General features: G+C 39.6%; 1 protein-coding gene and 2 long non-coding RNA genes across 4 annotated transcripts; 1 reads left to right on the forward strand and 2 right to left on the reverse strand.

Annotated features, from left to right (window-relative positions):
- Nucleotides 1-7,838: 7,838 nt before the first annotated feature.
- On the reverse strand, nt 7,839-8,976 carry ZCCHC13 (zinc finger CCHC-type containing 13). The gene has a single exon (XM_007526066.2). It carries the CDS (start codon nt 8,866-8,868, stop codon nt 8,356-8,358), a length of 513 nt encoding a protein of 170 aa, XP_007526128.1. The 5' UTR covers nt 8,869-8,976; the 3' UTR covers nt 7,839-8,355.
- Nucleotides 8,977-16,066: 7,090 nt separating this feature from the next.
- Nucleotides 16,067-41,751, reverse strand: LOC132535945 (uncharacterized). The gene is made up of 4 exons (XR_009547669.1): nt 41,669-41,751; nt 21,038-21,094; nt 18,212-18,311; nt 16,067-16,158 (listed from the first exon to the last, which is right to left on the reverse strand). It is a non-coding gene; the product is annotated as an uncharacterized LOC132535945 (long non-coding RNA).
- LOC107522685 (uncharacterized) lies at nt 16,913-42,424 on the forward strand. Of its 2 annotated transcripts, XR_009547668.1 has the most exons (6): nt 16,913-17,064; nt 25,648-25,785; nt 26,918-27,006; nt 37,124-37,281; nt 38,750-39,897; nt 41,723-42,424. It is a non-coding gene; the product is annotated as an uncharacterized LOC107522685 (long non-coding RNA). The 2 variants fall into 2 exon arrangements; XR_001601577.2 differs by having other exon boundaries at nt 37,124-39,897.
- The last annotated feature ends 29,665 nt before the right edge of the window (nt 42,425-72,089 follow it).

Genomic DNA, 72,089 nt, shown 5'->3' on the forward strand with positions numbered 1-72,089 from the left:
GGTAGCATAGTTCAGAGACCGACCTGGATGGTGGTTAGGCACCAGAACAATAGAAAGGTTGAAAATTAACCAGACCTACAGTAGGAATAATGTTCACTTTCCGCTTCTGTAGACCTCACTGCTTTCAGTAAGGTAGGCTGTTTATTTCTGGGAAAACAAGATGTTTTTGTACCAAGATGTGGTGCAAGCCTAAAAGCCCCGCAGTCATTAGGTTTCAGGTAAACAAGCCAAGTCCCGGAAATAGTGCAAAATATTGTATATAACCAATGCAGGCACACACTGCAAAAAGGATTTTAAAAAATGCTTGTGCCTGTGATTAGACATTCAGTCCTTGGGTAGCTCCTGCGTGAGTCTTCCCTTGGCTAGACTCTCAGCAGAGTAGGCTTAAATAAAATTCATACTCAATCCCTTGACTTGGTGTGGAGTATTGTGATTTCTGTGTGGAGAATTCTATCCCATTACAACTATTAGGTAGTTGTCTGCCCTCTGTCCCCAGGTATACAACAGAGTTTATAGACGATGACAAGTTCAGTAAGAGTAGGGAATACTAGTTGGGATGTTTGTGAGACTATGAGGTATAGTGTTGTTGAGGGAGCATCTTAGCAATTTACTTACTATAAAGCTATCACAATTTTATTTAATTATTTGTTAATACTCCTTTTTTCAGCTGAATTTTATCTCTCATGTTGCACCTTTGGAGTGACTATGACAAAGTCAGAGCAGATATAGCAGACTGCATTAGATTTTATATTTTAATACTCTGATCTGACAACTTAAAAGGCAATAACTGAAAAAAATTACAGTAAATCTCATGTAGTTGCTTAAATGAGAAAGAAAGTCCTTCCATTTTATACCAATTTAAAATACCTCTTTTCTAAAATACCTCTTTCCTTTAGACTAAATAATTTCACCCAGTGGAAATGAGACAAACGTTAAGTTTTCTACCAGAATAGAAATACATAAACAGCTATCTATAAACAGCCTTGATTAAGTCTTTAAGGTTGAGACACACACTAAGTGGAAGCTATATATTTCCCTGGTGAAAATGATAAAATAAAAAAGGGAAAAAAACAGACTGTGAAAGCAGTTTGCTCAGTATACACAGGTAGCTGGATCATACACAGATTTATGTATGGAAACCTAAATCTAGGTTGAGAAATTACCACATGTGGTTGAAAGAACACTAATTAAAAGTAAACAATTAGCCTATATTTCCCCAGTCCTTGAAGCTCTAGGGTGGGGCTCACTTCCTGCATGCTTTTCTCAACTCATACCAAATGAAATTGCATCTGCTGATTCCAACCTAATCAACACAATGAGTACCACCTCAGCATTCTTCACTTCAGACTGTGTCCAGAGACCTTAGGCATAGAATGTCAACCCTTCAGCCTCATTACTCAGGTGAGACCTTTCCTTTCATAGGATTCTCTAATTCCATTCCAGGTAGTTCACTTCCCAACAAAGTCTCAAAACCTAGATATAGACCAGGTCCCATGAGATAGGGCATATGTTCACATGTATCCTCAAATCAGGGCAAAACATATAGCTGAAAGCAAAATTAGACAATAGACTGCAGTGAGACAATATATGCAGCAAACAAGTAGAAAGACCTAAAAAGACACCATAAAGTTCCTAATGAAATAGAGTCTACTTAGACTCCTCACCTACTTCCTTAAAGCTAACCTTATCAAAGTAAGGACTGCAAAAACTGAATAAGGGCAAGAGACTGGCACACTTTAATGTTGACTCTTTAGTCACTATCAGGCCACCCTATCAGCTGGAGCCCTAGTCGGGGAGTCCTGAGATTCCCAAACAGACATGATGGGTCTAGACCTTGAATAAATCCCTCTCTCCATTGTTAACAGTCATCTCTATCAGGAACAACACGATAGACCCCTTTGTGGGCCTCCATAGGACTTTGCCCACAACATTGATCAACGGTAGAGAATGTTCCATCTTCTGAAGGTAGGATGGACAACATACTCTATCTTCCACCTGAGGAAGATGGGTCCTGATATTGGGGCAGCTTGGAAGGTTCCTACTCATGACCACAGAATGTGAGCTCAGATCTACAGGGATGCAGAGGTCACATAGTCTCCTAAGTTGAATATGGGCCCCAGACCAAGTCAAATCTATGGGGCTTACAGTCAACAATATTTATGCCCCTTTCCCATATTTGGGAGCTAGTCTTTTCCCTGAACCAGCTTTCTGGTCCTTTTTTCCAGCCATGACATCATCTCCCCAGACAGTAATCTGGGTCTACCTGCATATCTGATGTCAGGCTCAGAAAAACAAACAACAACAACAATAACAACAACAAAAACTAGTATAGTCATGGACCCTTTGGAATATAACTAAAATAGGCCTACTAGCTAACTACAAATCAGAGACCCCCAAATCTTCATCTGCAATATTCCAGCCTTTAGGTTCATGATGAGTCAACAATTCGTTTGGCTTTATATGTCAACTCTTCTTTCAGCCACCAGATTCCAGATGCTAACATCATGCCAACCAGACTTCCCTGGGCAGATGACCCCACCAATGTGTCCTGGAGCCCCTCTTCCCCAGAGCCCTGCCCCACTAGGGAAAAAGAGAGGCAGGCTGGGAGTATGGATAGACCTGTCAATGCCCATGTTCAGTGGGGAAGCAATTACAGAAGCCAGACCTTCCACCTTCTGCACCCCGTAATGACTGTGGGTCCATACTCCCAGAGGAATAAAGAATAGGGGAGCTATCAGGGGAGGGGAGGAGATACAGAGTTCTGGTGGTGGGAATTGTGTGGAGTTGTACCTCTTATCCTATGGTTTTTGTCAGTGTTTCTTTCTTTCTTTTTTTTTTTAATATTTACTTATTCCCCTTTACTGCCTTTGTTGTTTTATTGTCGTAGTTATTATTGTTGTCATCATTGCTGGATAGGACAGAGAAATGGAGAAAGGAGGGGAAGACAGAGGGGGAGAGGAAGATAGATACCTGTATACCTGCTTTACCTCTTGTGAAGCGACTTCCCTGCAAGTGGGAGCCAGGGGCTGGATTTGCACCATGTGTGCATAACCAGCTGTGCTACCACTGGACTCCCAGATCCAGCATTTTAAACCCAAAGCCCCGCCCACACCTGCCAAGCCACACCTGTAACCACTCATTACTGGGTGGTACCTTCTCCCTCGATATACCCCCTTCTGGGAGTATAAATCCAAAATTCTTTTTGGCATATTGAAGGATGGAGTTTTGTGATTCTGTAACTGCTTCCTGCTGACATGTGGGCAATTGTGTGGTCAATCCATACTCGTAGACAGACCTATTTTGTCCCTAATATTTCCCTAGTAGGGTAGGGCTCTGGAGAGATGAGGTTTCTGGACATTTGACCATGTGCTCATCTGTGTAGAGAGGTCAGGGTGGGATCCTGGCAGCTAGAACTTGATGGCTAAAAGATAGCAAGGCATACAAATGTTTAATAAATAGAGGGCCAGAGTATAACAGTAGAGTCAATTAGAGCTATGAAACTCAAGATGAGAGGTAGCTATGATATCTATTTAGATATAAACATTGTTTAGGACACTAGGACTCCAATGATCTTTGGACTATTGCCATAAAGACAGGATTGAGAAATATCTGGGAGGATGGCATTAGAGTAGAGTGTGGGACTTGAGAACTGGATTAATGGAGAGAGTGGCTCCCATATTGAAATAAAAAGATATATTTTTATACATATGATTAACTGTACCACATCAGTCTTACCTGGGGCCTGTGTCTATTAATATTTAACAAGGAACCTGTATGATTTCTGGGTCCCTGTCAGTTTAAGTGAGCTTAAACTCTGTGGTCATAGCTGGGGCCATGTCACTAGGTGGTGTGACCATCTTTCCTCAAGTGACAGAGTAGAATGACCCAGCCTCCCTACAGAAAGTGGGGCAATCTTTACCAATGTTACTTATAGTGAGGACAAAGTTTTGAGAGGCCCATGATAGGGCAGAGAGAAAGACATCCCTGAAGGAAGTGACCAGTGATGACAGACAGATATACACTGTGCAGGTCTAGGCGTATTTTCTATGACTAGGACTCCAGGTGGTGAAGTAGCCTGCTACTGGCCCAAAACAGCCAAATTAGGGAAGCCCATCTCTTGTTGCCATCCACTTTCTATAGTCCACTCTCTAATAAGTTCTAACTTTCTCCCAGTTGTTGAGGCCTTGAAGGCCAGTTATTATACAGTAGCTAAATAACTATTACATAATCCGCTGAAGTGAGATAATCTCATATACATCTTTCTGTTTCTGACTTATTTCACTTAACATGATTTCACTGAACATTTATATAAGTTTTTAAGGCATCTTCAATGATGCAAATCTACTAAAACAAGAATAAACCAATGGGACTACACCAAATCAAAACTTCTGTACTGTAAAAGAAATCACACAAAGAGACCTCTTACAGAATGGAAGATCTTGACATGTCATACAAACTAGAGGTTAATAACCAAAACAGAGATAGCTTAATAAACTAAGCAAGACAGCAATAAAAAAAAAGAAAAGAAAAGAAAAGAGAAGACAGCAAATGACCCCATCCAAAATGGGGAGAGGACATGAACTGAATATTTACTGTTGGGAAATTGTGCAGATGTGGTCGAACATTGGCAGGACCCACAAACCACTATATTTTCACGCAAGTATTATTTACAGATATCCACCACAGTTATCCCCTCAGGATACTGCTAATTCAGTTGAAACCATTGCAACAGTTGCTAAGGATGCTTCCACCTTCCCAACATGCCTTTTGCCTCTCTCCACCCCCTTTCCTAGCCAATCCCGTCCCGACTTGTCACTTCTGGAATCCTCCCATAAAAGCCTCTCCTATTTCTGCTTTCACTCTCTTTTCTCTTTTCTTTTCCACAACCCAACCTGAAGAAGGGCTGATAGGCATAGTGGGAGGCAGACATTTTGCTAGCTCTGCATGGCATGAACCGCTGTGCTCACACCCAATTCTGGGGCATCCGCATGAATAAAGATTTGCGTTCCTGCTCTGCCACAAGTTCCTGGTCTCTTCTCTCTCCCCCATGATGCAACCTGACAATTTACCAGAGGAAATCAAAAGACCAAAAAACATGAAAAAAGTTCTACATCAGAGGTATCCTAGGGAAACATTGTCTTTTGCCTGGTGAACATTCATTAGAATATTTCTGACCAATTATCAAAGTATATGCTAAATTTAGCAGGTTTTAACCATGTTAAGATTGTGCCAGAGATTAAAATTGGAATAGTAAACTTAATTTATGCTATTTCTTCTTGCTTTCTTTTTCAGTATTCCCATATGTCCAACAGAATCCTGTAAGTCTTCTTCTCTCTTTCTCTCTCTCTCCCTCTCATGCCCTAGCATGTTTTGCTTTCAATGAAGTTTAGAGTACCTGAAAATCATGCTCTCCTCTCAAGTCTTTGTTGAGAAAAATGTATGAGGAACCTTTATTCCTCTGGGAGTATGGACCCACAGTCATTACGGGGTGCAGAAGGTGGAAGGTCTGGCTTCTGTAATTGCTTCCCCACTGAACATGGGCATTGACAGGTCTATCCATACTCCCAGCCTGCCTCTCTCTTTCCCTAGTGGGGCAGGGCTCTGGGGAAGAGGGGCTCCAGGACACATTGGTGGGGTCATCTGCCCAGGGAAGTCTGGTTGGCATGATGTTAGCATCTGGAATCTGGTGGCTGAAAGAAGAGTTGACATATAAAGCCAAACGAATTGTTGACTCATCATGAACCTAAAGGCTGGAATATTGCAGATGAAGATTTGGGGGTCTCTGATTTGTAGTTAGCTAGTAGGCCTATTTTAGTTATATTCCAAAGGGTCCATGACTATACTAGTTTTTGTTGTTGTTATTGTTGTTGTTGTTTGTTTTTCTGAGCCTGACATCAGATATGCAGGTAGACCCAGATTACTGTCTGGGGAGATGATGTCATGGCTGGAAAAAAGGACCAGAAAGCTGGTTCAGGGAAAAGACTAGCTCCCAAATATGGGAAAGGGGCATAAATATTGTTGACTGTAAGCCCCATAGATTTGACTTGGTCTGGGGCCCATATTCAACTTAGGAGACTATGTGACCTCTGCATCCCTGTAGATCTGAGCTCACATTCTGTGGTCATGAGTAGGAACCTTCCAAGCTGCCCCAATATCAGGACCCATCTTCCTCAGGTGGAAGATAGAGTGTGTTGTCCATCCTACCTTCAGAAGATGGAACATTCTCTACTGTTGATCTATGTTGTGGGCAAAGTCCTATGGAGGCCCACAAAGGGGTCTATCGTGTTGTTCCTGATAGAGATGACTGTTAACAATGGAGAGAGGGATTTATTCAAGGTCTAGACCCATCATGTCTGTTTGGGAATCTCAGGACTCCCCGACTAGGGCTCCAGCTGATAGGGTGGCCTGATAGTGACTAAAGAGTCAACATTAAAGTGTACAAAAAGATTTTCATGCCTAAGCTCTGAAGCTTCTCATAACACCGTAAACCAAAGCTGAGCAGTGCTGTGGTCTCTCTCTAGCTTTATCTTTCTCTGTATGTCTTTTTTTAAGCAATAAAAACAGTAAATTAAGTTTCCGTTATCATTTGTCTTTATGGATCAAAACTGTGTAACCTTTCTGCTATAAATTCTACCATATCCTGTGGACTTAGAGTTGGCACAGCGGATAAAGCACTGGATCTCAAGCATGAGGTCCTGAGTTCAGTTCCCAGCAGCACATGTACCAGAGTGATGTTTAGTTCTTTCTCTCTCTCCTCCTATCTTTCTCATGAATAAAACCTTTTAAAAAAAATTCTACCATATCCTAGTTTCAAGATGTAGTGTTATCACTGTTATTTTCTAAAATATTCTTCCTTATAATTTTTTAATGTTTTTTAATTTTTTAAATTTTCTTTATTTATTGGATAAAGGCCATTGGAAATCTAGAGTAGGGGGAGATAGAAAGGGAGAGAGAGACAGAGAGACACCTTCAGCCCTACTTTACCACTTGCAATCTTTCCCCCTGTAGGTGGGGGCTCAAACCAGGGTCCGTGTACATTGTACTATGTATGCTCAACCAAGTACACCACTACCTTGGCCCCCTTCCTTACAATTTCAGTTTTATCTTAACATAAGTGATTTCTGCCAATGCGAGGCTTTACTAGAGTCTACAAAGGTACCTTTCTTTCTAAGGTCTAATTACATTTGTTGTCTGCAAACTTCAGAATTGAATTTGGAATAATTAAGAAAAGTCTTCCCTATGTTTAGAAATCTAACCCTAAAGGTCACTGGGCATCTAGACCTATTTTATCTTTATTTCATAGGACAAAGAAAAATTGAGAGGAGAAAGGGAGGTAGAGGGGAAGACAAAAGTTATGTTTGTTTTTATCAATTTTTTTTTCTTTCAGGTCCTATTTTTAAAAATATATTTTGATTTATTTTAGTGAGACATACAGAGAGACAAGAGCTCTGTTCAGCTCTGGTTTATGATTGTTTCTAGGGGATTAAACCAGGAACTTTAGAATTTCAGATGTGAAAACGGTTTGCATAATGTTTATACTATCTCCCCAGCCCTTCAGGTCCAATAAAAAAAAAGTGTATTCCTGTATATGAATATTTTTGTATCCCATGAAACACAAATTGCTGTTAAGGCTTTTGTTTGGTTCATTTTTTTTCTTTCATTGTTTTCTCAAAGGTACTAACAGTACACATCTTTTTTTTTTTTTTTGGCTTATTTTCATGAAACCATTCTTTATAGGGACAGATATAGCTGTCGTTTTATTTAATGTTCAAAAGTTAATATGGTAAAATAATCGAAGCAATCTATATAATAAAGTTAGTTACTTTTACAAGGTCACAGACATTTCTAGAATCCGCTTTATTGTTCTATGGATCTCTGAGGCAATGTCATCTCCTCAGGGTGGCCTTAAGTCTTAAGCCCAGAATCATGTGTCCCCCCTCCAGTTGGTTTATCTTCATCTGACACTACATATGTTGCTTAGTAATAATTTCTAGGCCTATGTTTCAAAACTTTGACCTGATTTGTTCACTGCTGGACCCCTATTCCTCCAATAAGGGCTGGCACATAGTTGGTCTTACTTAAATGTTTGATCAAAATACAGAGATCTTAGAAATTGGCTAATCCTCAGATGACTTCATCAGATTCACCAGTGATGCAGAATCATTAATTACAAGACACCTACAAATGAGTAACATTTTTTGATTTTGTCCCAGCCTCCTTCAACATGGCAATTAACCATCTAAGGCCTAGAAGTAGTCCCCACCTATCAATGTTTCGTCAGTGAAGTTTCAGATGAAATAATACAGTTATCAGTGAACAAAAGGAGGTTGGGGGAGGGGGGATAAGAGGAAAAATTTAAGCAGTAGCTTCAATTGGACATTCCCTGGCTAGATGTCCAGATTCTCCACAACGATAGCAATTGACTTCGCTGGCCTTGTTGCAGTTGACGGCCACATGGCCGGTCTCACCACATCGGTAGCACTTGACTTGGGTACAGTCCTTCTGAATGTGACCATATTCGCCACAAGAGTAGCACTTCTGTTCTTCCTGATGATCACAATCACGAGCCAGGTGACCTGGTCTGCCACATGTATAACAGCATTGCTCTCTCTCGCGCTTAGGCTCAGTACAATCTTTGGCGATGTGGCCACTTCTCCCACAGTTGTAGCAGATATCCTCCAGAAGGTCGCAGTTTTTAGCATGATGACCAGACTCACCACAACGATAACAGATGTCAGTTAGGGTGGTGGAATAGCTTTGAGACCCTCTGCCACGGCCTCTAACTCCACGCCCTCGCAGTCCTCCTCGAGGGCATCCACGAGCCCAGTGTCCAAAACGTCCACACTTGAAGCACTCTTTATTGTTCATGATTCTGGCGTGATGTTCCGGTGAGTTGGTCCACCACTGCTCAGGAGATCACAACGCAACTCTCCTTAGTGCGGCTTAGAAAGAAATGGCGGATTTATCTCTAAGGGCGTCAGCTACGTCACACAAGGTTTGCGCACACCCCAGTCACTAACGTTCCAATTACCTTTCGCCTTTGACTTTCTCCCTATTCTTGAAGAAAAAAACTAAGTGGTAATTACTTTTTTTGTTGTTTTCTTTTGGGCTTAAAAAATTTAGTTAAATTTAAATTGGATAAGATTTGAAAAGCTTTTCCTGTTCTGGAAATTTGCCCTGTAGGATTTTTTATAATTAGGAGTTAGGTTTTGGTTATTTGTTTTATTTTGTTTTGTTTAAGAGTCAGGTTTTTTAAAATAAAAATTTAAAAAAGCTTTTCTTGTGGTCTAGAAGGTGACCGATTTTTTTTTATGTACTAAGGACATAGGAAAAACAAGTGTGAATATATGTAATTCGGTAGACAAAAGAAACAAATTATAATAAAGTAGCCATTTTTTCTCTAAAAATATAACACAAGTGTCCAGAGAAATACATGATACTTTGAAAAAATCTGCGGAATGCCACAGTAATATTTACTAACAGTTTAACCTGTTTAATTGCAGAAATGCTAGTTTTCAACACAATCACCATTTAAGTTACAAAGCAACATGATTGGAGTATTTAGTATAAAATAGTTACTACTACTTGGAAAATGAATTGGGAAGGCATAGTTTAAATATCAAACATATTTCCTTTTTGCTATTTTTAATAGTTTATCATATAGGTCACAGGAGGTTTTATAGGCATGTTATATATATAGATGTATATGGGCAGATGATAAATGATAGAAAGGACATATGGGAAACTAGACACTGAGATAGCAGTAATCATCTGATGATTATATGATTGAATACAACTTAAAAATATATTTACTTTATTTATTCACTTTGGATAGAGACAGAGAACTCAAAAGGGAAGGGAGAAAGAAAGGAAGGGAGGGAAGAGAGAGAGAGAGATACATGTGCAGCACTGGTAAACTTCAGTGGTAAACTCCTGAAGCTTCCCCCTCTGCAGGTGGGGACCAGAGTCTTGAAGTTGGGTCCTTGCTCACTGTAATCTGTGTGCTCAACAAGGTATGGTTCCACAAAGTCCCCTGAATATAACTTTTTAAAACTTTTTATTGTATTTATTTATTTATTGGCTAGAGACAGCCAGAAATTGAGAAGGAAGGGGAAGGTAGAGAGGGAGAGAGACAGAGAGATGCCTGCAGACCTGCTTCCTCACTCGTGAAGCTTTCCCTCTGCAGGTGGGTATCAGGACTCGAACCTGGGTCTTTGAGCACTGTAACATGTATGCTCAATCAGGTGTGCCACCACCCGGCCCTGAATATAACTTTTAAAGCAAGGTTTATTTGTTTGTTTGTTTATGACCAGGGAGGTGGCAAGTGGATAAAACATTGGATACTCGGGAGTCAGGTGGTAGTGCAGCAGGTTAAGCTCAGGTGGCACAAAGCATAAGGACGTGCATAAGGATCTCGGTTCGAACCCCCGGCTCCCCACCTGCAGGGGAGTCGCTTCACAGGAGGTGAAGCAGGTCTGCAGGTCTCTTTCTCTCCCCCTCTCTGTCTTCCCCTCCATTGTCTATTTCTCTCTGTCCTATCCAACAACAACAACAATAATAACTACAACAATAAAACAACAAAGGTAACAAGAGAATAAATAAATAAATATTTTTAAAAATGGGATACTCAAGCATTCGGTCCTAAGTTTGAACCCTAGTATCTCATGTCAGAGTGATGCTCAGGTTCTCTCTTCTTATCTCTCATTAATAAGTATTTAGTCATTTACTTATTTTACCAGAGCAGTGTTCAACTCTGGTTTATGGTGGTGCCAGGGATTGAACTTGGGACCTCAGCATCTCAGGTGTGAAATTTTTTTTTTTGCATAGTTATTATGATGTGTGCTCAGCCCTTTCCCACCTCAATTTGTCATTGTCCTATCAAATAAATGAATTAAATATTTAAAATATTTTTTTTAAATAAAAGATGACTTCTAGGAGATGTGACCATGGAGGAACATGGAACAGAAATGATCTCCCCCAAAACAACAAATATCTACAACCTTAATAAAATACACCAACTACAGCTGAGACATCTGCAGCCTCAGCCACCAATCTGCAGACTCTGTGATTCCATCCTGACTTCCCTGGGCAGATGACCTCACCAATGTGTCCTGGAACCTCACCTCTCCAGAGCTCTACCTCATTAGAGAAAGATAAAAATAGGCTGGGGGTCATAGGACTTTGCCCTCAACTTGGATCAACAAAGGTAGAGAATGTTCCATCCTCTGAAGGTAAGATGAACAACATACTCTATGCTACACCTGAGGAAGATGAGTAATGAAATTGGGACAGCTTGGAACGTTCCTACTCATGACCACAGAATGTGAGCTCAGATCTACAGGGATGCAGAGGTCACAAAGGCTCCTAAGCTGAATATGGGCCCTGGACCCAGCTTTCTGTTCCTTTTACAGCCATGACATCATCTCCCCAGACAATAACTTGGATCCACCTGCATATCAAATTGTAGGCTTAGGGAAAAAAAAAAAAACTAGTATAGCCACAGCCCTTTGGAATATAATTAAAATGTCTACTAGCTATCTACAAAATGGAGGACCCCCAACTCTTCATCTGCACTATTCCAGCCTTTAGGTCCATGATTGTTCAACATTTTGTTTGGTTTTGTATGTTAACTCTCTTTTCAGCCACCAGGTTCCAGATGCTAGCATGATGCCAACCAGACTTCCCTGGACAGACGACCCCACCAATGTGTCCTGGAGCTCTGCTTCCCCAGAGCCCCACCCTACTAAGGAAAGAGAGAAGCAGGCTGGGAGTATGGATAGACCTGTCAATGCACATGTTCAGCAAGGAATCAATTACAGAAGCCAGACCTTCCACCTTCTGCATCCCACAATGACCTTGGGTCCATACTCCCAAAGGGTTAAAGAATAGGAAACCTATCAGGGGAGGGGATGGGGTACAGAGATTTGGTGGTGGGAATTGTGTGGAGCTATACCCCTCTTACCCTATGGTTTGTTCAATGTTTCCTTTTTATAAATAAATAAAAAAGAAACAGTTTGGGGGTATGGATCGACCTGCCATGTTCAGGGAAGAAGCAATTACAGAAGTCAGAACTCCCACCTTCTGCACCCACAATAATAATTTTTATCCATACTCCCAGTGGAGGAGAAATGATGGGGGGGATGACCAGAGAGCTTTGAACTCCAACTCCATCAGGACCCAGAGAAAAAAGAAAAAAAAAAAAAAGGGATGGACATTTGGGTGTAGTAATAGGTGTCAATGTGACTTGGAAAGGAGAAGAAGATGGCACCATAGGGGGGAAGAAAGGCAAATATATACAAATATAGAAAGATAGTTATAGAAAGTATAGTTAAACCATATCTGCAACCTTAGGAGAATTGTTATAGCTCCCAATGGAGGGACTGAGGATTCAGAGCTCTGGTGGTGGGAAAGATAAGGAGTTGTACCCCTGTTATCTTGTAATTTTGCAAATCAATATTTAATCACTAATAATTAAAATAAAAAATTTTAAAAAGAAAAGGAAAAAGAAGCCACAGCACTAAAGCCTTTCTTCAGTATGATGGTGGCAAGGATCAAACATGGGTCTTGTCCATGACAAAACAAGTGCACTAAGTGAGAAATCCTGCTGACCAATATATATATGTTTATTTATTAATCAATGAGAAAGAAGGAGGAAGAGAGAACCAGAACATAAGTCTGTCACATGATATGCTAGGAACTGAACTCGGCATCTTGTGCTTCAGAATATAGAATTTTGGGTTGGGAAGACAGCATAATAGTTATCCAAAAGACAATCATGCTCAAAGCTCTGAGGTCTCAGATTCCAAACAGAACTATCATGAATCTGAGCTGATCTGTTCTCTGGTATCTATTCTATCTACCTACCTTATCCCCCTCCCCTTTTGTTTACCAAAGTACTGCTCAGCTCTGGCTTATGGTGGTGCAGGGGACTGAACCTGGGACTTCAGAGCATCAGGCATAAAAGCCTCTTCACATAACCATTATGCTATCTGTCCCTGCCCATTTCATTTTTTCTATACCTTTTTCCTCCATCTACTTTTATTTCAGAAACTGTGATTATTTTACCCTCTAATCCTGATATTCTCTCTTCTGTATGATTGAGTCTACTTGTGGCCTTGGTTCTAGATATCACCTTTGTTTATATTGTCATGGTGGGAGGGATGGTATTAAAGAGATGATCACTCAGTATGCTACTGTGACGTTGTAATAATGCTCATTAAGTTCAGAGGCCAGCAAGTGTATTCCACTATGCACCTTCATACCTATGTGGAAACCCAAGGATTCCCTGACTAGGGCCCCAGATGATGGGATGGCCTTGTAGTGACCTAAAAAGCCATCATTAATTGTGATTTCTTGTCCTTGTCCAGCTTTTGTAGTCCTTATTTTGTCTGACAGGGTTAGACTTAGAGTGATTGAGAGAAGTGAAGTAGAAAGTAGTTGAGAAGGGTAAGTAAATAAGTAAGTGAGTAAGTTAAGTCTAAGTAGAAAATATTTGATTAAGTACTTTTTGGTGTCTTTTTCTTAGGTCTTTCTACTTGCTTACTATATTTATTGAATCACCACACTATGGCACACTTTTACTTTAAGGTATATATTTTCCCCTAAGTTATGGATACATGTACACATGTGTCCTATCTCATGGGCCGTGGTTTATACCTAGATTCTGTAACTTAGTTAGGAGGTTTGCCATCCAAAATAAAACTAAGGAGTCCTATGAGCTAGGAAAGGTCTCACCAGAGTATGGAGCTGGAGGGCTGCCATCCCAGGCCTGGTGTCTCTGGACACAGACTGAAGTGAAACATGTCGAGGTTACACTGGTTGCATTGATTTGGTTGATATCAGTAGATACAGTATCAAATGCTAAGGATCAAGGAAAGCATGGAAGGGGGCCCGGTGGTGGAGCTCTGAGTTAAGTGCATATAGTCCAAAGTGCCAGGACTGGAACCCCCACCTGCAGGGAGGTTGCTTCACAAGTGGTGGAGCAGTCTGCAGGTGTCTATCTTTCTCTCCTATCTTCCTCTCTTCTCTCAATATCTCTCTATCCTATCCAACAACAACAGCCAAAAAAAAAAAAAAAGGATAAAATGGCCTCCAGGAGCAGTGGATTCGTAGTGCAGGCACTGAGCCCCAGTGATAACCCTGGAGGCAAAATTAGAAAAAAAAAAAAAGATGGGGGGGCGGAGCATGAAGAAAAAAGAGAAAAGCCCCAGAGGTTCCAGGACTGGGAGAAATACGGGTTTTACAGAGAATGAGGAAGGTAACTTGCTGTCCTAGAGTTAAGAAGGCAATAGATGACTGTTATTATTACCAAGTTATTTGAGAACCTCGTTTACTTTGAAAATCCCATGGTTAGAATTTGCTGTACATACTATACAAGACCAAAAAGTATTTGCTAATTTTCCTTGTGATCATTTCCTTTACCTACTGGTTATTTAGGTGTATAATGTTTATAATCCACTTGCATGTAAATTTTCTTCTGCTGTTGATCTGTGATTTCAGTCCATTGTGATTGGAGAACATTTATAATTTCAGTCATTTTATATTCATTGAGTGTTGTTTTATGGCTCACCATATGGTCTGTCTTGGAGAATGCTCTATGAGTGCTTAAAAAACATATATATTTTTCTACTACTACCAGTTGGAACATTCTGTAGATTTAATTAGACCATTTGGTTAATAACACTCTTTCAGGGGAGCTGGGTGCAGTGGGTTAAATGCACATGGCACAAAGCACAAAGGCCGGCATAAGGATCATGATTTGAGCCCTCAGCTCCCCGCCTGCAGGGGATCATTTCGCAAGTGGTGAAGCAGGTCTGCAGGTGTCTATCTATCTATCCTCCTGTCTTCCCCTCCTCTCTCGATTTCTCTCTGTCCTATCCAACAAAAACAACAGCTATGACAACAGTAACAACTGCAACAGCGCAACAACAAGGGCAACAGGATGGGGAAAATGGCCTCCAGGAGCAGTAGATTCCTATTGCAGGCACCGAGCCCCAGCGATAACCCTGGAGGCAAAATAATAATAATAATGATAATAATAATACTCTTTCAGTCTTCCATACAATTGACTGTATTCTATATACTTGTATAATCCATTATTAAGAGTGTAGTATTCATGTCTATTATTGTGTTAATTACTTATCTATGGGGCTCCTTAGATGCATATATGTTTATAATTGTCATAGTTTTTGTTGTTATTTGTTTGTTTTTCACCAGACCATTGCTTAAGGAAGAATGGAGGTAGGAAGGAAAGAAGATTTAAAATCAAATAAAGACAGTAAAATTAATTTCTGGCTCCCTTAATTATATGTACCTCTGAGCTGAGTACTCAGGATTGACCAATTCAACTGTCATTTACTTCTCCTTGAGAAACCAGAAAGTCTAAATGAATTTGCTATACTGCTTTAAAGCCATCTTTTCTTTCTCTCTTCCTTCCTTCCTTTCTTTCTTCTTCTTTTTTTTTCCCAGCGGCATAACCTTACACATGTGCAACTTTATTGCTTCCTGAGTATATATATATTCAAATAGAGACACAGATTGATAGGGAGAAAACACAGCATCAAAGTTTTCCAGGGTGTCATAGCACTACCATATAGTGTCAGAGGCAGCTACAATTCTAAAGATAAAAGAGATTCCAATTATAATCAACTCCTGAAGATTTGAAATGCAAATGTGACATCTTCTGGCCACATTTTGCCTATTCTTACAAATTAGTTGTGCAGATCTACCATAGAAATAAAGTATTATTTTTGTATTCACTCACGTTTCTCAAATGCTAGTAGTTAATTGTGATGTTGATAGTATTGGTGGTTTTTATTTTGACTTTCGTTTTTCTGGCTCATAGGTCTTGCATTGATCAGTGAAAGATACTAAATACTTTTAAATATACGACAACTATTTTATTTTTATTTTAGATATGGATAGGTATGTGTGGAGAGATAGAGGGAAAGAGGCTCTTTCAATTTGTGTATATGGCAAAGCAGTGCACTATCGAAGTGAGTTGGATTCCACCAGCTCTGAAAACTTTAAAAAAAAAACTATTAATTTGTCTTCTTTCAATTTTTTTTTTTTGCACTGTGTCGTTAATGATTTACCATGTAGTTGCTGGAAGATAGGTACAACCTCTCATCTGCAAGATACTCTTCACCAACCTAGGTCCTAATGAGACAGAGAGATTAGATAGATAGATAAGATAGATAGATAGATAGATAGACAGACAGACAGACAGACAGGCAGGCAGGCAAGCAGGCAGGCAGGCAAACAGTTAACCAGTTAACCATTGCTCAGCTCTGGTTTATGGTGGAGCTAGGTATTGAATTTGAGACTTCAACACCTCAAGCATGGAAGTCGTTTTGTATGACTATTATATTGCCTCTGAAGCCCCGGTGCACACCTTTTTTAACGTCCACACAATACTGCAGTTGTGAAAAGACAGTAAAAGGTGAGATAGCATAATGTTATGCAAAAAGATTTTTATGCCTGAGCTAGCAAAAGTCCCAAGTTCAGTCCCCAGAACCACCATAAACCAGAGCTGAGCAGTGCGCTGGTCTTGTTCTGTATCTTTCTGTCTGTATCTATAAAATAAATAAAATAAAGTAAAGTAAAATGCATGCAAATAGTAATAAAAACAAGTTATCTCACAGTGGTGACTATTTTTAGTTGATAGTTAAGAATGTGAAAGGGCCTGATGATATAGTGTTGGAGGTCGGTGTGGTCAAAAGGAGATTTCAAAAGCATAAGGAATTTGGTACTTGAGCACTGGGGAAGAGGTGAAGAAGGCTAGAAGGGGTGGTTTTGGTTGGTGGTGGTAGAGGTGGGGTGGGGGATGGGTTAGGGGCGGGGAGTGTTCAGCGCCTGCGCGGAAAGCAATCTGCGGCGATCTGGGAGAGGCAGTCCTTTCCTGGCATCAGCGCGGCACTGCAAGTATGGCTGGTCCTGTGCCTGCGGTCCACTGCCACCTTGGCCTACCACGCTGGCGCCAGAAACTCTGCCGCTGCATCCTCCAGGCTGTACTGGGAAAGTCGGCACAAAAACTCATGCTCCGACACAAGATTCAGCTAGGAGGTAAAAAAATAAAAAATTTTTTAAAGGAAAAAAAAAAATGTAGGGGAAGAACGTAGAGAGTGGAGGGTGGAGGGTGGAGGGTGGAGGGTGGAGGGTGGAGGGTGGAGGGTGGAGGGAGGAGGGCGGAGGAGGAAGGCCCTAAAGTCGGGGAGATGCCGAAATCTCTGTTCACCAGGAGGGGAAACAAAAAACAAACCAACAAAAAAAAAAAAGGGGGGGGGAATTTGTGACTTTCAAAAGAATGTTGAGTATTTACTCTCCATTGTGAAGGGGATACAGATTCCTTTTGTGTAACCAGGATTGAGGTACCTGAGCGTCGGTATTTTCTCTAATGCTCCACGTTTACAGTTTTTGGAGTTCCTCATTTGTAGCAGATTGTGTAAGGGTGGGGCTCTACTCTGAGGCTCACCCGATTAGGGAGCTTTCTTTGCCTTTGTTCAAGGCGCCGGGTTTTATTACAGAGTCCGACAATACTCTAGCCCCCTCCCTGGGAGTCGAGGTGGATTATATTTACATTTGCCATCTGCTGTGATTATTGGCAACGGCCTTTCTCTAACCCATTAACCTAGTTTCTGACACCTACTCGAATTAGGAAAGGATGGTAATGGATCTCCTTAAGCAAGGATCAAAACTGGCGAAAAACGTGTCCAGATATTTCTGGCATGGAAATCTAAAAGTGGAGGCATAGTGCGCATGTGTAACTGAGAAACTAGGGACGGTGTGCTACGGTGCTCTAGGTGCCCCAGTGTACAGGTAGATTTGAGATCTGATGGAGGGCGGGGGTCGGAAAGTACAGTGGGGTTGGGTGGGAGAGACCTAGGCATAAAGCTTCGTGAGCGAGGGTGGGGGTGGGTGAGCCAGATGTGTATTTGAGAAAGCAAGATTGCTAACTCGAGTCAGCGCTTGAGAGATTATTGTTGCGCATGCGTGTTTGAGACGATTTGTGACGGTTGACTTCAAGGAGGTGTGCCTCTGTGGGGGAATGCGCGCATGCGTATTACGTATGAAATAACGGGTAGGAGCGCAGCATTTTGAGTAATTACGTATGCAAAAAGGCAAGGAGAGGTGTAAATTGTATTAGTCATTTTGGACTTGAAAGAGCCAGCATAGAAACAGATCTACCATGCAATTGGGTGTAGAAATTCACCTGAGCTGGAGTTTCTCCTAGGCTGTAGCCACATCCACCAGAAATTTAATTTCATTAAAGATAAAGAGATTAATCTTGTATCTGATCCTCTCACTGACCTCTGTTTAAAAAAAAAAAGTCAGACGATGATGGCTGTAAAAAGGATTGCAGCAGTGTGTAGGAAATGCGTCAAATGAGAGTATTTCAAGACAGTTCACATTTGGACAGTACACATATAGGCATTTCTGTCATACGTGGAGATGTTGGCCCTCTGTATTTGTTTCTGGACACGTTCATTCTTTTGGGAGTTAACCACACAGCGGTTACAGTATTGTGAGAATCTATTCATGATGATGAGAAACCAATTTTCTACCATTGGATTTTTAAGAGAGGATTCCGCTATGTTGCTAAACGTTTGTTACAGTTTGCTCTAGGTCTAGAATTTAGTCAAATGGACAGTTGTAGTTTGATGGTTCTGAGCTCTGTTACTAAGGATCTATGGTTAATCTCTAAAACCACGAACTTAGCACTTATATATGTAGTAGAAAGAAAGGGTGCAGGGTTCAAAATTGAGACGATTTTTTTCCTTTCCAGTAAGTTCTAGTTGTGATCTCACAATGTTTTTCCTTTCGTGGCCTCATTCAGAATCTTTATAGTAATTACGGTTAAATGTCTCTAGCACTTATTAAACTGTGCTCGACACTTGTCTGTATGTGTTTCATATATGCTGATCTCTTCGTTATTCTTGACAGATATGAGATTTACAGATAAGAGATTTGAGGGGCACAGATGAAGTAATTTATTCTAGGTTTTGCATACAGTTGATGACAGGGTCTGGATTTTTAGCTACTGGTTATATAGTCCTGTGCTCTTTAAACAGTGTTTTGCCCCTTAAAGTAAGAGGTCAAGTTTAAAATACCCTTCTTTTAGGACTTTAGATTTTTGTTTTTAAACTACCTGTGCTATTTAAGAGAAGTGACTGGCTTGCTGCAGTGTATTCACTGCATAGTACAGCTACATATGGAGAAGACACACTAAAGAATTGTTGATTTGGAATCTAGTCAGTGGCTATCCTTGTCTATCCTTGTCTTGTGTGTTTTTTGTTCAGCAAATGGTTTAAAATGGCCGACTGCAGCAGACTGGACACACCCTTCTTGTTTTGCTTGAGACAGCCAGTCATGCTGAGGTAAAGATTTTTTCTTACCCACTTGATAGAAATACTAATGTCTAACAGTAAAAGAAAGGTCATACTTTTTTGGGAAAAGACCAAACTTGTTTCTTTTATTTGGTTAGGATAGATTCATTCTAGTGTTATTATTACTTTTTTGACAATTTGTGTCACCACATCTTTTTCCTGAAAAGGTTTCATCAGTTTTTATTCTCATAAGTATTGAGTAGGATCTGTTTTTAAAAATATATTTTATGGGTAAAATCAGTGATTTTATTTTGTATTTCTTTTGTTAGTGAGTTTGGATTCTTAATCTTAATTTTGAATATGAGTGATCTGAGGCAAGATTCAGACATAGTGTGAAGTTCACATTTGTAGATAGAAGTAAGCTCTTTAAGATTGCAAACTTCAATTAAGAAACAAACTACAGCTCTGGAGAAGGCCTTCATTTTAAGTATGGGCTAATAGTTGTCAGGAGGGAGCAGTGTCATTAGGTTAATGTACTGAGACCAGAGTGGAAATACTATGTTCAGCTCAGTGGCCTCAGAAACAAATAGCCATTGAAACCTTGACATTGTTAAGAATAATGTAAACATAGAAATATTCCCTTCTTGTGGTCCCAGAGGTGATGCAACGAATAAAGCATTACATTCTCAAACATGAGGGTCCTGAGTTCAGTCCCTGGTAGCACATGTACCAGAGTGATAATCTGGTTCTTTCTCTCTCTTCTGTGTTTCTCATTCAATCCCTTGCACCGCCATAAGCCAGAACTGAACAGTGTTCTGGTAAAAAAAAAATTCCCACCTTTGGTTTGTATAAAATTATCTGAACCAAGTGATTTGTTCATTAGTAGTCATAATCTCTCTTCAAGGAGTCTCTTACTATCACTTACCTATCTAGTTTTCCAAAAGGGTGAACAAAGTGTGTTACCTCTGTCTTCTGTCTTGCTTTTCTTATAATCTGTAGGTGATTTAGATGAGTTATTATCAAAGATCATGGTAGGAGGGGTGCTTTATTCTGTTTCCTGAAATTGTAGCTGTTGTTTGTGATTCAGAGGATATATTTATTTATATTTACTAAGTAAATTTTTTTTCTAAATTATTACTCCTACTTCATGAATTATAGAATCTTTTGTGTTTAGCATTCTCATTTTTTCCATTGGGAGGTAAGGATTACTAGGTTTAGAGATACCAAGTGAATAGTCAATTCTTCTTTTTTTTTTTTTTTTGTCTTATTTATTTTTACTTTAGTGAGAAAGGCACAGATACCAGAGCACTGCTCAGCTCTGGTTTATGGTAGTGCTGGAGATTGAACATGGAACATTGGAGCCTCAGGCATGAAAGTCTTTTGTATAACCATTATGCTATCTCCCCAGCCCTATTTACTGCTTTTTGCAGTAAGTAGATGTTAGTTGTATGCATCCCTTTTGTTCCAGCATTTTTCTAGATGTAGGTATCAAACCAGATTTCTATATACAATGGGGAGGTTGACTTACATAAGCAAGGCAAAATAAAATAATGTGACATGCTTGTTTTATAGAGGAGGTGATTGAAAAGGTTCTTTATTGAAAGTCTATGCTTATTTTAAGTATGGGGATTCCATTTTGCCTCATGAGAGTCTAGTTCCCAAATATCTGATCTGGAGTTACGAAGGGCCTAGCTTTAACTTTAATTTCTTACAGTTTGTTTCTTCCTTGTCTCGATATTACAGCCAGCAACAATCTGAAGGAGCTTCCCCTGGAAAGAAATCTTACATTAGCCACTACAATACAGCCTGCTAAGTGTTCCAGCACTTAACCAGGTTACATTGTAATTATTTGTATATATACTGTTCTTCCTGTATTTCCTTTTTAGATTGTAAGTTCCTTCGGGGTAGTAACAGTGTCTTCATTTTCAGAGCCTAGCCTGACACACTAGTAGACCTCAATAAATGCTTATTGGATGAATAAATGAATGAATCATCAACAGACGATTATTGTATGCCTGCTAAAATGAGCTCCACAGGCTTTGCGCTGCCAGTTGTTTGCTAAATGCATGTGATCAGAAACTTTCTGCTACTTCGCTATGTATGTGCATATATTATATACAAAAAGTGTCTATATTCTTATTTTTTCTTGATAGAATGCTGCTTATTCAAAATGCATTACATCAGAAACTTCCTGCTACTTTATAGGTATATAAAAAATATGTGTATATGCATATTTGCCCCTGATAGAATGCTCTTTTTGTGTTTGGATTTCAGTCCTGGGTACTTACAGATGTTTCTGCACTCAAGTACTCCACTAGTGAGCTTGCCCCCCCTACAGATTTTTCTACTGCTGACATTATCTTGTTTGGTGGGACCAGAGAAATAAGCTCCCAGATTGGAAGCCTCATCCTTAATGTCTGGTGTTTAAAATGTTAAATGAGTCCAGTAAGTAGACTTACTTCTTTTTCACTTCTCAGGTTATCCTTTAAATAGTAATCCTAAGTAAGGTTCCACATTCTAGATCATCAGTGGACAAATAAGCCCAAGGGCTGTCAGTTTTTATATTGCAGTGATGGACATGTGTGGATGTTGTGAATGGGGCCTCTTGGCAGAATTGAACAAGTTCATCATATACATTATGGCCCACAAAATGTGACCCTTAACAGAATAAGGTCTGCCTTTTCCCCTTCGAATCATTACTCAACAGTCAATCCACATTCCAGCAGAGAGATTCTCAGAACATGTTTTTTTTTTTTTTCATTCATTATTGCTCTGGTAATGACTACTTTATCTAGTAAAAAGATGGCTCAAAACCTATCGGAGTTCCTGCTTTTGTAATCCCCTACTCCTAACATATTTGACACCATGAATAGTTTCCATCATTTTGGAAGAACGTTCTACCTTGGTTGCACAATCATCAGTAGATAGCAAACATACTTTTGGTCTGGGGAGACAGCATAACAGTTATGCATAGACTTTCATGCCTGAGTCACTGAGGTCCCAGGTTCAATCCCCAGCACCACCATAAGCCAGAGCTGTACAGTGCTTTGGGGTGCATGCCTCTCTCTCCCTCTTCTTCTCAAATAAATAAATACATAAATATAATATTAACAACAACAACAAAACCCCCAGAAACGGATACTTTGTTTCTAGGTGGGCTTCACAGTTAAAAAAGGATTTCTGAGTAGCTGGGAGTGTGTGACTGTGAGAGTACAGGAATTGTAGGTATGAGTACTGGAATTCAGACCTTAACACAGCATATGTTGAAGCAGTGTTTTGGTCTTTCTTTCCTATAAAATAAATAACCATAAAAATGTTGACAGGGAGTAGTGGTAAAGAGATAACTAGATAGTGTTTGTCTCTCTCAGTCTCTCTCTCTCTTTCTCTCTCTCTCTCTCTCTCTCTAATTATCTGAATGAAAAAGCCACTCAGGAACAGCTCTGCCAAAAGGAAAAAAAATTACTTAACATTTGTTTACAAAGATTTAGATTTATTTATTATTATTTTACCAGACCATTGCTCAGATCTGGCTTGTGGTGGTACAGGGGTTGAACCTGGGACTTTCCTTTAGGCATGAGTCTCTATGGTTTTTTTTTTTATTATTATTACTATTATCTTTATTTATTGGATAGAGACAGCCAGAAATCGAGAGGGTGGGGGAGACAGAGAGGGAGAGAGACAGAGAGACAACTGCAGCTCTGCTTTACCATTTGTGAAGCTGGGGACCAGGGGCTGGAACCTGGGGCTGTGTGTGCTATAACCTGCACTCAACCAGGTATGCCACCATCCAGCCCCGTCATGAGTCTCTTTGTATAACTATCACGCTATCTTTCCTACCCTTACAATATTAGATTTTAGGGGTATAGTTTCACACACACACACACACACACACACACACACACACACACACACACACACATATATTCCATTGCCATTATAACAATCTTCTATAGCTATCAACCTCCCCCTCCCCACCACCACCACCCAGACACACTTCTCATTTGTTTATTGCCATCAGCGTTATTGATGGGGCTTGGTGCCAGCACTAAGAATCCATCTTTTCCAACAGCCATTCCCCCATTCCTTTCCTTTCTTTTTACTAGATACAAGAGAGAGAAATTGAGAGAGTAGGGGCAGATAGAGAGGGAGAGAGAAAGACATCTTCAGACCTGCTTCACAGCTTGTGAAACTTCCCCCCTGCAGATGGGGAGCTGGGCCTCAAACTGGGGTCCTTGTTCATGGTAATGTGTGTGATCAACCAGGTATGCCACCACCTGGCCTCCTCTCTCCTCCCTCTTCATAACTACTCTAGTTTTCACAGTATCTAAGACAGTAAAATTGTCATATATATGTACTTTTTTAAAATGAGCCCTGGGAAACCACTCCTTGTGTCTTCCTAGGATTTGAAGATTGCCTCATCTCACAGTACAGTTGTCCTGTTAACTGCCACCATCTGCTAGTAGATTGCCTGGGCTTTAGGCTATTGCTGACTCAATAACCAAATTTCTCAGTTTCTTTTCATGCTAGGCAACCAGGGAATGAGAAACTAGAGACTGTTTACTTAGATAGGACTTTTGGCAGTGGTGGTGAGTGTGGTCTTTTGACTTGTCCTGGATCTGTCTCAGGTCTCAGAGCCCCATTCCTGCTAGTGGTTGAGTTTTGAAGGTTAGGGGACTAGCTGTCACCCTACCTAGCTCTTTGCAATTCTTACACCAATTTAAACAGCTGATGAAGGAAAGAGACAGTTAAGTATTATGGGCTAAGATTATAAATGGCAGGCCTTGGTATAGTTAATTTTCATTTGTTTGTTTGTTTGTTTTGGATAGAGACCTAAATTGAGAAGGGGCACACACACACACACACTGCTTCATCAGCTCCTGCAGATAGGGATTGGCAGCTTGAACCCAGCCAAGTTCATTTACACTGTAATGTGAGCCCTCAACCAGGTGCACCACCACCCAGTCCCTGGTTCTGTTACCTTTCTTCATCAGTGATCTAAATGCTATCTGACTAAGTGGAGGTTTTGTTTGGATATTTGTGTATCTGTTTTCTAGTAGATCCCTGCTCAGCTCGGGCTGGGTAGTGAACCTGGGGTCTTTGCCTCAGGTGTGAAAGTGTCTTTGCATAATCATTATGCTCTCTCCCCAGAGGCCTGGTTTCTTTCACATTTAGGGACCACTTTTACTCAGGAATATGGAGTGAAAGGATCATTAACTGCCAGATAAAAGAGACAAGAGGGAGTCGGGCTGTAGCGCAGCGGGTTAAGCGCAGGTGGCGCTAAGCTCAAGGACCGGCGTCAGGATCCCGGTTCGAGCCCCCGGCTCCCCACCTGCAGGCAGGTCCCTTCACAGGCGGTGAAGCAGGTCTGCAGGTGTCTGTCTTTCTCTCCCCCTCTCTGTCTTCCCCTCCTCTCTCCATTTCTCTCTGTCCTATCCAACAACAACGACATCAATAATAACTACAACAATAAAAAACAAAAGGGAATAAATAAATAAAATAAAATATATATATATTAAAAAAAAAGAGACAAGAGAGGAAGTTCTTCACTCAAAAACAAAACAAAACAAAAAACCCAAACAGATAATTCGGATCAGCAGAGTAGCTCTCTTGGATAATGTGCCTGCTTTGCAATGCACTAGACCCAGGTTCAAACCCCATACCTCCCCACCACACGCACGCACACACACACCACTGGAGGAAGCCTCAGTGCAGTGATGCCTTTGCCCCTCTATCAGAAATGGTTGGCCTATAATGAGGAAGCCCTGGTGATGACAGTCAACTAGTCAATAAATAAGGATACTGAAGTCTGGTTGTGTTGCCATGTGTGCGACCCAGGTTTGGGCTCAGCATCCACTAGACTGGGTGCCGTAGTGTCTATCTACCACCCCCATCCCCTTACCCCCTCACCCCCTATTTGTCTCTATCAGAAAACATTGGTCTGGAGGGTTAAAGTCCTGGTGACAAGAAAAAAAGAAGGAAAAAAGAGAGATTGAGGTCTAGAGAGAAGGACTTGTAGACAACTGAGAAGATATAGCAACATCAGCATTCACATTTGAGTTGTGACACATAGATATAGTTACTTGATATTAATAACATTGGTTATAAAATGTTGACACATAACATGGTGACAGAAATCCTTACTAAATAGTAATTGTTACGACAGCCTTTGCCAGCCAGAGGACATAATTGTAATACTTAGCTTGAGTGAAATCTGATGTCCATGGTGAGAGCTAGATGGCTTGAATAAGGTGATTAAAGTTAAAGTTGCAACTCAAAACTTAACTGCTCTGTCTTGTATTTGTTTCTTTTCCCTACCCTACAGGTAAAACTAAATGTGATCAGAAACCTTAGTGCTGATAAAGAGATATATTGAACCCTGCCTGGCCCAGTGAGATTACTAGAAAATTGGTGGAGGCATAGATCAGCATCCTGAATGTGGCTGTCAGATTGTGAAGTCTTGGTAAGTGGTCAGTGACTTTGTTGGCTTTGCTGAGCTAAGGGGAAGGGGCAGGGAAGGTAGTCTTAATAGTTGACATTTTCTCATTATAATATGAATAAAGATCCTAAAATATCCAGGCTATACTAGAGAATAATTAATCTCTTTTTCTCATTTTCCTTCCCCCCACCCCAGCAGATATCTTACCCCAAATTATATATATTAAATATGTATTATTATATATTATATATATTAAATATATATATTAGATATCTTACCCCAAATTATAGCTGGTTGGTATAAAAAAAAGTAAATGGAATATGGACTAGTATTGTGTCTTCTACTTGGTGCTTCTTCTACAGTCCATATAAATCCAGGGACACCGTGAGAGGCATGTTTATTCTACATAGAAAAGGATTTTTTTAATTTAAAATATTTATTTATTTATTCTCTTTTGTTGTCCTTGTTGTTTTATTGTTGTTGTTACTGATTTCATTGTTTGTTGGATAGGACAGAGAGAAATGGAGAGAGGAGGGGAAGACAGAGAGGGGGAGAAAAAGATAGACACCTGCAGACCTGCTTCACCGCTTGTGAAACGACTCCCCTGCAGGTGGGGAGCTGGGGACTTGAACCGGGATCCTTACTCCAGTCCTTGCACTTTGTGCCATGTGCACTTAACCCGCTGCACTACCACCCGACTTCCAGAAAAGGATTTTTTTTTTTAAAGTCTCTGAGATGAACCTTTCTTTTAACAGACAGTTATTAAGTTCTTACTAAATGCCAGAGACTGGTTTAATTAACAAAATTCTGCCATTTGGAACTTTTATTCTTGTGAAGAGCAGGCAAAGGAGTAAGTAACATGTCAGAAGTTTTTCATTATGGTATGAAAATTTATTCATTGTGTGCATTAAAAATGACTGAACTAGCTTAAACAGTCCAGCTTAGATGTTTCTCTCCCCTTCCCAAATTATTATTGTTTCTAGAGTACTGCTCTACTCTGTTTTATGGTGGTACTGGGTATTGAATCTGGGACCTTTCGTGCTTTAGGCATGAGACTCTTTTTGCATAACTATTATGCTATCTCTACAGTTCTCAGTCTGTTGATGTTTGTTACAAAGTCTCCATGCAACCTTTTTCTTTTGTAATCCCTCACTAGATTGAATTGTGAATGATATCTGTGAAAAGCATTTTAGTTGAGTGCAGAAGACCTTCCACTTGAGTGAGCATGCAGAAGAGTGACTTAAGGTAATGATGATTAAGGTACACTTAAAAATGCCGTTCAGTGGCCCAGTACTTCTGAAACATGTACTTTATTCTGAAATTCTTGCTTTCATAGTAATTAGTATAGATAATACTACTTTTTATGTAATCTATTACTACTATATTCAGTATATGATAATCTCTCTGGAGTTTAGTTCACAAGTAAGGTATATAACATCAGCTGTATGTCACAAATCATGTCAACATGACATTAATTATACTCTCCTTAAGGAAAGAGTTTATTCTTTCAAATCAGACTTGTAGAAAGTTTTTCTTTTCCAGGCTCTGATTATGTAAACCTTGGCAAGTTTGCCATATGTGAATATATATATATACTTTTTTTTTTATTAGAACACTGTCAAAGCTGAACAGTGCGCTGGTATAAAGAAGTAAATAGATATAAATATTTTGTGCATGTTATGCATGTACAAACTATTGTATTTACTGTTGAATGTAAAACATTAATCCCCCAATAAAGAAAATAAATAAAGAAATAAATAAAGTTAAAACTGGCCAAAAATAAACAAATAAATAAATAAATATAAATAGACTGTTAATTGGAAAGGTAGAGAATTCTTCCTTGGAATTTTAATTTCTTTGATTCATAATGAAATAGAACTGTTAAAAAAAGTCTTAGACTTACTGGTTTTTAGCAGTTCCACTGCTTCTTTGACAATGGGAGTGTCACAAATAACTGTGCCACCCTATTTTCTTTGTATCTCTTTTTGACTGCCTAATCCTGTGTTTTATGATGTGATGCTTTCTGCTTACTCTTAGCTTTGATTCCTGTGTTACTGGCTAGCTGATCTTATTAAGTCTCTATAAACATCCCACTTTCTGGGCGTAAAATTTAAATTTCCTTATGTTACAAGTTACCTTGCATTACATCTTTAAAACAAAGGGAAATTCTCCAACAAGTTTAACTTTTTTTTTTTTTTTTTTTTGCTTGGGTGCTTCTGATTGCTAGAAATAAACTCTATAATGAGCTGATGATAGGTTATTGGCTAGCCACTTATCTAGCCAGAGAGATAATAATGACTGGAACTACATGAAAGTCCAAATCCTGCTTCTGAGTTTCCCGAGTTCTGTGCCATTTATGTAGCCAAGTTACCATCTCTACTTAATTTTTGTGTCTTTTTCACTTGTCCATCCACTTTGTTTCACCTTTTAGTTCCATCTCTCTCTCTTTGGTTATTCATAGAATTTACATACTTAGGGCTTTACCTTCATCATAAGTTTTGTTTGTGGGCCTCTTAGCCACACCTGCACTATGGTAGCTTGCTGTATATATCCTTTTTGCTTCTGTTACCTTTGATTACTCTTGATAGTTTATTTGTAATTTTTGAGAACACATCTACTAGTCCTATCTTATCTCAGATTAGCTGGATGTTTATATAACAACAAATTCGGTTGATGAGTCTTTACTTGTTTTGTGTTCTACAATTGAGGTGATTATATTCAGTCTCAAAGGGGCTGCATTCGTAAATGCCTGCAGAGTCCAGAATAAGGAAAATGGCTCATTCTCTCTCTCTTTTTTTTTTCCTCCAGGGTTATCCACTGCTCCTAGAGACCATTTTTCCCATTTTTGTTGCCTTTGTTGTTGCACTTGTTTTTATTGTTTAGTTGTTGTTGTTGTTGGGTAGGACAGAGAGAAATGGAGAGAGGGGGAGAGATAGACACCTGCAGACCTACTTGATGCTTGTGAAGAGACACCCCCCCCCCCCGCAGGTGGGGAGCCAGGGGCTCAAACCAGGATCCTTACGCCGATCCTTTCACTTTGCACCATGTGTGCTTAACTCTGCACTTTTGCCCGCCCCCCTCTTATTTCCTTAAAACATAGTTTGTACTTTATTGGCTTTTCTTCTGATTATTGTCTTTTGAGACATTAGAAAAGAAAGTTCTCTGTTCTTAAATCCAGCAGTGCAAATGTGATGGTGACACAGCTGAGGATGCAGTGGAGAAATGTTTGGAATTTTGGTTAACAAGTACATGCACTTTACTATTATTTATTGAGTAGAGACTGGTGGGGTAGATAGCATAATGATTCTGCAAAGACACTTGCGGGTTGCACCGGGTCCCCCGTCTCCCTGGCCAGTGGTGGCAGGGGATCAGAGCGGCCTCTGGGGGGGTCACAGGATGGCTCTGGTGTTGAGGGTGACGTGCACAGAGAGGAAGTCACACCAGACTCAGCCAGCTTCGGGAGAAGCCTCTGAGGTTCAACTCGTTTATTGAGGGATATAAGCAAGCAGATATACCCATACTCCAGAGAGAAGGTTGAGGTAATCATTAAGCCAAACACAATACATACTTACATCTTGATTTACAAAGTATTTGATCACAACTGGAAAGTTGGTCATGAGCTCACAATGCATTTTTCTCTGAGGGTAAATTACAGGCATTTCAGGGTAGCGGGGAGGGAGCATCTGAGTAAAATCAGGATATTTGCGGTGGATTTCAAGACAGCCATACACAGTAAGTCATGGCCTCTGTTTTAAGGGATGGAGTAGCATGTACAGAAAGGTGCCCCATCCGGGGAAGCCCATCTTTCATAAGTTCATAATGTCAGGAGGGACCTGCCTAACTTCTCCCCCAGGAAAGGGGGTGAATTTGGAGTCAACCCCCTCAGACCCTCATGGAAACAACGGTCTGGGCTTCCAGGACAGTGGGCCCATTCCCCACAGACACTCTCATACCTAAGTCTCCAAAGTCCCAGGTTCAAATCCCCCACACCACCATAAGCTACAGCTGAGTCATACTCTGGTTTAAAAAAAAAAATGATATAGAGAGAAGAAATCAAGAGGGAATAAAGGAAGTTGGGCAGTAGCACAGCCGGTTAAACACTCGTGGTACAAAGTGCTGGCTTAAGGATCCCGGTTCGAGCCCCCAGCTCCCCACCTGCAGGGGAGTTGCTTCACGGGCAGTCTATCTTTCCCCTTCTATCTTCCCCTCTTCTCTCCATTTCTCTCTGTCCTAACAATGATGTCATCAATAACAACAACAATAACTACAACAATAAAAATCAATAAGGGCAACAAAAGGGAAAATAAATAAAAAATTAATTTAAAGAAAATGAGGGGTAAAGGGAATGAGGTAGGGGAAGTAGGGAAGGAAAGAGAGAGAGAACTGTATCACTGCTTCACTATTTGTAAAGCTTTCCCCTCTGCAGGAGTCCGTTTGCACTGTAACATGTACAGTCAACCAGGTGTGCCACCACCTGGCCCCCACTTTTTTTTTTAAATGTGGTACCTGGAAATGAACCCAAGGTCTTTGTGTGTGTATGATACCCTGAGGAAACTCCCCAGCCCAATATTTATTCTCTATGTTGAGAGCAAGAGATAATGGAGATTTACCACAGCCCTGCTCCATCATCCAGTGTAGTCATTTCAGTGATGTCCATGGTGCATCCACATGATACCAGGGGTCAAACCCAGGGTCTCACATGGCAAAATAATGTGTTTTACCTTTCAAGCCATCTCTCAGACCCCCAGGAACATGCACTTTTCATCCAAAAGCAGTTATTCCTACTTGGTACCTGCTAGTTGTTCCTTAGTGGAAATGTAGACCAGAACTGACAGAACCTGGTTTTGAACTGTTAAGTGCTACAGGTCTGTGTTTAACCTTAGGACTTCTGTATCTTCATAATTTTAATTTCTTTGTATTGTCACTTTTCCCTCTGTGGTACAAAACATGGCTGTGTAGTACTGAGCACTAGCATAGCAGATTTCTTTGGATGGTGTTTAAAACCAGGTCATTTTTTTAAAATAGAATTGTATAGGTTAGACTACAACATATTAAGAAATATGTTCAAATTATGTTAAATATTTTATGCCTGAGGCTCTGCAGGATTCAAGCCCTGGTATCACCATAAAATAGATCTGAGCAGTGCTCTGGTCTCTTGGTCTCTCTCTTCCTCTCTTTCTTAAAAAGGGAAATAGGTTGAGTTAGAATATAGATTAGAGGGAGTCGGGCTGTAGCGCAGCGGGTTAAGCGCAGGTGGCGCAAAGCACAAGGACCGGCATAAGGATCCCGGTTCGAACCCCGGCTCCCCACCTGCAGGGGAGTCGCTTCACAGGCGGTGAAGCAGGTCTGCAGGTGTCTGTCTTTCTCTCCTCTTCTCTGTCTTCCCCTCCTCTCTCCATTTCTCTCTGTCCTATCCAACAACGACGACAACAACAACAATAACTACAACAATAAGACAACAAGGGCAACAAAAGGGAATAAATAAATAAAATAAATATTTAAAAAAAGAATATAGATTAGAAATAAGAAATTACTAGCCTTTACCTGACAATATATAGATATTTTGTAGAATTAAAATATATATGTTAATGAGAGGGGAGAGAGAGCCAGAGCTTTACAAAACAGGACTAATAAGCCTGTTTTGTAAAGTTGGACAGTCCATTTTTCAGTTGAGGATATGCGAAAAGGACTAACCTAGAGTTTCTTCTTCACTCTAGATGTTTCTTAAAGATAAGTATTTAAAGGTTGAACTATTTTTTCTTTCTTAGTACTAATAGATGCAAATTAAAATCTCTTTCATAGCAATAATAGACAACAATAGATGTAAACCAAACTTTCTGTCTTAACAATAGTGAATCTATATGAATATATATATATATATATATATATATATCTATATTCATATAGATATATATATATATACCAGAACACTAACTACTCAGCTCTTGTTTATGGTAGTGTAGAGGATTGAACCTGGGACTTTAAAGCTTCAGGCATGAAGGTCTTTGTATAATCATTATACTATCCCATCCCCCATCCCTAGCTGGAGTTTCTTACCAGTAATTTTTCAGCTCTTCTTGCTTGGTTACAAAATCAGTAAATAATAGAGCAAGAATTGTCTCTTTCATACATTAGGTAGTTATCTTTCCTTTTCTTCTTCCCTCCCCACCCTCACTCCAGCACTGCTAAACTCTGGCTTCTGGTGATACTGGGGATTTAAACCTAATCTTTGGTAACTCAGCCATGAAAGTCTTTTCGCATAGCCACTATGTAATCTTAATGTTTCTTTATATCATGGGTCAGTAAACTGACTAATGGGTTAAATGTGGCCCACTGTGTTTTTGTTTGTTTACAACCTGTGAGCCAAGAATGGTGTTTACGTTTTTTCAGTAGTTGAAAAAAAAAATCATGAGAATAATATTTCATGGCATGTAAAAAAATACACAGAAATCAGATTTCAGTGTCTGTAAATAAAGTTTTATGGGAACAGCCACACTCCTTCAAGTATTCATATTGCTGCTATGGTTGCTTTTATGTTGCAGAGTTGTGAGAAACATGTTTACATGTTCTCCAAAGTCTTTACTTATTATTTAGTCTTTAGCAGAAAGACTTTAAAACTGTTCTTATTACAGCAGTTGCCATATCTCTTTCAGCATCATCTTTGTCATTACGTGCCTGATTATCAACCTTATTATGGACTGCTAGTGTTTGTGTGTGTGTGTGTTTAATTATTTAAACAATGCAGGAATTCTCCTTTCCTTACTCCCTGCTGTGACACCCTAACAAATTCTAGCAAACATACTTTCTTCTTGCTTTGGATGTGGCTAAAATCCTGTAAGCAATCTCTGGTATCTTCAAGAAAACATACTTCCCTTCTTCTAGAAAACATACTTCCCTTTGACCTGCCAGGCAATTCAGATCACCCAAAGTTATGCCCTTACAGTAGATAAGCTTCCACATCTTTTGAGACCAAAGCAAGAAAATTCTGTATTAGAATAAAAACAAATAATTTTTTAGAAGTTGTTTCCTCTCTGATACTGAAACTGTTTTCAAAACGATCTGGGTATGTTGGTAACAAGGGTTTGTGTCATTCATCTTTTAACTTTCATCCTTAAACATTTTTTTTTAAACCAGAGAACTACTCACCTCTGGTTTATGGTGGTATGGGGTTGAACTTGGGACTGAGCCTCAGGCATTAGAGTCTCTTTGCATAACCATTATGCTAAACATTTTTAACAAAAATTTTATGTATGTTCACCCTTCAGCACCTTTTCAAAAACAGAAATTGTATGTTCTCAAGGTTAACAGTGGTAACTTGAGATAGTTAAACATTAGTCAAGTATCAAATTAATTCATCTTCTTACCTAGTTACATTTCGTGTGTGTGTGTGTGTTGAGCACACCTGAAATCTGTCACATTTTTTTCTTTATTTAGTGCATATCATTAATGTTTCCATGTTATACATAACTTGGCTTACTTAATTTCTTTTTTCCCTCCCTCTCTGCCTCCTTCCTTCCTTTTTTTTTTTCTTCTACCTCCTCTTATTTTTTTGTTTACATTCCTTGTCTATTCCAGCTTTAGTTTAACACCTAACTTTGTTGTGGTCTGTTTCCTCATAATTTTTCAGTTACTCATCAATGATCTTTGCTGATTGTTCCAATATCCTTGACTGTTCATATGCTTCTCAGTGTTGTCATTTAAGTTTCAATTTCCTCTGCAATTGGGACTTGGCTTTTTTTTTATATCTCACAAACTTACTACTTGTAAAAAAAAAAAATCTCACTCCTGCTTGGATAGTTTATTCTTTTTTTTTTTCTTTTATGAGAGAAATACAAAGGGGGGGTAAGGTGAGAGAGAGAGAGAGAGAAAGAAAGAAACCAGAGTTTCCCTCAGTATGGTGGGGACTGGGCTCAACTGGGTTTCATGCTTGGCAGACCAAGCACCTTCCCAAGTTTAGCTATCTTGCTGGCACCACACATCTTAATTGTTAAAACTTTAGTGCTGTTTTAGACAAAGACGAATTATCATTAATATCTATAGTAGTTCATCATTATTAATTAGATGAATCTGAAGTAAATTCCTAATGCAGTAGAACAGCTTTGGAATTTCAGTAGTAAAGGCATTTAATGCCATAGAATTTTTACTGTAAATTTAGAGATCTATATGCAATTATGATTCATTAATGTATGTGATGTGTTAACATAGTTGGCAAGTCACCCCTGCTCCCCTAGTGGTGAAAAGTATTTATCCTTGCTTTCTTTAAATTGACACAGAACCATTCTGCCACTATATGGGTGTTTCCTTGTATCAGACTTAGGGGTCTGCAAGGCTAAACCACCTTTGTGGCCTCAATACTCTTTCATGGCCATTGTTTCATTATCAGTTTCACTCCTAAACAAATTACAGTAATAGTGTGGTGGCTTCCTAGGTTTTATGTGTTTGGGTCCTTTTTAATGTGTTATCTGGTCTAATTGAAGCTAATGAGAGTTTATGTGGTAACCAGTTTGGTACGTGCATCATCATCACACTTACATAACTGAATGTAGGGAATGTGTGCTGGCAATATGACAACCTCTACTACATAATAAAGTATATTGAAATCGGGTAGAGACTTGGTGCCCTCTTGTGGATACAAGATAACCATTATGGCTTGTAAGTAGTATTTCTTTTTTCACAAGATGGCACAATTTGGAAAAATAACCACATCAGAAAACGCTCTTCAATTTCTTCACAGCATTACCACCGGAGTCCTCTAGTTTGTGAAATATTGTAGTATCTTCCCTCACCACCACCCCTCCCCTCCCTTATCCTAAGTAGAACTACAAGCTGAAAATAAATGGGTACCCAGTATATTGAGATATCTGCCCTTGAAGTATTTCATTTTTTTTTTAATTTTTATTATTTTATTTATTTATTTATTCCCTTTTGTTGCCCTTGTTGTTTTATTGTTGTAGTTATTATTATTGTTGTCGTTGTTGGATAGGACAGAGAGAAATGGAGAGAGGAGGGGAAGACAGAGAGGAGGAGAGATAGACACCTGCAGACCTGCCTCACCGCCTGTGAAGCAACTCCCCTGCAGGTGGGGAGCCGGGGTTCGAACCGGGATCTTTATGCCGGTCCTTGTGCTTTGCGCCACCTGTGCTTAACCCACTGCGCTACAGCCCAACTCCCTTCAGTTTTTTTTTAAGGGCCTTGAAAACTTTGCACTTGCTTTTTCACATCTTGCTATCAACCATTTGTTAAAAATGATCAGGAGATGGAAGATTTTTACTTATTCTAAAATTCTAAAAGCGATACACTGTCAGAGATGAGTATAAATCTGGCTTCTGAATCCTTATAGACTCTAGCACATAAAGTGGAATTTCTACAGGGGTGGGGGGGGGAATGTACTTGGGGAGTAACAAACCAGAAATGTTTTCCACAAAACTCAGGGGAGAGGAGCAGGTTGATAAATACTTTTTGTTATGTTTTATGAAATTGGGCTCCCATAGTCTATTCATAGCTCAGCAGGGGTTCCCCCTGCTGGGCTCTTTGAATGATTTGAAAGAACCCCTTTGGTAGGAGGCTCAAACCTGGGTTCACTAAATGGCAAACCATATAACCATATACCCTGCCTGGTGAGCTTCTCTTATCTATCAACTTTTTTTTTTCTTTACCAGAGCATTGTTTAGCTCTAGTTTAAGGTAGTGCTGGGGGTTGAACCTGGACCTTTAGTGCCTCAGACATCTTTGCATTACACTATCTCCCCAACCCTCTACATCAGCATTTACTTATTTATTTATTTATTTATTTACATTTTACTGAGACAACATGATCTTTGTGTATATCTTCTCATTATAAAGTCTCATTGTTGTTTCTTGTCTCTATTGATACGTTCTTATTTGTTTTTCTTTTAGCCTACCCTACCCTAGCCATTCTTCCTGGTTTAGCAAGCCTTTGTCTCTGAACTCTTTGAATTTAGAGTGTGTTCATTTTGTCTTAAAGGCCTAATATTCTCTTTTCTGCATGGTTGAATGAGCACTCAGTGTCTTTCACAGCTTGTGACTCTGATTAAATATTTGAAAAGTTTTCTATCTCTGCAGTGAGGTATTAAGCTGGTAAAGAGTTTTGAAGCTCTTTCTCTGTGTTGAGAGTTTTAAAATACTTATATAGTCCTCATAACAAATTTTCTAAATTCTCTCTTTGATAAACCCTCCATATATATATATGTATATTTCTGGAGTTCTTCTATGGACTTCCTATAGGTTCTGACTACCATGATTTTTAAATGGGATGTTCAGCCAGCAGGTAGCACTGTGACTATAGTGCTGGATTTCCCCTTATATATATATATATATATATATATATATATATATATATATATATATATATATATATATATGGAAGGAGACTCTGAATGTGGCACCTGGAAATGCTGTATTGATGATACCTCTAATGTGTTGGGTGTAGTAGGAATGTTTCAGCCTGTACCTAGACTTCTGAGGACCAGACATGCAAGAGCTGTTTTCCTCTGTTTAAGAGAGTAATTAGCACTTTATCAACCTGTGTAGATGAATCCGTTCCAATTTATGCACCTAGCCTTTGGAGGCAACCCCTCAGTTTACTGTTCCTAAACACCTCAACTGCCAGCCCTCTGCCAGTTTACTTCTCTGCCACACTGGTGAGTCCTTGTGAGTAGTTCAGCATCCTGATTCCCTTGAGATGATCTCTGGGGAAGGGAGTAAGAGCCCTGAGTCTGTCTGCTTTCCCATGCTCCAGTGCCATGTCTACCTTGCAGCGACCAAGATAGTACTGGCAGCTGATAAGCACCATGATTTTGGCTCTAGGATATTCTCCCTCTCTCCCTTTTCGCTCTATAACCACATGCATATGTATCCACCTTTAGCCAACGATTTTTCCTCCAAAAGTTTGAACTGCAATCTGAGGAGCTTTGGTGAGTTCTTTTGTTATATTTTAATGTGATTCTCTTTCAAGTCCTTTCATACCTAGCAAATCTTGTTAGCATCTGAGTAGCTGCGTGCAATTATAGGGAAACTTTCGTGAACTAGCTTTCCTCTTGAGACTTCTTTGCAATTTTGAGCTGAAATGCATTTTTAAAAAATATTTATTTTACTTTAATGAGGGAGAGAGAGAGAGAGAGACCGAGACCAGAGCACTGCACACACAGCTCTGGCTTATGGTGGTATTGGGGATTGAACCTGGGACGTCAGAACTTCAGGCATGATAGTTTTGCCTAACCATTATCTTATCTCCCCAGCTCCTGAAATACATTTCAACATCTTTCAATCATTACACATGTGTTATTTATGTTGTATCCCAATGGAAGAATATTCTTTCGTTGTTCTCTCTCTTGCATTTTCAGCTTTTCTCTGCTGCCTATTAAAGTGGAAGTTACTGTGCTGGCTGATAAGGATATAGAGACATGGAGACACTGTCTGTGTCCTGAAGGATTTCTCAATCTAGTGAGAGATATGCATGTACACAGATAATTCTAACAATATGGTATGTTCCACGATGGAGGTATGTACAGTTCCCTGTGGGATGCAGAATGAAAAACCATTTGATTTCTGGTGATGTTGAAGATCAGAGTAACAGATACTTGCATTGACCAGTCTACACATAGAAAATAAAGCCATGGCTGTTGTAAATACAGTCATGAGTAGGAGGACATTCTAAGTAGTTTGTGTAAAGTTACAAATGTAAAGTGGGAGTGGTATTATGAAACTGAGATTTTATTCTGAGTGCTTTAAGAAAGGAATGCTTTAGATGATCGTTGTAGCAGTTATATGGAATATGTCTTAAATTGTTTTCATGTTTGGATTAGGAGATCACCTAGAAAAATAGTGTACTAGTTACAATGATAAATGAGGCTGGCAAATAAATATATGCCCCCTCCTCCCACCATGGCTCTCATGTTAATTGTTTGGCTGCTGCTGTTCCTTCTGGAACAGCAATGGTCTGAAAAGATTTTGCACAATTTTTCTCAGGTGGGTGGCAGCTGTATATGAAATGTGGATTTTCAGGAAGACATCTGAAAAGCGTTACTAATTCCCTGGTCGTTTTCATTAATGGTAGGCCTACTCTTACCATCATGTGTGCCTCCCAAAGGGTTTTCTTTGACAAAAAGAGGAGGTGTTTATATATAAACCCCATTTAAAGAAGAAATGGCCTTAGTTATCATCTCAGCTGCTTTATTTTGTTTATTTTCTTTATGGTTGTACTTCCACTTAAGAGATATGTTCTATAGTTTAAAGTCTATAATTATATCTGGAACTTTTCCTCAAAGCAATATAACCATTATTCTTAGGAAGATTCTCCATTTAAGGCTTAAATTGTGGCCTTGGAGATTTTGACAATAATTTTCTGCAAGTAGAATGATGATATATTTAAGTAGAACAGGGTGTTCCACTGAACTGTATGTATAAGTAGCCATCCTGGAAGGGACAGTGGTAGGGGTGGGGATGGAGAGGGGTGGCTTCCTAAAGGAAACCCTGAGCAAGAAAACAAGACAGTACAGTGAGAGTTTGTACTTACGGAATAGATCACCTGAACTGAAATCTGCTCTTACACAACCAGTGTGATCATGAACACGATTTTCATCTCTGAATTTGTTTCTTTTTGTGTTAAATAAGGATAATTATAATACTTGTTTGCAATAACTTAAGTAAGGATTTAATGAGATTACTTATATAAATTGCTTAGAACATGTCTGGAATATGCTAAGTGCTGTACCAAGTATAGTTGCTTCTTTTGTTAACCATGACAAGAATTTAGAAGACAGTTAAGTAGAGTTGCTCATGTTTCATCTGGTCAGTGATGATGTTGAGGTTCAAGAAAGAAGAAACATTAACCTCAGGAGTTTTCAGTGGTGTAAGGTTACTTAATCACTTTTTTATTCCCCTATACCAAATAGATTGGGGAATAATATAAATCATTTTGTGCATGTCCTGTTCACTAATGTATTGCCTTTGCTCTTATTTTTAAATAGGACAGCTGTTGAAAAGTTGTGTTATACCTGAATAAAGATTATCCTAAAATGTAGGAAAATGCTTTGGAGTTGTTTAAAGCTGAATTTGAAACCTCATTCAACTAACTAGCTGTGTGATCTAAGGCATGTTGTATAACCTCATTGAACCTCAGTTTCCTCATCTAATTATAATCATTTGCTGGGTTTCCATGAATATGTTTGTAATGTAAAGTATATGTGATAAGTACTCTGTAAGTTACAGCAGTCATTGTTAGTTTGTGGGATACTCACCAAGTGACAAACAACAGGCCTGGTGGCTTGGAGGACATCATCGATCCAACAGCAACCTGCAGTGGTACTCCTCTGAAGAAATCCTACTCGGATGGATATAATACAACCTGCTAAGTGTCCTAGCACTTATCAGGTTGTATTATCATTGTCCGTGTTTATGGCTCTCGTCTACCAGACTAAATTCCTTAAAGGCAAGGACAGTGCCTTATTCATCTTTGTATTCACGGTGCCTAATCCAGTGCACATTGTAGGCCTCATTAAATGTTTGTTGAATGAAAAACTGAATCATCAACAGACATTAATTGGGCGCCTGCTTTGTGATCTCCATGGGATCAGCATGTCCCTGCCAGTTGTCTACATCGTCCAGTCCAAGCTGTCTTCAATATGCTTTCCTACTGAAGCTTACTCCTATCTTCTAATTCATTTGCTGATGAATTTTCTGTATAGTGCAAAGATTTAAATGTGATTCATCTCAAGTACCATCTCCAATTGACTGTTAGTGCTTGCTTTTCTTATATTTTTTATAAAATGGATTGTGAAACCAGGTCTCAACTCTGTATGAAGTAATTATAAACAATTATTGAGGTTTGCTGAGGGTGTCAGAAGTGAGAGTAGCAGCACCTGTATACCATATGTCACTTTATATTGTATTTTACATGAAATACTCTTTCTATGAAAACATTTTTTAGTCTTGACTACTTGCAGATGTTGAATGGCTGTTGCTGCTACTACAATTGCTGCCAGTTGTTCCCTGGGTAGGACCAGAATGATCATTGATCAGAAATTGCATCCTCATATTCTGGGCGTTACTTCTGTGGCTGGCATCCGTAGTTTTCCCCTTGTAACTATCTCAGCTGTCCTCTTACCTTCATCAACAGGTAATCCTCTACTTTCCTTTTCAGCATTCACCAGTCATACTATTATTTTTTTAATTTAGTATGATTTTATTGTTACTACTGCATGAGAAGCCATTCTTTCTACAGATACGACAACTTTCAGGGCCCTATACGTTCTGGTAATAGATAACTCTGTTATCTTTCAGGGCCCTATACGTTCTGGTAATAGATAACTCTGGGCCAGGAAGAATGCTCATCCTGTTAAAGCACTGGATTTGCATGACTAAGACCCCAGAGTTACAAGGTTCAATCCTCAACACCAACATATGTCAGAGATGAGCAGTGCTGTACTCTCATTCTCTCTCTCTCTCTCTCTCTCTCTCTCTCTCTCTCTGTGTGTGTGTGTGTGTGTGTGTGTGTGTGTGTGTGTGTGTGTGTGTGTGTGTGTGTGTCATAAAAATAAATAAGTCTGGATCCATGTGGTAGTGCACCCAGGCTCAAGCCTCACATCTCCACCTGCAGGGGCAAAGCTGCACAAGTGGTGAATCAGTGCTGCAGGCATCTCTTTTCCTTTTCTTTCCTTTTTTTTTCTTCCAGGATTATTGCTGGGGCTCAGTGCTTGCACCACAAATCCACTGCTCCTGGAGGCTTCCCCCCTTTTGTTGACCTTGTTTTTATCATTGTTGTGATTATTATTGTTGCTATTGATGTCGTTGTTGTTGGATAGGAGAGAGATGGGGAAGACAAGAGGAGAGAAAGATAGACACCTGCAGGACTGCTTCACTGCTTGTGAAGCGACTCCCCTGCAGGTGAGGAGTCGGGGGCTCAAACTGGCATCCTTACGCCGGTCCTTGAACTTTACACCATGTGCCCGCCCGGCCCTGGCATCTTTTTCTCTTCCTCTCTAACTCCGCTTTCTCTCTGTCTATCCAATAAAAAAAATAAATAAACATTACAAATAAATCTTAAAACAATTATTTTTACAGACTATGAGGCAAGAGCAATTAATATAGGGAGTCATTGTGAATGTGGGAAAGTGAAATGATGATAAATGTAATAAGAGCCTGAAAGATGATGCAGTTTAATTAATTTATTTTTTATATTTATTTATTTATTTTCCCTTTTGTGGCCCTTGTTTTTTATTGTTGTTGTAGTTATTGTTGTTATTCATGTCATCGTTGCTAGATAGGACAGAGAAAAATGGAGAGAGAAGGGGAAGACAGAGGGGGAGAGAAAGATAGACACCTATAGACCTGCTTCACCGCCTATGAAGCAATTCCCCTGCAGGTGGAGATCTGAGGCCTAGAGCAGGGATCCTTAAGCCAGTCCTTGTGCTTCGTGCTAGGAGCACTTAACCTGCTGTGCTACCACCCAACTATCAGTTTAATTTTATATAAAAGGAATTTCCTTTCACTGGTGCATAAAGTATTATTTGACCACTGTCACAAGTAATATGTGATAGCCTGAAATAGACTTTGATTTAATAGTGAACAGCTACCAGGATTTGAGTATTTAGACTGAATTTCGAAGAAAGTGGAAAAGTAAGCTAAGAGTTTGAACCAAAACTGACTTTGATATGGTCAAGAAATGTACTGAGTAGTTAAATGGTTATAGTATTAGGACCTGGATAAGATTTCATTAAATAGTGTGATCAAGACACTTGTGCAACTAGGGTGACCCACACCACCTATCTGCCCTCCCCTCTTTTAAACTGATCTATGTAGTATTACTTCTATAATCTCCTCAGTTTATGGAAGATTCATAATTTTAGACTGATGTCATTATCAGCCTGTGGCTGACGAAGACAGCTTACTGTAGAGATTTCAGCTTCTTGGAGAATTGTTACCACTTTCTTTCACTTTGGCAGGTGTTTGTCTGAAGTAATTCCAGTACCTGAAGGGGTAAAAGGAAAAATCCAGGTGATGAAGAGTGAGGCCTTCTGAATGAAGATAATTGAAAAGATCATGGATTTGGCTGGATTAGACAGGACTTGATTTTTCAAAACATACTAAAAGTGAATGATATTTTTCTTTGATGAAGAATAACATGATCATTTTTTAAAAGTGAATGTATAGATTTAAAAGTTTAGAATACTGATATTCTTACTTATCTGTCTTAGCTCTCTTTTAAAAGGATTGTGTCCTCTAACTTTTTTGTTGGAAAATAAGCATATTTCCATAAAATTAAAACTCTTGAAAATACAGTATTGTTAGGATATTTCATATGGATCTAACAAATTAGAACAGTTTGTATATTATTAATTTTGCCTGTAATATTTTAATATAATGGATATCATTGTATAGTAATCTTCACATCTCTTTGTTAATTTGTTTATAATATATTCTTAGAATTGGAATTACTAAGTTAGTCTGATGAGAGCTTCATTAAGACTCAACTGTGCAAATTAAATACCTGTTAACTGTGGTCTGGGAGGTGGTGCAGTGGTTAAGACACTAGACTCTCAAGCATGAGGTCCTGAGTTTGATCCCCGGCAGCACATGTACCAGAGTGATGGCTGGTTCTTTCTCTCCTATCTTTTTCATGAATAAATAAATAATTTAAAAATATGTATATATATATATATATATTACCTGTTAACAGTGTACTGGTAGTGTCTCTAATGGAATTTTAATTTGCAATTCTTTCACTGGGAAATATTTAGTCACATGTTAATGAAAATATTAAGATATAAACCAAAGTGGCAGAAAAAAATCATATATGAAAGCATAACGCAGAAGATGGATCAATGGATAAAGCATTGTCTTCTCAAGAATGAGGTCCTATGGTGTATTGCATCAAAGCAAAGGACACTGGGAAGGGAGAAAGGGTAGTAAAAAAATGTGGGGGCCTACTACATAATGAAATTATATGCATATGTCAATGATTACACTGTAAAGTATTAACCTCAATTTAAAAAAAGTCCAACGTTCAACTTGGACACCACATATGCTATGGTGATGGAAGATTTTTCTTTCTTCCTCTATCCCTTATTAATGAAATCTTTTTCAAAGGAAAATTCAATGTACAGACTTGGTCAAAAATACCCTATACAAGAATATTAAAAATTCTAAATAGGAAAAATAGAACAAGATCAATACTCAGCCATGCCATATTAGATATGTTGAAAACCAAGGCAAAGAGAAAACACTGAAATAAAGAGTATATAAGTCATCACCTATAATGTTATTCAGGTAAGATGAAAAACTCCAGTAATACTAAAGATATTCGAGATTAAAGTCCTGTGAGGTTGTTTGGCTATTTTTTTTTTTTGTTTGCTGTGTTAATTTTTTGTTATTTCCTTTATTGTTTCATGAGTAAAACCATCTAGTGGTTTTCATGTATTTCAAAAATACAGAAAAAAAAAGAAATTTACATATGTAAAATTCAAAAAATTGGAGTGACTTCAAGATGGTAGACTAGGAGACTCCACAGTCTCCAGTAAAAAGAAAGCAATTCTAAAATAGAAGACTTCATTTGAAGGACGTGAGAGGATAAGGAGCAGAAGAAAATTATCCACACCTGGTCAATGCTTATATAGACATACAGGGAACTGAAAAAAGAAAAAAAACCCAAATTTCTGAATCTGAAATTCTCTCCACAAGATAAAATACTGTAAAACTAAAAAACTCAAGGTCAAACACAAATTTGGAGACTGATAGTGAAAGCAAGAAACACATACAGACACACACACATATGTGTGTGTGTGTAGAGTTATCAGGCTTTTATTAGATTCCTCATCACAAATTCTAGAGATAAAGGAACAAAGGAGCAGGTGATTGAGCGCACACTTTATAGTGCACAAGGCCCCAGGTTAGAGCCCCTGGTCCCCACCTGCAGGGAGAATGCTTTGAAAGTGGTACAGTAGTGCTGCAGGTGTCTATCTCCCTCTCTGTCATTACCTTCCCTCTCAATTCATGGCTCTCTATCCAATTAATAAAGATAATAAAAAGTTTTAAAAGAGTGGAACAACATAATTGAAGTATAAATGATGGAGATTTGGCAGTGGCACACACAGTTAAGCACGTATATTACCATGCGATCCCCTCCCCCCCAGTTTCTGCCCTATCAAATAATAAGAGAAAAAATGGCTGCCAGGTGGTTTGGGAGGTGGCACAGTGGATAAAGCATTGGACTCTCAAGCTTGAGGTCCCAAATTCAATCCCTGGCAGCACATGTAGCAGAGTGATGTCTGGCTGGTTCTTTTCTCTCCTCCTGTCTATCACTAATAAAATCTTTAAAAAAATAAATGGCTGTGGGAGTCAGGTGGTAGCCCAGCAGGTTAAGCGCACGTCATGCGAAGCACAAGGACCTGTTCGAGTCCCCGGGCTTCCCACCTACAGGGGGGTCGCTTCAAAGGTGGTGAAGCAGGTCTGCAGGTGTCTATCCACCTCTCTGTCTTCCCCTCTCCATTTCTCTGTCCCATCCAACAATGACGACATCAATAATAACTACAACAATAAAACAAGGGCATAAATATTTTTTTTAAAATGGCTGCCAGAAGAGGTGGATTCATATTGCTGGCAATGAGCTCCAGTGATAACCCTGGTGGCAAAAACAAAACAAAGTATTAATTGCCAGCCATGAACACACTATCCTGGGAAATTTTTATTTAAATATGTGGGATGAGTTAAGGTGTTAAAGGCACAAAAACTAGAGGGATTTGCCACTAACGGTTCAGGCTTGCAAGAACTGAGAAATGTCACAAAAGGGAGTCGGGCAGTAGCACAGCGGGTTAACATGTGGCGCAAAGCGCAAGGACTGAATAGGATCCCAGTTCAAGCCCCCGGCTTCACAGGTAGTGAAGCAGGTCTGCAGGTGTCTCTGTCTCTCTTCCTCTCTATCTCCTCCTTCTCTTTCAATTTCTCTCTGTCTCTATCCAATAGCAACAACAACAAAAAAAGAAATGTCACAAGGAAAAAAAGACCATCATTTAACAATGCAACAAAAGTAACACAAAGTGGATCAAAGATCTGGATATTAAGAACTAAAATTTAAAATACAAGGAAAGTTCAAGAACAGTGGTCCGGGAGGTGGTGTAGTGGATAAAAACATTGGATTCTCAACCGTGAGGTCCTGAGTTCAATCCCCGGCAGCACATGTACCGGAGTGATGTCTGGTTCTTTCTCTCCAGCTGTCTTTCTCATGAATAAATAAATACTTGAAAAAAAAAGAAAAGAAAGAAAAGTTCAAGAAGACACTTAAGGACTTTAACATCAAAGATAGGTCTCAACTGCATGTGGTGATTCCACTACAGGGGTAAATAATGCAAATGGGCAAGTGAAACTGAAACAAATGGTGGTGCAGTGGATAAAGCATTGGATTCTCAAGCATGAGGTCCTGAGTTAAGTCCCCAGCAGCACACGTACCACAGTGATGTCTGGTTCTTTTTCTCCTCTTGTCTTTCTCATGAATAAATAAGTTCTTTTTAAAAAAGAAACAAAAATGGGATTATATCACAATGAATTAATCATATGCATTAAAATAAATTTTTAAATAATTTAAAAATATTTATTCCCTTTTGTTGCCCTTGTTTTATTGTTGGAGTTATTATTGTGGTTGTTATTGATGCCATTGTTACTGGATAGGACAGAGAAATGGAGAGAGGAGAGGAAGACTGAAGGGGAAAGAAAGACACCTGCAGACCTGCTTTACTGCTTGTGAAGCTTCACCCTGCAGGTGGGGAGCCAGGGGCTCAAACCGCGATCCTCAAGCCGGTCCTTGTGCTTTGCAGCATGTGCGCTCAACCTGCTGTGCTACTGCTTGACTCCCACAAGGAATTTTTTAAAAAATATTTATTTATTCCCTTTTGTTGCCTTTGTTGTTTTATTGTTGTAGCTATTATTGATGTTGTTGTTATTGGATCAGACAGAGAGAAATCTAGAGAAGAGGGGAAGACAGGGGGAGAGAAAGATAGACATCTACAGACTAGCTTCACCACTTGTGAAGCGACTCCCCTGCAGGTGGGGAGCCAGAGGCTTGAACCGGGATCCTTCCATTGGTCTTTGCACTTTGCGCCACCCGTGCTTAACCCACTGCTCTACCGCCCGAGTCCCCCAAAAGGATTTTTTTTTTTAATTTCTACAAGTATAAAAAGGTAATCCAGCAGCTGGGAGAAAGTGTATGTACATACAGGATTTCAAACATGTATAAAGAAATCATGGCTCAACCGCAACAACCAGCTAAAGTGGTGGAGTGCACACTTTTACCATTTGCAAGGGCCTAGGTTCAAGTTGCTTATCCTGTCTGCAAGGGTAAAGTTCCTCAAAACGTAAAGCAATGCTGCAAGTGTTTCTTTCCCTTTTCCCTCTCAATTTCTATAAAAAATAAATACTGCCACAGCAATATCTCCAGTGGCAGTAATAGAAAAAAAAATGTGGGCAAACAATTTGGATATAAAGTTTTCTACCAAATATAGTAAGATAAAACTCAGAAAACTGCAATGAGATACCACCTCATATCCATGAATATGACCTATTGGAGTAAGTGGAGACTGTTGGCAATGATGTGAGGGATAAGAAATTTACACTGTTAGGAATGCAAATGAATGCCCTCTCTGTGAAGAACATTTTTTGGGAAGAAAATGGAGCAACAATAAGAAACTGAATATACCAGAAAGGTAAATATAGTATCAAACTTCCACAAAGAGTAGAGAATTAGACTATTTTCTACATCTGAGAAACATGCAGGACATGCACATTTGGAAATCTGACAACACCCACAATCTTATACTCAAAACTACATAAACCAACACACTATTTAAAAAAGTTAAGACTGGGGGGAGGGCAGGTGATGACACACCTGGTTGAGCGCACATGTTACAATGCACAGTGGCTTGGGTTCAAGCCCCTGACCCCCACCTGCAGCGGGAAAGCTTCACAGATGGTGAAGCAATGTTGCAGGTGTCTATCTCCATTCCTCTCTATCTCTCCTCACAATTTCTGGCTTTCTCTGTTCAATAAATAAAGATAACTTTTTTAAAAAATGAAAAGAAAAGGCTGCAATTTAAAAACAAAACAAACAAAAGACTTGCATTTGGGTAAGAATGGTAGTTAGGTTCCTGAAAGCTGTGGTAGCATCTTGAATTTCAGGTTTTAAGAATGATAAATAATGATAAGTTACACCGAAGTAGGTGAAAGTGGGAAAGGCCTAGCAGTAGACATGCACTGACTCATAAGTCTTTAATCCATTCTTCAGCCATGATCCAGGCACCTGCATTGCAATAGACTGCATAACAAGCAAGTTTGGATTCCAAGGGAGAGAGATGCTGTTTCACAAAACACTTTTTAAATCACACTCATGTGACCACCCCCGACTCGTTCTTCTTTGTTTATTGGCTTTACCAGACATAATTCAACATGTATTCCCAATGAAACACATTATAAAATAGTAGAATAATGAAAGTATTGTACATAGCAAGAGCAAAGTGATTTATAAATGTGGCATGTTTAGGTATCCATTCTATTTAAAAATCCTAGAGACAAGGAAAGGAATTTAGAATCCAATATTTTATCCACTGTTCAACCTCCCAGACCACCAGGAAAATAATTTAAAGATAAAAATTACCAATCTCAAATACTTTAACCTACAGAAACCCTACAGACCAGGAGAGAGTAGAGTGGCATATTCAAGGTGTTAAAAGATAAAAATTGTCAGCCATAGTGACTGGTTGGACTTTTTAAAAACTAGGTTGTAGTTTCCCTCACTTGAGCTTGCCCAAAAAAGAAATGAAAACTGTAAGAATGTGAAAACTATATGTACAGATGCTACATTTATAGAAAGGTCAGGCAGAGGGTAGATAGTATAATGGTTATGCAAACAGTCTCTCATCATGCCTGAGGCTCCAAATTCCCAAATTCAAGGCCCCATACCACAATAAGCCAGAGCTGAACAGTGCTCTGGTTAAAAAAAAAGGGGGGGGATCTGAAACATACAAACAGATTCATAATGAAAGAATAGATCAAAGTGTCTGAGCCAGGAATATGGGAGAGGGGGGCTATAACCTTTATTGTCACATCAGATAAAGTAGATTTTTAACTCTGCTAACTGTAATTAGAGGGTTGGGGAGATAGCATAATGATTATGCAAAGAGACTTCCATGCCGAGGCACTGAGATGGAAAAGAATGTCATGGCAAAGAGTTAACTAACCAAACTACAGGAAGGAGAGAACTCCCAGATAACAGGACACCTTGAGAAAACCCCCTCTCCCCAAATGGTGTATTTTATGCAGATACTTCTAAGTCCTAAGGCTAAATAAACTTTCCTAGACTCAGCCCTGCAGCTCTGTATATTAGCTTATGATGTCCCTTTGTTCAGTGTGCAGAATTCTTTAACAGAAGCCGTTCTATGTCCCTGATAAAAGTTCCTCCTTGTTGACCCCATTGACTAGATAGAGATCATTCTCAAACCCACAACATTATGGTGGCCTCATCAAGATCAGACCACTAAAGCCCACCTTGGGCTGCCCCGTGGACTCTCAGGATTGGAGGCCCAAGACCTGTTGCTTGTGACTAGGAAGTGCACACTCCCGACAGTATTCTGGGATCTCCCTGGCAAGAGCAGACTTAGGGACTCCAGTCCCTGACGGCTTTGGAGGAAAGGGAGTCAAGGAAGGACAATTTCGAAATAGAAGTCTCTGGTCTGGGACTGGTGGTTTTCCGGCCCCAGAAAGAGGTAAAAGCCTAAGATAGCCGGGTTTGATCACTTGGGGACTGATGGTATTTTGGTCCCAGAAGCAATGAGTCTTCCAACTCTGGTATGACTAATGGTATTCTGTCCCTGGGCCTGATGGTTATCTGGTCCTCTGGTTAAATATGAATTTAAATTGGAAATGTTTTAACCTCTTTGGTGACTGTAGATTGTGTGTGTGCTCCCACTGTCTCCTGACCATGGGATCTGAGTGGGCACTAACATGTTTTTCTGTGGGCACCTTTTTCAGCTAAAAGAGCACTCACCCTCTAGGGTGACTGAGCATACGTTTCCTACATGTAACCCTAAGTTAAGATGCCTTTTATATCTCCACAAGGAGACCAGCCAGGCAAGCACCTGTGAGTTATCTGTGGCTGGTCCACAGAGCCTCCTCCCTTGTGCCACTGTCTTGGGGTTAGGCATATATAAAAATGGGATCCTATCAATCTAAGTCAAGGTTAAGCCCAACTGTCCCTAATTAGATGATGAAGTATTTCAAAGGGCTTTTTACAGTAATTGTCTACATATTTGTATGTTTTGTTTAATCATTTAAGTCTGGCTTGATTGTTTAAAAGTGTAATTTAAAAAAATTTTTATTGCCTTTGTTTTTTTGTTTTTTTTATTATTGTTATTGTTACTGATGTCGTCATTGTTGGATAGGACAGAGAGAAATGGAGAGAGGAGGGGAGAGAAAGACACCTGCAGACCTGCTTCACTGCCTGTGAAGCGACTCCCCTGCAGGTGGGGAGCCAGGGGCTCGAATTGGGATACTCACGTCAGTCCTTGCGCTTTGCGCCATGTGCGCTTAACCTGCTGCACTACCTCCCGACTCCCTTAAAGTATAATTTTAGGAGTTGAAGCTGTCTGCTTGCAGAAGCTAGAAGGGTTAACCTTGAAGTTGCACTCTCATCAGGCAACACTGAACAGAGAGGGGAAAAAGGTAGTATGACCAGAGCATTTCGTTTTGTTTTGTTTTGTTTTGTTTTATTTATTTTAATTTTATTTTTTGCCTCCAGGGTTATCACTGGGGCTCGGCACCTGCACTAGGAATCCACTGCTCCTAGAGGCTATTTTTCCCATTTTTGATGCCCATGCTGTTATTACTGTTTTGTTGTTATTGTTGTTGAATAGGACAGAAAGAAATTGAGAGAGGAGGGGAAGACAGAGAGGAGAGAAAGATAGACACCTGCAAAACTCCTTCACCGATTGTGAAGTGACACACACCCCCACCCGTGCAGGTGGGGAGCCGGGGGCTCAAACTGGAATCCTTACTCACCTTGTGCGCTTAATCTGGTGCAGTACCACCCAGCTTCCCGACCAGAGCATTTTAAACCTGCAACTGCTGAGCCGAAGGCCAAGCAGGCAAGCTGCATTTTGTTACAGATTGTTTTTTAGAAACTATACCCCCTCTGACATGAGATGCCACAAGAAGGAAATTCCAGATCTATTTTTAGTCTCCTGAGTACGTGATGTAGTGAAAAAGATAAATTTCCCTATAGATGAATAGTATTTGCTAGGTGTCCTATATCCTAGATTCAGTTTTGTCACAGTAAGAAGGGACAGAGTAGGGTCTTGATGGCCTGTTCTTCACCAGTCTGTGGCAAAAGCAAGAAACAAGAACAAGGAGCTACTTCCCCCATTAAGTCTTTTCTAGCCGCTTCCTGAGACATGGCATTCAACATGCAGGATATCCTATCACCACAAAAGGCACTGTAAGGGAGTTGGGCTGTAGTGCAGTGGGTTAAGCGCAAAGACTGGCATAAGGATCCTGGTTCGAGCCCCCTGCTCCCCACCAACAGAGGAGTTGCTTCACAGGCAGTGAAGCAGGTCTGCAGGTATCTTTCTCTCCTCCTCTCTGTCTTCCCCTCCTCTTTCTATTTCTCTCTGTCCTATCCAACAATGAAGACAGAGAACGACAATAAAACAAGAGCAACAAAAAGGGAATAAGTAAATATTTAAAAAAAAAAAAGGAGGAGGAGAGAGGTAAGGATTCCAAATGATTAAAAATTCATGCCAGGCAATAAGTGTGCAAGCAAGTAGGAAGACAAAAATAAATAAATAAATAAATAAATAAATAAGACACCATAAAGTACTTAACCAAATATTTTCTACTTAGACCTAGATATCCTCCTCACCTACTTCCTATTTCACCTTTCTCAATCCTATCAGAACTACAAAAGCTGGTAAGGGCAAGAGACCAGCACACTTTAATGATAGCTCTTTTGGTCACTACAAGGCCACCCCATCACTGGGGCTCTAGTCAGGGAATCGTTGGGTTCCCACATAAATATGATGGGCCTAGAGCTCTAACAGATCCCTCTCTCTACCACTAGTCATCTTCATCAGGAACAGCATCGCAGACCATCTTGTGGGCCTTTACAGGACCTTGCCCTCAATGTAGAACAGCAATGGTAGGGACTGCCCCACTTTCTGAAAGGAGGCTAGGTCTTCCTACTCTGCCACTCAAGGAAGACTGATCCTGAAATGAGTGCAGCCTAGAATGTTTCCAGCTGGGAGCCTGGAGCTTAAGCATCTGGTTAAGCACACATGGCATGAAGCTCAAGGACCAGCGTAAGGATTCTGGTTTGAGCCCTGGACTCCCCACCTGCAGGGGTGTTACTTCACAGGAAGTGAAGCAGGTCTGCAGATGTCTGTCTTTCTCTTCCCCTTTCTGTCTTCCCCCTCCTTTCTCGATTTCTTTCTATTCTATCCAACAACAGCAATGGCAGCAATAACAACAAGGGCAACAAAATGGCCTCCAGGAACAGTGTGCAGGCACTGAGCTCTAGCAATAACCCCGAAGGCAAAAAAAAAAAAAAAAAATGTTCCTAGCTATGACAATGGAATCACTGAAAGCTCAGACAGGAATGTAGAAGTTACATTGACTCCTGTGCTAAATATGAATAGACACGGCCCTAAGTCAGACAGATGGAGTTTACAGTTAACAGATACTTTTCCCATATTCAGAAGCTACGCTCTGCCCTAATCCAGCTTTCTAGTCCTATTTGAAACTCTGACACCAGCTTCCCAGATGATTCTTTCTTTCTTTCTTTCTTTCTTTCTTTCTTTCTTTCTTTCTTTCTTTCTTTCTTTCTTTCTTTACCTCCAGGGTTATTGCTGGGGCTCGGTGCCTGGACTACAAATCCACTGCTCCTGGAGGCCATTTTCCCCATTTTATTGTCCTTGTTGTTGCTATTGTTGCCATTGCTGCTGTTGTTGGATAGGGCAGAGAGAAATCGAGAGAGAATGGGAAGACAGAGGGGAAGAGAAAGATAGACACCTGCAGACCTGCTTCATTATTGTGAAGTGACCCCTCTGCAGGTGGGGAGCTGGGGTCTCAAACCCAGATCCCTGAGCAGATTCCTGTGTCTCTTGCAACATGCACTTAAGCTGCTGTGCTAATGCCCATGCCCCCACCCTCACAATACTTTTAGCCCGCCTGCATGTTAGCTATCTGGCTCAGGCAAAAAGTAGTAAAGTTGGAGGGGATAGATGGCAAAATGGTTAGGCAAACAGTCATACTGGAAACTCTGATATCCCAGGTTCAATACCCCGTACCACCATGAGGCAGAGCTGAGCAGTGCTCTGGCTGAAAAAAAAAAAAATCAAGCCAAGAGGGGCTGAGTGGTGGTGCACCTGGTTGAGCACACATGTTACAATGTGCAAGAACCAGGGTTCAAGTCTCTGTTCCTATCTGCAGGGGAAAAGCTTTGTGAGTGGTAAAGTAGTGCTGTAGGTATCTGTCTCTCTCCCTCTCCCTCTCCAACTCTCCCTTCCCTCTTGATTTCTGGCTGTCTCTAGCTAATACATAAGATAATTATTTTAAAATATCAAGCCAAGAAAAAGATATTACTGATATACATACCCAACATGGGTGCACCCAGATATACAAAACAAGTTCTATGTTACCCAAGTGGTACATTGACAGCAATATAATTGTAGTCAGTAATAACATGCCACATGCAAAGAGATGCATCATAGGGGCAAATAATCAACAAAGAAATAGTGACTTTAAAGGAAGCCACAGGTCCCAGGAGGTAGCAAAGCATTCCATATCCCAGATACCCTCTCTCATGCTGTAGTTAAATGTTACTAAGAGAGGTAAAGCACACATATAAACAATATAGGTCACTAGATTGTGACCTAAATAATTTTTTAATGAAGGAATCCATAGATGAGATGGGCAAGTTAGATAAGCAAAAGCTCCCATGAATATAATTTCTTCTCACAAAAAGCTCCCGTGAATACACATTCTTCTCTGGTATACATGGAAGGTTCTTTCTTAAAGATTAACCTTACATTGGGACATAAGAAAGTCTTAGTATACGCATGAAGACTAAAATAAGCATCTTTCAGAACATATGAAGTTTAAAATGAACTGGAAAAAGAAAATGTGCAAAATTCCTATTTCCAAATATCACATGGGTCAGTGAATAATATATATATATATGGAAAACAGAAGTGAAAGAAAAACTACCAGATGCTGTGTAATACATAAAACTATTAAGTGGGAAGTGTATGTCCAGGTGGCATGGTAGATACACTTACAAACATGAAATCCGGAGTCCAGTCCCTTTTATTGAATGTACCACAGCAATGTTATGATTCTTTATTATTTATAAATAAACACTTTAAGTGAGGGTAGATAGCATAATGGTTATGCAAAGGGACTCTCATGACTGAGGTTCCAGTGTCCCAAGTTCAATCCCTCCCAACACCATAAGTCGGAGCTGAACAGTACTCTGGTAAAATAATAATAATAATAATAATAATAATAATAATAATAATACTTTAAAACAAAAAAGGCAAGTTCATAGTAATATGAAAGGAAATTAAAAAAGAAGAGATGTTTGCCTTACAATATCTCTGTATATGTCCTTTGCTGCTGCATTTAAAACAAAATTTGTTTTGCATGGGCTATGCTGAGTCAATCATAAAGGTGGGCTGACTTACTGTTGTTATGTGCATTATCAGTTTGAGTTGCTATATCTCTACATTCCCTAAGTATTTTGTAGAGTAAAGCCTCATACTTCTTCTCAGTCTTTTCCTCTTCAGCAAAAACAGGAAAGGCATGAAGTTCATTGGATAATATTTTTGTTTGTTTTTCCTCAAAGCAGCACTCAGCTGCAATTTTGAATGAAGTCTTTGAATTAAAGGCTTTGGCACTGAGCATAGAGGAGTCTGGGTCTGGGAAGGTAGAGGAGTCAAAAGAGAAAGGTAGCAAGGGGCTGAATGAAAAAGAAGCTAGAGAGTGGAAGAAGTTCAGGCAGAGATCTGAAAACTATTTAAGAGTTGACTTGGAGAAGCAGGTATCTCTTGGGATTTGAGAAAGATGATTGCAGGAGAACAGATTTAGGACAGAAACTCAAACCACATGGGTTACTACTATCTGTCTTAGGTTCTTTCACCTGCTGTCAGTATAACTTACCTTTATTTATTGGTCCTAACATCTGAACATCAAGCCACTACTGTGGATTCCAGGAATCTACTAAAACCACCATTTTTACCCACCCAAATAGCTGTGGTGTTGTTGTGTTTTTTTTTCCCCATACCTGGCACCCATGTTGACTTGTTTGACCCACTCTTTTGCACAGTATTCAGCTAGACATTAAACATACACATCCCAAATTCTGCTAAGTAAAATAAAAAAAGTTAACTGCCCTTAGGCCTTTAAACTTCTCAAAAAATTTATTGTTAAGGGCCTAATTTGGAGATTCCTTTTGGTATTTTTTAATTATTTTATTTTATTGAGAGAGAACAAGACACAGAGAGAAAGACCAGAGCACTACTCAGCTCTGGCTTTTGGTGTTGCTGGGAATTGAACCTGGGACCTCAGAGACTCAAGGGTGAAATTCTTTTCCATAGCCCTTATGCTGTCTTCCCAGCCCTGGAGATTCCTTTTACTACTATTGATTGTTAACTTTCTTCTCTACTTTCACCTTCTTTTTTAAAACACTTGTTATAGGAACTTTATATTCAACGAAGAAATTTCACCTCAGACAACTAAAAGGAATACCAAGACTATATAATACTCAGTATTTTAGTTGCCAGCTATGTAGCTTGTTGTATATTAATATTTATTCTACTGTGTAACCAAAGAATGGATTCTTATCAGTGTGTGAGAAGACACTGGTAAAGATCTCTATAAAAAAAAAGTTACACTTAATCACTTTCATAGCTATAATTTATGTTTCTTAGCTCTAAAACAACTACAGTTTTTGTTTGTTTGTTTGTTTCCCCCATCAACAAGGCTCCTCCATCACTTTGTCTTATTAGATCTATCAATATGTCTGGTGCAGAGGTGAATGTACATACCAGAGTTCAACCTTAACTTTTCCAAACTTTTCAATCTCAGTCAGCACCTCACCAGACCTCTACAGGCTTATAGGTCTTTCACAATATGGCAAAGCAGCTAAAAGACAGAAGTGTCTATTTCACTGGCTCGGAAACATGGCCGACTCTCTGAACAGAGCTATGTGGAGCAGAGCTGCATGAAGGTAAGATTTACTCTGTTCCAGTTACACAGAATCATCACCAACTTTAACTGTCTGAGGGGCCTTGAAAGCCAGTATCTCCCTTTCTTTGGCTGATGCACAAGTACTGTCAACTCCCTAAGGAGAGGCACAGAGATGAGCTGAATACAGCTCCAAAGACATAGCCAGTTTTCTGCAATAGCATTGCTCAAGGGGGGTGGATAGATTTAACATCTCAAGTTTCTTAACTGCCTAGAACATAGCCCTAAGCACAAATACTAGCTTTTGCTAATATTTATCTTAGTCTTGCAAAATGATCAAACTCTGATAAGGAAATTATTTATGGATCTCTAAAAAATGTATCTGAAAACATAGCTCTGCAAACATCTAAATCATCTATAGCTTTAGGCCAGACAGGCAAAGACCTTTTGACCTTATAAGTATTTAAAATACAAAGAGGTTCAGATACCACTAAAAACTTTCAAATCATAGTGAAGTCAACTATACTAATATAGATACTAAACCCCCCAATTAACCTGGCTGTAATAATTAGTTGTTGATATTTTAACTCTCTCTAAAACTATAAGAAACCCTTTGCATCCCTTTAAGACCCACATTTCTCCTAGTTCTGGTACCTCTAGGATATATCCATACTTCTTGAAATTCCATCTCTATGATTCCTTACTACCATACACCAACTTTGTCAACTTCAGCCAAATCGCTACTGGTGCTGCCACCCCACATTATGCTGCTATTGAAATCCTACTGTGGACTGCAAACAGAGATACCAGCCTGAGAAATCAACCTCGCAGCTCTTCAAATATGGTGAGACCTTTCCTAACACATGGGACTACCTACATCCAATTTAGATGGCATGTCATTTAATTAAGTAACAGCAGATTAGGATAGGGTTTAGGGTACTGGATACAGGTGTACATGTATCCATAGACAAGGGGCAATCATAGAACTCAAAGTCTAAGTGCTTAATAATTGTTGAAGTGCCTAAAGAAGGCATCATAAATTCTGTAATTGATTGGATTCAGACCAAATTTGTAGGACAGCCTAGCAGAAAGGCTCAAAGAAGACAGATCTCCAAAACCTTAACTCTGGTTGGGCTTAACAAATGATACTCAACGCCTAAACAACTGAGAGAAAATCTAAGATAATCAGATAAAGAAAAGACTACAAAAATTGGATAAGGGCAAGAAACTGGTCCACTTAATAATGGTCTGTTTGGTCAGTATCATACCATCTGATCATCTGGGACCTTAATTAAGGAATCCTTGGTTTCCCATATGCATATGATGGGCCTTGACCTCTAAAGGGTCTCTTTCTCCACTACCACTGGTCACTTCCATAAGGAACAGTGTCTTGTGGGTCCTCTTAAGACCTTGGCTCTGCCATAAAGCAGTGACAGTAAGGATAACTCCAGTCTCTGAAGAGAGGCTGGGGGTACCCTACCCTGTCACTCAAAAAAAAAAAAAAACTGGTCCTGAAATGAGTGCAGCCTGCAATGTTTTATAAGTTCAGACCAATAGGGACTTAGAGGTTACACAGGCTCTGGCACTAAATATAAGTATGTATTTACATATGGGTCCTGGAGCAGGTAGATGGAGCTAAACAGTTAATGACAGTCATAAAATTCTTTTTTTATAAGAATGGGAGCTACTCCCTTCCCCAATCCGACTTTCTAGCCCCTTCCTCCACTTTGACACCATTCTCTCAGACAATATTCTCATCCAACCTCATGCTAGCTACCAAATTAAAGCAAAACTACTATTGTTGTATGCCCCCAGGAACATGCCTAAAATGGTTCTCCTAGCTTTCTTCTACCCTAAAATCTCCAAGTTCATCTGCTCTGACCCTACTTTCTGGTTCCTGTTCATTAACCATCTTGTCTCAACTTAGGTCATGCCACCAGGCTGCAGATGCTACCATGACTCCACCCCGACTTCTCTGAGCAGATAACTTTACCAATGTGTCTTGGACCCTTGCACCTCCAGTGCTCTGGTCCAGTAGGGAAAGACAGAAACAGGCTGGGGGTATGGATCAACTTGTCAACACCCATGCTCAGCAGAGAAGCAGCTACAGAAGCCAGAACTCCTACCTTTTGCTCCCCTAAAACAACCTTGATCCATACTCCCAGTAGGGGAGAAGTGATAAGATAAAGATAAGAGGGCCCTGCACTCCAGCTCCATCAGCGCCCAGAAAAAGAGAAGGAAAAGGAGAGGGACATATGGAGGTAGTTATGTTGTGAATGGCTTAGAGGGAAAGACAGGACTGAATCAGGAAAAAAAGGGGCAACTATGTATAAATGTGGACAGATAGTTGTAGAGAAGATGGTTGGCCCACGTCTAAAACTTTAGGGCAACTGTGGTGGATTGCACTGGGGAGAGTGAAGATTCAGAACTCTGGTGGTAGGAATGGTGTGGATTCAAACCCCTGTCGACATGTAATATAAAAAATAAAAATTAAATTAAAAAACAAAAGCATTGCTCAAAATAGATTCCGACAAATGAAGGTGCTTTCATTTCACTATCCTAGAGGCATGTCTGACTCCCCAACCTACCTGTGAGTGGGGTTGGGGGGGGGGGGGCAGAGTTATCAACAGAACTCCTGCGTCACAGGCCCATGGCTGCACTGGGTGAGCTGCTAGTAGGCAGACCTGCCTTTCACCTTCTAAAGTCAAGTGTGTGACTGACAACCAGCGCTACATTAGGAACACAGAGCTAGAGTCACAGGAAGACAGGTAAGTCTGAGTGGGAGTGGGTAACACCAAACCTATGGTCAAAAATCCCAGAGGTAGATGGACCAGGATGCCTCTAGAACCAAGTTGTGATCCAGCATGTACTAGTGGCTGCCACTTTTCTAGTGCGAGAATGCTGGTGAACACCAGCTAATGTAGAGAACCAACCCCTAAGTCTTTTTTTTTACTTAATTAAATTAATTAATTAATTTTGCCTCCAGGGTTATTGTGGGGCTCGGTGCCTGCACTACCAATCCACTGCTCCTGGAGGCCATTTTCCCCATTTTATTGCCCTTGTTACCCTTGTTGTTGTCCTTATTATTATTGTTACCACTGTGGTTGTTGTTGTTGGATAGGACAGAGAGAAATGGAGAAAGGAGGGGAGACAGAGGGGAAAGATAGATACCTGCAGACCTGCTTCACGGCCTATGAAGCGACCCCCCTGCAGGTGGGGTGCCGGGGGCTTGAACTGGGATCCTTAAAGCTGGTCCTTGTACTTTGTGCCATTTGTGCTTAACCCACTGTGCTACCACCCCCCCCCCCAAACCCTAAGTCTTGCAGCATCACTGCACAGTATATCTCACAGGTTTTATAGCAGAAGTTCAATCTGTAAGACCACCAAGACCACCTCTAATCTCTTGCTCCTACCTTGCTGAAGAAGGCTTGCAGGGTTTCTGTGCTCATGGCTTCAAAAAGGCCTCTCTCTTCACCTAAAGAGAGCTCCCTCACCACACGGTAAAAACCTTTAATTCCAAGGTGAAGCTTACTGCTGGTAGGCCACTGCCCAACCCTAGTCCTGGGTTTTTTTTACATGTGTCATCCACTCTACTCCCTTGCTTTGTTTCCCACATTGAAGTGAGATAATCTGCTGTTTGTGTTTATTCATCTGAAGACATAGTATCTGTATTTGTCTAATTACAACTTTCTTATTTACATATTTGTCATTGGGCACATGGGCTGTTTCCAGATAAAACGGCTGTTGTACATATTGCTGCAACAAACATATGAATGTAGATATCACTTTATTTAATTTTGGTTTTAATAAGATACAGAAAACACAGAGTTCATTTCAACTATCCCTTAGAGTGATGCTGGGGACTGAACCTAGGGCCTGTTTGCTTCAGGCATGGAAGTCAAGTTATGGCTCTAGGTGGTGGAGCACATGGTTGAGCACATATGTTATAGTGCTCAAGGACCTGGGTTCAAGCCTCTGGTGCCCAGCTGCAGGGGGAAATCTTTGCAAGTGGTAAAGCACTGCTGCAGGTGTCTCTCTTTCTCTCTCCCTCTCTATCTCCCCCTATCCTTTCAAGTTCTAGCTGTCTCTACATAAAGATAAAAAAAAAGTCAGGTTATGCAAAAAGGCTTTCATTATTATTTCTTCTTTGATAGTTAACTTCTGCCCATTAGTGAAATTATGCAGTTCATTCTTCTCCTAATTTTGCCAAACATGATTCTCACTGCAACCACTGCAACCATAATGTAGCAAAAGAAAATATAAATTCTTACAGGTTAAAGCCTAGCACTCAACGTATTGGAAGAAGTTTTGGTACTGATCCTTACGCTAGTCCTTGTACTTTGCACCACCTGCGCTTAACCCGCTGCGCTACTGCCCGACTCCCAGAAATATAATTTAATAGGTAACTCTTTGTATCTTTGTAGCTCAGATGCTAGACTTTAGTCATTGGTTGAGAAAACTTGTCTGAGTAGCAAGTCTGCATCTACATGGCCTTTTCCATGTACGTTTTACCTTTGTTTAGTGCTAAGGAAGTGAATGAAAGTAGATCTACCCAGCCAACAATCTTGACCCCACCAAGAGGTTACCTTTTTAAATACATACTCGTTAGATTATCTATAGAGAAATACAAAATCACAAAAGCAGTAATGAAACAGTAATACTATATCTTACCTGGACATCCCCAAAATTAACATTTTAATATATCATATATACATATACATGTATATTAAGCATAAAGTCAATACTGATGCAAACTACACATAATTTAATGCTATTTTACTAGCAAAAAGTTGATATAACCACAGAAATTCAAATGTAGGGTCATTTACGTGTGTGTGTGTGTGCTCGCGTGCGCACGCATGTGTGTACGATACTTTTTATACAACTACTTAGAAACTATTCCTTGATGAGTCTCCATTGTGACACTTTAAGAGATATTTGGTCCTGACAACAGAAAAAAAGTTTATCTTACATCTATTTTTTTTAATCAGGGCACTGATCAGCTCTGGTTTGTGGTAATGTAAAAGTCTGAATTGAGGACTTCAAAGTCTCAGGCATGAGAGTCTCTTTGCATAACCATTATGCTATCTATACCCATCCTTTTTTTAAGAAACATTTTTTTCTTTAACAGAGCTATCTACCCCATCTTGCATCATCTCTGTTTCACTTGTTCCCTTAGTTAATGTATACTGTTCTAGTACATCTCCTCTCTCTATATATATTTTTTAATTTCTTTAGTTTACAGACAATAGTAAAATACAGTAGTTTGTACATGTATAACATTTCTCAGTTTTTCACATAATAATTCAACCCCTAGGACATATTGGTGAGGTCATCTATCCAGGGAAAGCAGGGTGTTGGTGCCATGATAGTATTTTTCAACTTCTGTCTATGAGTGAGATCATCCCATACTCATCCTTGTCTTTCTGATTTCTCTCACATCTGTAATGCTCAGCCTGTACCCCCTATATAAGCTTGTCCTGTCCGTTTGTTCTAGGCCAGGGGTTTTTCAGAGTGATCTGAACTCTCAGTCCGTATGAATAAAACTCTCTTCTCCTTCACTCACTTCAGCTCCAGTCTTTTAGATTTCCAGCAGAGTTACCTAACAGCATAATGGTTGTGCAAAGAGACTCTTATATCTGAGGCTCCAAAGTCCCAGGTTCAATGCTCCACACCACCACCCACCATAAGCCAAAACTGAGCAGTGCACTGGTAAAAAAAAACAAAAAACTAAAGCTTCTTTTATTTAGCATAATGATATTTGAGCTCAGATATGGATTGTGCTGAAATGAAAAATCCACATTCAAAAGAATGAAGACCACTGTGAGTGGTGGACTCTCACTTCCGCATTCCAGTATCCAAAATGGGAACCCTGGCGGACTCTGACTGTAGCCAACCTGCTCTTAGCTTTTGATATAGTTAGCACATTGGTGGACTCTGTAAGCAATCAACTTGTGCCATGACCAGCTGAGGTAGAAGGTTGTTCAGGCTTGGTAGGAGAATGAGAGATAAACGTAATTTCTTGCCCTCCACGTGGCCTTGGTCTCATTCTTTGATTACATTTGAACTGTAACACTGGAGAGCTAAAACATGGAATTCCCCCCACCCTAACAGTGTGTATTGCAAAACAGGTGAACTATCCAGGAGATCAGGCAGATCTTACTGAAATGAGAAAACAATGAGTGAAGATTACATCAAACCCTGCAAATATGAATGTGCAATTTCCAAAAACTACTATTCCATATGTTGTTTTACTATATAATAAATGTTGATGGTTGTCTAGCATAGAGAAATTCCTAATATGAAACTTCAATGTTGATGTTATCTGTACTCAAGGAATTTATCAAATTTGCATTTTAAAGTTTAATGGAAATTATTCATTATATTGATTTAACATTGCTTTATGAAATCATATTTTTCATGTATTTTCATACTCAGACAATACATCATACTCCACAACAAGGTTATTTGCCCTCACTATAAACCTCCCAAACAGCTTAATTCTCATATTGTACAATAAACAGGCTGATAATCCATAAATAAGATTTTTTTCCGGGAGTCGGGCGGTAGCACAGCGCGGGTTAAGCGCATGTGGCGCAAAGTGCGATGACTGGAGTGAGGATCCTGGTTCGAACCCCTGGCTCCCCACCTACAGGGGCGGTCACTTCACAGGCAGTGAAGCAGGTCTGCAGGTGTCTTTCGCTCCTTTTCTGTCTTCCCCTCCTCTCTCCATTTCTCTCTGTCCTATATAACAACGACGACATCAGTAACAACAATAATAACTACAACAACAATAAAAACAAGGGCAACAAAAAGGAAATAAACGTTTTAAAAAAGATTTTTTTTCATTTTGTTCCCCTAGTTTTATTGTTGTTGTAGTTATTATTGTTGTTGTTGGATAGGACAGAGAGAAATGGAGAGAGGAGGGGAAGACAGAGCAGGGGAGAGAAAGATAGACACCTGCATACCTGCTTCACTGCCTGTGAAGCGATTCCCCAGCAGGTGGGTAGCCAGACCTCAAAAGAGAATCCTTATGCCAGTTCTTGCGCCATGCGCCACATGTACTTAACCCGCTGGGCTACTGCCCGACCCCCCCCATAAAAGAGATTCTTTAAAATTTTTTTTTAATTTGCCTTTTCCCCTTTTTGTTGCCCTTGTTGTTTTATTGTTCTTGTAATTATTTTTTAAACTTTAAAAAAATATTTTATTTCCCCTTTTGTTGCCTTGTTGTTTTTGTTGTTGTTGTAGTTATTATTGTTGCTATCGATGTGGTCGTTGTTGGATAGGACAGAGAGAAATGGAGAGAGGAGGGGAAGACAGAGAAGAGAAGAGAGAGATAGACACCTGCAGACCTGCTTCACCACCTGTGAGGCGACTCCCCTACAGGTGGGGAACCTGGGGCTGGAACCGGGATCCTCAAGCTGGTCCTTGCGCTTTGTGCCACGTGTGCTTAACCCGCTGCACTACCGCCCCACGCCTCATAAATAAGATTTTTAAAAATGGTCAATTTCCGGCATAAGGATCCCGGTTCGAACCCCGGCTCCCCACCTGCAGGGGAGTCGCTTCACAGGTGGTGAAGCAGGTCTGCAGGTGTCTTTCTCTCCTCCTCTCTGTCTTCCCCTCCTCTCTCCATTTCTCTCTGTCCTATCCAACAACGACAACAACAATAATAACTACAACAATAAAAAAACAACAAGGGCAACAAAAGGGAATAAAATAAATATTAAAAAAAAGAAAAAGAAAAAATATTAAAATTTTAAAAAATGGTCAATTTCATTTGCTAGCAAAAAGGGTAGATCTAACCAATATTCTACCTTTAACATCGCCGCTGTGAGAAGTAAATGATCTTTTCATTGTGAGAAAACTATGCACTTTTTAAAAAAGTATTTATTTATTCCCTTTTGTGGCCATTGTTCTTTTATTGTTGTTGTTGTTATTGATGTCGTTGTTGGATAGGACAGAGAGAAATGGAGAGAGGAGGGGAAGACAGAGAGGGGGAGAGAAAGACACTTGCAGACCTGCTTCACTGCTTGTGAAGCCACCCCCCTGCAGGTGGGGAGCCAGGGCTCGAACCAGGATTCTTAGGCTGCTCCTTGAGCTTTGTGCCACCTGTGGTTAACCAGCTGCACTTCTGCCCAACTCTCGCACTTTTTTTTTTTTGCCTCCAGGGTTATTGTTGGGGCTAATCCATGGCTCCTGGTGGTTATTTTTCCCCTTTTGTTGCCCTTATTGTTTATCGGTGTTATTACTATTGTTGTTGTTGTTATCATTGCTGTCATTGGGTAGGACAGAGAGAATTTGAGAGAGGTCATAAGACAGAGAGGAGAGAAAAACAGACACCTGCAGACCTGCTTCACTACCTATGAAGAGACCTCCCCCACAGGTGGGGAGCAGAAGGCTCAAACCGGGATCCTTTTGTCGGTCCTTGCACTTTGCACCATGTGCGCTTAACTCTCTGCACTACCGCCCCTCCCGGAAACACATTTTAACAACTACATGAGCACTAGAAACATGCCTGTATATGAAAAATAAAGACTGTAAATCAGATTTAATGCTTTGTTTGTGAATATTTTAATGCATGGTAGTAATGTAAGTTATTTGGATGACTTAATTGCAATTTATGTTATCAATGAACTATTTTTCAATTTTCCTGTGTGAATAATTTGTACAGTATTTGACATACTATACATATTTACTTTTGCATGTGGTGAAATGTAGTGGTCCAGCTTCATTCTTCTGCACATTTCAACCCAATATTCCCATCACAATTTGTTGGAGAGTCTCTCCTTTCTCCATTTAGTATTTTGGGTCCCCTTGTCAAAAATGAGATGTCCATAGGTGTGGAGTTGCCTCCATGATTTTTCCTTGGTAGTTTTCTAAGTACATATTTATTTTTTCATCTAAGTGTCCCTGACCCAGATTTTTGTTCTGTAGCTATCATACGGTTTATAGACTTTGAAACCAGAATCAACTGTCATTTCATTACAAAGATTCAGCACTCTCCCCTCCATGAATGTTTTTCTGATGTTTCATATTAGTCTATTTTACGATTCTCTTTCTGTGTTAATAATATAAGTTTGCTCAACATTTAGGTTTTGTTTCTACTCTTCGTTGTTTTTTGTATTTTTTTTTGGCATTGCAAAAAACCTTTTAAAAGAAAAATCATTATAAAAGGGAAAGGTGTCCACCATAATATTACTTTCACATCCTTTTTCCCCCCCTTTTCTCTACCATTAGAAATCTTACCTGTGCAGACACAAGTCAGGAGTTTACTATTTCACCTTGTCTCTATCCTTTGTCTCTGAAATTACACATTAGTATTTCTTTCTGCATTACTTTTAGCACTGTCTCCCTGAATTCCATCCATGTTGTAGCAAAAGGCACGTTTTCATTTTTTCTTAAAGTTGCATAGCAACACAGCATTTGCAATCTAGTATTCATTGCTTGACAAATTAAAATAAGGATACAATGAACACTGGATTGCAAATGCTGTGTTGGATTAATGTTTTTCTGTTCTTCAGAAAAACACCTAAGGAAGAGACATCTGAATCATATTGCCAATCTATTTTCATTTTTTAGAAATATTCATACTATTTTCCATAAAAGTTTTGGATTTCATCGCATTCACCATTTATTAAACCGAGGTATCTCCCTTTTTAAAATTAAAAGTTTATTTTTAAAATAAAATACAGTATTGTTCAATAAGGCTTTCTATGTATCTATACCATATGATATGACTGGTATATTTTTGTTGATGTGGTATATCATGATAATTTTTTAAAATAAGATACTTTTTTATTATTATCTTTATTTATTGGATAGAGATAGCCAGATAAGAGGGTGACAGAGATGGAGAGAGACAGAGAGACACCTGCAGCACTACTTTCACCACTCGAAAAGCTTTCCTTCTGCAGGTGGGGACCAGGGGCTTGAACCTGGATCCTTGCGCATTGTAATACTTGCGCTCAACCAGGTGCACCACCACCCTGCCCCATGATAATTTGTGTATGCTGAGCCACTGTTGTAGGTCTGAATGAACAGTCTTGATATATAATTAATGTAATCTGCCCCTGAATTCAACTAACAAAGATTTTGTTGAGGTGTTCATCAATGCTCATTACTGACATTTGTTCTTAGTTTTATTTATTATTGGATAGAGACATAGAGAAATTGAGAGGGGTGGGGGAGATAGAGAGGGGATGTAACAGAGAGATACCTACAGCCCTTCTTCATCACTCATGAAGCTTCACCCCTGCAGGTGGGGACCAGAGGCTTGAAGATGGGTTCTTGAGCACTGTAATGTGTGTGCTTAACCAGGTGCACCACTGCCTAGCCCTGTTCCTGTAGTTTTTCACTATTATTATTGAAGTATTTTTGTGGAGGGCTTACCTATCTCCTATATATTTGGGTTTTTTTTTCAGGGCTCTTGTCTTGTGGTAAAATTGTTTTATGTCTCTTCATTATTCATGTTGTTTTTCAGTGGTCTGTACAGCAGGCCCTTCCTTGATTGGGTCTCAGTGTGTGTGTGGGGGGGGGAGAAGTACTCTTTGGGATGGAATCCCTGCAATAATGACTTGTTATGGTGAAATTGTTATGTCTATTTGAGCTAGCTTTCATTCAAACAGATTAGCTAAAGTAAAGCTGCATATTAATTCTGGGGGGTGTGGGGGAGGGGGTAGACAGCATAATGGTTATACAAAGACACCCTCATGACCCAGACTCCAAAAATCCCAGGTTCAATCCCCCTTATCACCATAAACCAGAGTTGAGTAATGCTCTGGTAAAAATAATAATAATAATAATAATAATTCTGGGAGATCTGTACTGTTTGTGAGTGGCAGGTATGACTGGAAACACAATATTGTACTATATTAATTTTGCAAGTGGTTCTTATTACTGTATGTTTTTATTTTGATGATTTTTTTTCTCACCATCAAGAATCTTATTACTTTGATACAACCATATTTCTGGGTATGCTATTTTATTTCTGGAGATAGACTGACAAAGATAAAGCTAAGGCAAATGTAGAAAACCACAGTACTTATGATTTCTTCTGTTTCTTTTATTTTCTTTTTTTGGTGGGGGGGGTTAATGGTTTACAGTCAACAGTATCTTCTGTTTATTTTCATACTTATCATATTCATTCACTCTTTGCATATATAAATACAACAACATTCTGTATATTGTATGAAGGATTTTATAGTAAACTGTATGCCTCAATAATGCCTAAAATAAAAATATTCAATTAAGTATGATATAATTAAAATGTAATGAAAATACAGTTTCTACAATAAAAATTCACTTGAGCAGAATGGAAACAAAATATAAGCATAGCAGCACATTCCAACTAGATATTTGATGATTTCAGGCTTAGGTATACTTAATACCTAACCCAGCACCTGGAGGACTCTGTACCCAGTAAAGCTCTCTGTAAGCTCTTCAAACATGGGTGGAGGCTAGTGGAAAAAGCACCCAGGACACAAAAGCCCGTGGGTAAACTGACTCTGGATATGGGTGTGGAGAATCAGTAACTTACTAAGACAATGACAACCTAGATGTTGAGCTAGATATACAGCCAATTAGTGCTTCCTGTCTCCTAAAGCTGTTTACCCCTGCACCACTGTTTGTTCTGCTTCCTGCCTGAATCAACTCCTTTGTAACTTGGAATTCTTGATGCATTGTAAAACTTACTATAAACAGGGTTCTGGCTCTTAAGGGGGTGCTCCATTGTTCATGCTCCTCTTTTAGGCGTACACGTTCAGTGGAGATAACTTCAGAGTCTCAAGACACATACCTTACGTCTCTCTGAATAATCTTTCAGGCTCATGCATCATCCTATCCCAAGGGCAAACAACACGACTTGAGAATTATTGAATTTGAAGATTGTTCCATAGATATAACACAGTCGGAGAAACAGAAAAAGAAAAAAAGTAGGTACAGCCTCTATATAGGGCAGTATCAAAATGTGTACCATCATCAGAATGCCATAATGAGAAAAAAATAGATATAAGAATTACAGCTAAAAACCTCCCAGATAGGATTTAAAAAAAAAAAAAAAACCACTCAAATACTTCAGGAAACTTGAATTAGAGGGCAGGAGTAGATAGCATGTTATGCAAACAGACTCTCAGGCCTGAGGCTCCATCTCCCAACACCACCATAAACCAGAGCTGATCAGTGCTCTGGTAAAAATAAAGAAATATAGTTTTTTAAAAAAGGAGAAAGAAACTAGAATTAGATAAACTGAAAGAAAACCCACACCCAGAAGTACCAAATGATAATTGCAGAAATCAAACACACACTTAAGTAAGTGAATAAGCGCTCTCTCTCTCTCTGTGTGTATGTGTGTGTGTGTGTGAGTAATCTCTTTAGTGAACTCATAAGAAGGGAGAAAGCAAATGATGAATCAGAAAATTTGAACATAGGCTAACAGAAACCACACAAGCAAGAAGAAAACAGAAAGTAGGAGAAAAACAAAATACAGCACAAAACTATAGAAGTGATTAGGTTGGGGGTAGCATAATTGTTATGCAAAAAAACTTTCTGCATCTGAGGCTTTGAGCTTCCAGATTAAATCCCCCTAAATCTCCCTAATGAAAAGCGGAAGTGCTCTGGCTTAAAGAAAGTGATTGCTGGAGGTTGGGACTGGGGGAGGAAGATAAATTGTATAGAAAATTCTGGGGGCAGAGACTGAGTATTTTAATAAAGGATATGTGTCATATCTTTGTCCAAATTCAGAGTATATAACAGCAAGAGTGAATTTAGGAGCTTGGATAATGATATATCAGTGGAAGTCCATTAATCACAACAAATGTATCACTTATGGTGGAGGCTGTGTGTGTGTGTGTGACCAGAGGAATATAGGAAGTCTTCCGAATTTCTGAAACTGCTACAACAACAACAAAATATTAGCTGTATAACAGTTCACAAGCTAGCGTTAATATAGAGCTTTCAGTGCTATCTCCAAAGCTGCAGATTTTTTTTTTTTGACTGGCAGGAATTAAGCCTTAACTGCAGTGGGGATCTGTCTGTATGCCTTTCTGTACGCTGACTTTCTAAGACAGGCATACAGACAGATCCCCACTGCGGTTAAGGCTTAGTTCCTGCCTGTGTTGGGTACATAGCAAAGTAGACATCACTCCAGGTGAGCTATTTTGCCAGTCAAAAAAAAAAAAATCTGCAGCTTTGGAGATAGCACTGAAAGCTCTATATTATAAAGTGTGATCTATCTTACTAAACTAGCCTAGAGAAGTAAAGTTCTAGCAACAATAGCAACAACAGGGGGTAGGGCAGTAAGCAGCTGGTTGGGCACACTGGGCACAAAGCACAAGGACCAGCATAGGGCTCCCCACCTGCAGGGGGTCACCTCACAAGTGGTGAAGGAGGTCTGCAGGTGTCTGTCTTTCTCTCCTCTCTCCACTTCTCTCTGTCATATCCAACAACAATGACAACAACAGTAATAACCACAATGATAAAACAAGGGCAACAAAAGGGAAAAAATAGCTTCCAGGAGCAGTGGATTCGTGGTGCAGGCACCGAGCCCCAGCAATAACCCTGGAGGAAAAAAAAAAAAAACAATAGCAACAACAACAAAAAACCTTAAACAAGCTCTGGGTCCCCACTTGCAGGGAGAAGCTTCACGAACAGTGCTGCAGATGTTTCTATTTCTCTCTCCCTCTCTATTTCCCCCTTCCCTCTCATTTCTCTCTGTCTTATAAAATGGGGGGAGGGGAGTAGGGGAGTAGGAAGGATGGCTGCTGGAAGTGGTAGATTTGTTGTGCAGGCACCAAGGCCCAGCAATGATAATAGTGGCAAAAAATAAAAATTAAAAATAGATTACATAGATGCAAGAATTTTGTAGGACCTTGCATTTCTCTGCTTCCAGCATTTTTTTTTTAATCAGAGATGAGAGAGAGAAGAGAGAGCATGGCACTGAAGCTTTCTCTGTTGCCTTAGTGACTTCCAAGTGATTCTGGGGCTCCAACCTGGGTCACACACATGGCAATGTAGGTACTCTGCCTGGTGGGTTTTCTCTCTAGCCCTAAATGAAAATACTCTAATTTATATTTCTTTCTAGATGTCATATAGTGTCTCTTAGATTGACCATGAAATAATACTCAAATGAGTGAGGTATAATGTTGACATATTTCTAAAAAAATATTAATGAGAGAGAGAGAGAACCAGAGCATCTGCCTGGCGCATGTTATGCTGCAGATGGAATGTGGGACCTCATGCTCAAGTCCTTATCACTGTGTGACCTCCCAAGCCTAGTGCTGACATATTTTTATGTGATCCTTCTAAATGGTCTGTTTCAACAGCTTCTGTTGGAGATTATCTTTTCCATACTGAATGATCTGTGTATCTGTGCTGAAACAGTTAACTAGAGCTGTTTCACTGATGTCTGAGGTTCCCTTTTCACTAATACCACCGAGTGTTGATTTTTAAAAAATATTATTTATTTATTCCCTTTTGTTGCCCTTATTGGAGTGTTGATTTTTATAACTAAAATAAGTATATGTATTTTCCAGTGTTTTATTTTTACTTATTAAAAAATATTTTGGTACATCAGGTTGATTTGCATGTCTATATACTTTTTAGAATAAAGGTGGAAAATCTACAAATAATAAGCTGCTGAGAGTGACTGCAATGACACTGAGTCCGTAGATAAAAACTATAATATCTGATATCTTAATCTTCTAATTACAGAGACACAGCATTATCCCTATACATTTAAATCTTCTTTAATTTATTTCCCTATCATTTCCCTGTTTTCAGCAAAGAGAAAACTGTGAAAGCAACAAAAGAAAATAATGTACACAGAGTGAAAACAAATTTAAGAACTTATACAAGGTGAGAAATAACAGACACAAAAGGTAGTCTTGGTATATCCTAAATGTGTACAGTAAAAAAAGTAAACAAAGAATATTTTATTCAGAACACCTCAATAAAAATGAAACATCAAGCGTCACCATAAAATGACTAAGAAGATTCACTATAAGAAGCTCTACCAAAAGAAAAAATTCTTTAAGCGGCAAAGAAATGAATTTAACTCAAGTCCATATGAGGAAATAAAAGGGTCATAATAAGTTATTAGGTAGGTAAATATGAATGTGCTTTCGGGTAAGCAACAGCTGAAGGTACTCATTGCCACTAAAACCAACTGACAAGAGATACCAAAGGTATTCATATTTTAGGGGCAGTTCTGAGGAACTCAGCCCTGGAACTTCAATTAGCCAGGAGAGTCTATGTTCTATGGAACAGTATTATACACAGTTTCTTCTGTGAATGGGAAAAAGCAGCATCAGGGAAAATAGTAAGAAGGGTTTTCAAGAACACAAAGGGAAGTACTTTACACTGTGGGAGAAGTTTTAGAAAGATAACCACAACTGGACGACAGAAACCCCATTATGAAAAACAGATAATCTCAGCAGACCAATAGGAAGTTGGCTCCAGGTGGGACTGCAATTGGAAATGTAAGAGCCAGGAGAGCACATGAAAGGGCCGTTTCTATTCATGCCCCTTGTGTAATCTGCCACACGAGCTATCCTGCACACTCATTTCTTTCTACACGACTTCTACTTCACTTCTTTGAAATAAAAACTTTGAAATTTGCACATCTAATCATGGGGTCTTCTGTGATCCTTCCAAAGCAATAACAGGAGCTTACTTGAATTGTCCCAGGGGGGTATTCACTCTGGGGCTTCCTCTCAAACAAGACCAACCCTCCTACAACAATATGAATTGAAATTCACCCACAGAGGGAAAACAAAGCCAGGAAAATAATCAAAGCCCAATGAGGACTATGGACTCAGCAGAACTGAAGTTAAAAAAATGACTGGGCCGGGTGGTGGCGCACCTGATTGAGCATACATGTTACAGTGCGCAATGACCCAGGTTCCAGCCCCCAGTCCCCACCTGCAGGGGTTTATCTCCTGATGCCTGATGCCTCTTTCTAATTCAAGCAGCCACTAGAGCTGGTGAGGGAGGGTCGGAGGCTTACCCCCACCCCTGCCCCCCGTTGGAGCCACTCCACATGAGCACCAGCAAGGATCATTATGGGGTGCAGAAGGTGGAAGGTCGGGCTTCTGTAATTGCTTCCTTGCCTAACATGGGCTTTGGCAGGTTGATCCATACTCCCAGCCTGTCTCTCTCTTTCCCTAGAGGGCGAGGGAGGGTTCTGAGGAGGTGGTGTCCCAGGACACACTGGTGAGGTCGTCTAACCATTGAGTCATCAATTTTTAGTGATCTTCTAACTTGGTACAAGTTCTATACCTCATAAGTAAATGATTACAGATATAGTCGTCACATGAAGAACCAACTGCTCATATGGTAAGATTTTAAACAAACAAACAAAAAGTTTCCTTTTCATATATTTTATTCATGGATGTGTGCTCAATCTTAAAGTCACTCATATCCTTAATTTTCATATACTTCCCTCCTCTTTTACAAGCCTCTTAATTTTTAACTCTTTCCCTACCATAGTAAGAGCACTTTACTGATTTAATTAAGATGTCTGCTATTCAGACTCTTGAGGTTAACCCCCGTGGCTTAAAAGCCAATGCCCTCTGACAAATTAATGTCACCCACTTACCCAATTTTGGTAAACAAAAATGTTTTTGTCTCGATACTTTTTCTAAATTCATGTAGACTACAGCTCAAACTAAAAACTTAAAAGCCAATACATACTGGTCCTATTTTGCTTAAATGGACATACCCATTCGACCTAGACAATGATTCTGCTTTTGTCAACAGACAATTTAAAGATTTTTGTTCCCTTTAGAACATTACTCTTATTACAGTATTCCCTATACTATAACATTTAGGCTCAATTAAATAAAAAGAGGGGGAATGCACCCACCAATATTCAGTTAGCTAAAGTGTTAATGGAGTAACTACACTAAACGTTCTTAATATTTACAGAAATTCGAATTGTCCACCTATTATGTAAAATCCACGGGGTCCCTGTTAGCTTTATCGCTACCAAAAAGGGCTCCATGCCAGTATATAACCCTACCCAACAATATTTTTCTGGCAAAGGATCTCTCAGATTTATCATCCATGACTCCTGGCACCCCAGGTGGGCCACTAGGATCA

The sequence above is a fragment of the Erinaceus europaeus genome, chromosome X (genome assembly GCF_950295315.1).
Source record: "Erinaceus europaeus chromosome X, mEriEur2.1, whole genome shotgun sequence".
NCBI classification, from domain to species: domain Eukaryota; kingdom Metazoa; phylum Chordata; class Mammalia; order Eulipotyphla; family Erinaceidae; genus Erinaceus; species Erinaceus europaeus.

Bases quoted from the DNA above. Each gene is read 5' to 3' on its own strand.
- ZCCHC13 (XM_007526066.2), bottom strand. From the start codon at position 8,868: ATGAACAATAAAGAGTGCTTCAAGTGTGGACGTTTTGGACACTGGGCT.